The sequence below is a fragment of the Rhinatrema bivittatum genome, chromosome 3 (assembly GCF_901001135.1).
Source record: "Rhinatrema bivittatum chromosome 3, aRhiBiv1.1, whole genome shotgun sequence".
Classification (NCBI taxonomy): Eukaryota; Metazoa; Chordata; class Amphibia; order Gymnophiona; family Rhinatrematidae; genus Rhinatrema; species Rhinatrema bivittatum.
In genome coordinates, this window is record NC_042617.1 from 442,436,898 (window position 1) to 442,508,986 (window position 72,089).

Here is a 72,089-nt window from a genome sequence, read left to right on the forward strand (position 1 = left end):
CAGACTCGCTGAAGGGCAATGTTCACTCTGTTTACAATGCCCACTGCCTCACTGCCTGCCTGGCAATGCACGGAATGTGTCTGTCTGTGTGCACTGCAGTGCACATAGAACTAAAGTATATATGAGGCAGGGTATTCCCAGCCCTGGAACTGCTGCCCAGTGCCCACCCAGCACTGAACCACTCAAGGAGAATGCTTTTAAGTCTGTTTAAAAATAGCAAATGTAACAGACTCGCTGAAGGGCAATGTTCACTCTGTTTACAATGCCCACTGCCTCACTGTCTGCCTGGCAATGCACGGAATGTGTCTGTCTGTGTGCACTGCAGTGCACATAGAACTAAAGTATATATGAGGCAGGGTATTCCCAGCCTTGGAACTGCTGCCCAGTGCCCACCCAGCACTGAACCACTCAAGGAGAATGCTTTTAAGTCTGTTTAAAAATAGCAAATGTAACAGACTTGCTGAAGGGCAATGTTCACTCTGTTTACAATGCCCACTGCCTCACTGTCTGCCTGGCAATGCACGGAATGTGTCTGTCTGTGTGCACTGCAGTGCACATAGAACTAAAGTAGATATGAGGCAGAGTACTCCCAGCCCTGGAACTGCTGCCCAGCCAGCACTGAACCACTCAAGGAGAATGATTTTAAGTCTGTTTAAAAATAGCAAATATGAGGCAGAGTACTGCCAGCCCTGCCTGGCACTGCCCAGGATAAAATGTACAGACTCACTCAATAAGAATGTTCTTTTTTTTTTTTCCCTAACAAAGAATCTGTTCTGTGTTGTCTATCAAATCTGGTTCTGTTCTGTGTTGTCTATCAAATCGGGTTCTGCTATCTTCTCTGCCTCAGCCTGCCTAAGCCCACCCTGCACGATCCCGATCCCACCTCCCCACTGAATCGCTGAAAATGTCCGTCAGTCCTCGTGCTGCTGCTGCTTTTATAGTGCTGCTGGCTCGTCAGGAAATCCTCAGAGAAGCACGGAATGACAGCGCGATTCGCTGCATTCAGTGCTTCTCTGAAAAGGTGAACGCAGATTCGCTGCGTTCCGGTATCCATGCCGACCTGTCCCACCCTTTCCTGTGAGTCACTGAAACTCACAGGACAGGGTCAGACAGGTTGGCATGGTTACCGCAGGGGCGCCGCCATTTTCAGGTAATCCGGGGCTCCGAGCTCGAGTCGCAGGTAATGGCGGCGAGAAAGCGCGCGCATGGCGATTCGCCGTATCCGACATATCTATGTTCATTTATGTCGGAAATCTGCTCGTATACGCCCCATCTTTTTTTTAAGTAAAAAAAAAAATTTGAGTTGCGTTTTCCATATGCGGTCAATCCGAATGCACATCCCTACTAATGTTAAAGTGTAGAAGATATTTTAGAAACAGGACAAATTGTTTCCCTTTTGCATGGGCCTTAAAGTTTGATACAGCAGACTCCAAAATAATTATTTACTTAAATGATGCTTTTTTTTTAGTTCCAGTTGTTCTTAAATTCATGTAATTTGCTTATCTGAAACACTACTACCAGTATTACTACTATTTATCATTTGTAAACTTAAGAATTTAGCAATATAATCGTAATAAAAAATAAACATAAGTGACAACAGAAAAAGCACTAGAATGCCCTGCACTATTGTGAGTAATGTTGCAAGCCTTTTTTTTTTCTTCTTTTTTGCCAAAAGTAAGGCTTGAATCAAAATCAGTAAGATCACCATTTTATTTCTGTTTTATTTAATTTCTGAGTCAGAAATAAACAAAAGGATTGCAATCTGTGATCCTAGTCTGGGTTTTATTGTCTCTTCGTTCTATAGTGAAGACCTGTCCCAGTCTGATGCAATTATTCAAGCTCTTCTGGTCCAGACTGCAAGAAAACCAGTGTTCCAATCCTTAGTAATAAAGATCCAAAGGGCACAAATATGGTCCAGATTTAAGTTTCAATCAACAATAGAGCATAGAAAAATTGCAAAATGTCAGTTTCAAAACATTTTTTTGTCCAAGGATTTCATGTCCTGGAACATTTGGAAGGGAAACTAAAATCATCATAAAATATTGTGCAAGAAAAAAATTCTGCTGAAAACACTAAATTGAAGAATTAGAAAAAGTTCCACAAAATTTTTGTAGTTGATTTTCCTTGAGTGATATTCATAGGGGGGGAAAGGGAAAGGTTTGATGGAAACCTTTTTTTTTTTCCTTTCCAGAAATTACAGGAAATTAAATAATTGGGATAAAAAATATGTTATTTCAAAGTTGCTCAAAATTTAAGAGACATCCTTAAAAATAACAATATAAATTCTGAAACAAAAATAAGGTTGATAATCTTTTGAAGACTTTTCTCACATTTGTATCCCAGTTTTGCCAATAACTTGTCTAGCCTGGGGGGAGGGCAATTTCCAAACGGCTCGCACTGATGCAAATTATGTGCATACTTTTTACCCTTGGTCTTTGCACCAATCTTAAAAGAAAAAGTACGTGAAGATTTTCACTCTGAAAATTGCCATTGGTGACAATAGGTGGAAGTCAGTTGCACTTGAATTTTGTACAGGCAGTTTTTTTGCTGGGAAAGTACATATATAGATTTGAAAATGCAATTTATGCATGAGCTTTTCTTCCTCCGAATAAATGCTCCCTCGAGAATCCTTTTTCTCATTGTTGTTAAAAAGTAATTTTACCCACATTGAGGGTGGGAAACTTTCAGACAGCTGACTAACTTGGGCAAGTCACTTTTCACCTGCATAAATCACTTTGAATATTTTCTTTCCCAGATCTAAGATAGTATGAGGATCCCTCTCCTCTAAAGATTACTTTCAGTTTCCACTAAGAAACACACCTTTTAAGATCTGCATTTCAAAAGCACACATTTCTACCTGGTTTTAATTCCTTTTCTTTTTTTTTCCAAGATTGTCAGTCCATTGCCAAAATGGTAACAATTCTATGAACTGAGAATATTACATTGTTGGCAAGAGTATTTAAAAAGTGGCCATTTAACACGTGGATATGCTGGCATTAGTCAGAACAACATTATTCTAAGATAGTTATATGTTTGCTTTAATAATTGCCGCAGCGAGAGATTAAAAAACCTAATTGCTTGAAACAATGACTTTGCCAAGTAGACTCTATAATTTTTCATGTATCACCCCATCACAAAATCTGGGCTGTAGAATACAGGAGAATCTGTATTTATTATGATCTTTCTTTCTCTCAGTTATTATTAATATAAAATAGCCATGTCTTATAAAGTATCATGAAAACTAGTATAGATACAGTATAATTTAATGGCTAATAATCATTTGAAAAATAAAGTGAGGTTCACTATAATAAAGCATATGGACACTTTATATTAAGCCTCACTTTATTTTCTATAATATACTGGATGTGGTAAGGGGTATGAGCTTCTCGTTTTGTACTGTAGCTTTTTACTATAATTAACGTGGCATCATGGTACATTTTTTCATCTACATATGCTCATCTACAGAAGCAATTAGAAGCACCACCATTCTTCTCCAAGCAAGCTAGTCTCACTAACGACAATCACTCAGGTAAATAAGAGACTAAAAAGAATGGAACTCTATGCTGACATGCTAAGAATATTCGGCTCGATACAGTAAGGCCGCGGTAAAAACAGTGCGGCAGTGTCAGGCGCACCCTTCCTCCCCGCACCCACAGTTCTCTTCACTAACTCCCCGATACTCTCCTCTAATCGCATGCAAATGCATGCCGCGGCTGTGAAGCGTTAGGGAAGGGTTATGCCCGTGCAACCCATTTTACTGTATAGGCCTGTAACAGCGCCTATACAGTAACCTGGGTGCGCTGGTACCTGTCATTTCAAATGACATTTGAAATGACAGGCACCAGGAAGTGTAAAAAAGTGTAAAAAAGTGTAAAAAACAAAAAACCTGTGTGTTATATAAAAAAAAAGTTAAATACCTGTCGGAGGGCCGTGGGTCCAGGCGGCCGGTGGGCGGCGGGCAGCCATCAGCGGCATCCGGTAGTCCCTTCTCCCGATTTTGCACGGGCGGGTCAGCAGCGGGGGGGCACCATCAGCGGCATCCGGTAGTCCCTTCTCCCGATTTCGCACGGGCGGGTCGGCAGCGGGGGGGGGGGGGGGGGGCGGGCAGCCATCAGCGGCATCCGGTAGTCCCTTCTCCCGATTTCGCACAGGCGGGGTCGGCAGCGGGGGGGGGGGGGGGGGGGGGGGGCGCCATCAGCGGCATCCGGTAGTCCCTTCTCCCGATTTCGCACGGGCGGGTCGGCAGCGGGCAGCCATCAGCGGCATCCGGTAGTCCCTTCTCCCGATTTCGCACGGGCGGGTCGGCAGCGGGGGGGGGGGGGGGGGGGGGGCGCAGCGGGGGGGCGGCAGCAGGATCCGGGAGCAGCGGGTAGGCAGCAGCGGGGTCCGGGGGGCAGCGGCAGCAGGATCCAGCGTGTTCGATCGGGCAGGCAGGTAGGTGGCAAAATAAAGATGGTCGCCTGCACGGGAAAAGCGTGCAATTGGCCGCTGAAGACGTGACGTCACGACGTTTGGCGTCACGGGGTGTGACGTCACGTCTTCAGTGGCCAATTGCACGCTTTTCCCGTGCAGGCGGCCATCTTTATTTTGCCACCTACCTGCCTGCCCGATCGAACACGCTGGATCCTGCTGCCGCTGCCCCCCGGACCCCGCTGCTGCCTACCCGCCGCTCCTGGATCCTGCTGCCGCCCCCCCGCTGCCGACCCGCCCGTGCAAAATCGGGAGAAGGGACTACCGGATGCCGCTGATGGCTGCCCGCCCCCCCCCCCCCCGCTGCCGACCCGCCCGTGCGAAATCGGGAGAAGGGACTACCGGATGCCGCTGATGGCTGCCCGCTGCCCACCGGCCGCCTGGACCCACGGCCCTCCGACAGGTATTTAACATTTTTTAATTTTTTTATATAACACACAGGTTTTTTGTTTTTTACACTTTTTTACACTTCCTGGTGCCTGTCATTTCAAATGTCATTTGAAATGACAGGTACCAGCTCACCCAGGTTTTTTGTTTTTTACACTTTTACAATTACCGTAGCAGGCCCGAGCCTTGCTACTTTTTCGTTTGTTTTTTTTTTGCTTCGGGAGGAGGGGACCGGATGGGACCAGGGCGGGTAAGCAATGTTTTTACACTACACTACACTACACTAACTCCTACTAGGGGGAGGCGGTAAACTAGCAGGTTAAGGCCGCGGCAGAACAGCGGGTTACGGAGGAGATAATATCAGCGCCCGTTACAGTATCGCAGGGGAATAGCTAATTCCTTCATTATACAGCTTTTTCGTTCATTTACATGCTGGGTGCGGAAAGGGTTTAGGAAAGGGTTTAGGAAGCGCTAAGGACGCGTGAAACTGGAGACTGTATCGCTGAATGGCCTTACTCGTCTGTATTGTGCGCTCCCAGCACGTTACAGACGGGGAATCTTTAACTCAATGTTACTGTATCGACCTGATTGTAGGGCAAAGGCACCCTACAAGGTTTTCTACTGACTAAAGAATCCAGATTCTACATTGAGGATCCAACTTTAAAAAAAATGTAATAAGATTTAACAAATGTTCCCTGGACTTAATATTAATTAATGTACAAGTCAAATCAATAGCAGTCTAGTTGAAAGTGGAATTAGAAAACCTTCTTGGCAATTCAACTGTAGTCCTCTATTAAAGTACACAAAGCTCTATTACTTCAATTTTAGCAGAACATGAGTGATTTCAGTAAAGAACTCAAGAAGCTTAAATTTAGCAATTTATCTGAGATGTGTAAACAGGGTTATTCATGCATACAAATTTAAATTGTCCTAAACATAACAAAACCAGATTTGAATCCTTGCTTCTGTTGAGGAATTAGGCAAATGTTTGGGTTTGGATACTTTTTTATGATCAATTCCTCCATGACTGATATGACGAGGGAGAGGTGTTTGAATGATTGGCGAAGTAGGACAACAGTTTCATTTCTGCAAACTGTCCTTGGAACACGGAACCAGGAACTGTCCCCACACTAGAATGCAGAGTTTGAAGAATCCTCAATAATTCATTTATCAGGTAATGTGCTGACATTAGACCAGCAGTTGACATTTAACAAAGGCCTTTTATTTGAACCCACTAAAAAATCTGATCTTTTCCAGGCGAAGCTGCCTCTACATAAATTTTCATGTCATTGTGCCTCAAATTATTTTATGCTTCTACTGCTAATATACCACACAGTAGTGAGTCATCTATGGTTTTGAAAGTATTAAAGTGGGGTTCAGTTGGCCCAGTTGATCCTATTTTACATACCATCCTAGAATTATTACTACAAGATCTACATGAAATTCCTCACAACCAATGCAGTCTTATTCTTATGTCACAGGGTTGGTTAGAACAACAGGCTCTAATCTCCATTCAAAATGATAAAGCTACTGCAATCAAAGCTGCTGAGAAAAGATTAGCTATAGTGGTAATGAATAGGTACTCATATGTGAATGAGATCATGTGATAATATTTGGACAAAAGTTTTAACTTACCGTTACCCGCTGATCCCGTGATGACAGTGAAAAAACAATCCTATACTTAAGGTTGCCAACCGGCTCCAAATTTTCAGCAAAGGTTTATCTGGTCCTGGTTTTACCCCATTGCATGCATGGATTTGTAGCCTTGTTTTCTTAAGGAATGCAATAGAGAAATCAAATCTGCATGTTCCAACTGTCCTGAATATTTGAAGCCAGTTGATTAATAAAAGTGTATAAAATCATAAAACAAAAAAATAAACTTTATAAAAGTTTTGTGAGTTGGGTTTGCTGGTTTTTCCAATCCCTGCAGTATTCCAATATCCTTTCACTATAGCATTATAGAAGGCCCTACTGGGTGCCAACAGTCAATAAAGTAATTAGGGATTGGTTCACCCAAATTCTGGACATAGAAAAACACTTTGAGGTCCATATTCAAAAGCCTTTTAGATGAAAAAAGGTATCTGTCTAAATGGCAAATGTAAACTGTACACTCACTACAGAGGAACTCAGCAATATATAATGCCCAAATTTTATTGTATACACAATATTATCCAATGTATTTAACTCACATATTACATAAATCCTGCTATGTGTCTAACTAATCTCCCTAACATTAAAACAATATCATCCATGCATTACCCTACATTCAATACATCCATACCACTCAAATCATCCACATCACTCATAACACCTAAAATCACTAACAACCTCTTATACTTGCATGATTATTACCCCTTCATATGACATAAATGGTTACATACATCATAAATGTACATCTTATTTATACACATCCAATCATAGTATACATGTGTCTACCCCAAACAATTTGATATGAATCTATATACATGTACATTTATTTATTTATTTACGATGATTTTATTTATTTTATTTATTTATTTAAGATTTATTTACATCTTTTAATTAATCTGTATAAATGCACATGTTATAAAATCGGGCGTAGATTTGTTCGCACCAGGTTGCGCGAACAAATCTGCGCTCGCACTCAGGTTTTAAAATCTTCCCCTAAGAGTTTACATCAGGCATGAATGTTGTTTAAAAAAAACATCTTGGAAGGCCAGACCAGAAGTATCCCACAGATTAGAAAAAGTGGAAGGAAGGCTAAATGAAGACCAGCATGGTTGAATGGTGAGGTGAGAGAAGCTATACATAGCTTAAAGAACATCTTAAAATAAATGGAAAATAAATCTGAATGAAGAAAACAAAACAAAAACAAAAAACATAAGCACTGGCATGTTAGATGTAAAGCAATGATAAGGAAGCAAAAACAAGATATTTGAAAAGAAGCTTGCCTTGGAAGCAAAAACTCATAATAAAAATCTTTTCAAATACATTTGAAAGAAAAAGTTTGTGAGAGAATCAATTGGACAAAATGAAATACAAAAAGAGAAACACCTCCCTAAAGTATGATAAATGCAAAATCATGAGATGTAGGCATAATAATGCCAACCTAAGAAATAAAAAAATCACTAATATCAAATTCTTACCAAGTTAGCAGGTTTGTGATAGTGCAAATGTAATCCACTGTCTCTTGTGCACAATGTGCTTCAAACAGTATCAGTAAACACCACATTTGTCAAAACATCTACCAAAGCTCTCTTCAGTACATTATTCTGGTCTTTCAAAAATACTTTATTCATTCTCAGCCTGATTTTAAAAGGGCCATGCACGTAAAAACGGGGGGTTATGCATGTGGCCTGGTCTTGTGCGTGCTGCATGCATTTTCAGAAGGGCCAGGCCACGCACATAAACCCTGCTACACGCCGAAGTGACAGGCCTCTCTAAAGGGGCAGGTCAAGGCATGGTCTGGGCAGAGAGGGACAGAGCAAGGGGTGGGCTGGGACAGCGTCGGCAACCAGCCAGTGCGCGGAGGTTACTTCAACTCGGAAGTCGAAGTAAGTACAAAGACAAAAAAAAACTATTAGGTGGGGGTTAGGGGTCAGGAGGAGAGGGGAACAGGTAGGAACGTCAGATAAGCGTATAGGGAGGTTCCCTCCCAGTCCACCATGTGTTGCTTTGTAAAATTCTTCCCCCTGTGTGCAAGTCGCGGGCAGCTTGCACATGCGCTCGCAGATTTTAAAATCTGTCGCGCATGTGGATGTGGCTATCAGATTTTATAACATGCACGTGCCAGCATGCACAGGCTATAAAATCAGTGTGCCCAATTATATCTGCAGGTGGATCTTTGTTGGAACCCTTATCAATATTTATTGATACATTTTTGGTATATGTAGTCCCATGTTTACCTTCTTCTGTACGAGATTCTACTCACATCATTGAAATTTTGCAAGAATTGACAAGTTCTGTGTTTCCAAGTATGTCTACTGCTATTGCCAGTATTGACGTGGTGTCACTTTACACTAATTTTCCTCAAGAGAGAGCTTTAGGAATTAGTAGAGAGAAATTACATGGACACCCATTAAACAATAGGATACCACCACATTTTATCTATTTCTTGGCCTCAATTACTCTACTGAATAATTTTTTTATGTTTGATGGAAATTATTATTTCAAAAAGAAGGGAGTGGTGATGGGAGCCACATTAGCACTGGATGTTGCAAATTTGTACATGGATAATTTTGAATCACAGTGGTTACCTTTGAATCCTTTTTTACGAACTATCAAACTTTGGTCACGCTTCATTGATGATATTCTCATTATTTGTGAAAGTAATGGATTGGACTTTAATTCCTTTATGCAATGATTGAATAATTGTGATGAAAATTTGAGATTTACCTCCACTTTTAGTTTGAGTGAGTTACCCTACTTGGACATTTTCATTTCTGTATTAGGTTCTGGCATTGATTTCACAGTCTATTTATCAGAATCCCACAGATAGGAATACCCTTTTGCATTTTGACAGCTGTCATCCATGCCACCTCGTGAAAATTTACCTGTTGGGCAATTTTTCTGCTTGAGGCATTTGTGTTCTAGTATTCAAGAATATAAGGTGAGAGCTAAGGATATGATGCCAAAGTTTTAGATTGGGGTTATCCATTGTATAATATTAAATGAGCATACAAAAGAGCTTGGTGGGCTAACCATGATCTTCTTTTTCTACTACTGAAATCTGAAGAAACTGGTAAAATAACTTGTGTTCTCCCTTATTCACCAACATTTTTTCAGGTCCAACAGAGCATAAGGAAACATCGGCATATAATAGGTCCACATTCAATTTTTCAGACTGCACCAATGTTTGCTTTTTGACAAGGCCAGAATATTAGAGACTGTATTGTATATTCAGAATATAAGGAGAATTTAGCACCTAAGGTCCCTAATGTTTTAAGAGGTCATTTTCCTTGTGGCCGCTGTTCTGTGTGTCAACAATCTTTTTCAGGAACAACATTACCATTTTGCATGAAAGGAGAGTTTCTTTTGTGTGATTTTACCACCTGCCAATCTATTGGAGTTATTTATTGCATTTGGTGCTCTTTTCGTCTTTTATATATTGGTAAGACAAAGCACACCTTGTGTGTGTGCGTATGGTGAAACACAGGAGTGCAATCACTTGTGAAAGGTTAGAGACACCCCCCCCCCCCCCAGCCCCCACTTGTTCAACATTGTTTGTCTTTGGCACATACTTTTTCGGATTTAACATTCTCGGCCACTGAGCAACCCAAGTCAAGTTTACAGGGAGGAATTTTGACTTAGTTTTATTGTGAAAGGTACAGAAATGTATAATTTTTTTTTTATTGTACTAAACCACAGAGTTTAAATAAAGATATTAATTGGTGACTATTTTGAAACTCCAGTCCATTGGTTTTGAAATCAGTGATGTCATCTTACATTTTTTCTAATTTGTCTTTTTTCAAATAAGAGTTGGCTGAATGTTTGCCATTTTATTTATGATGAAGTATTTAGCAGTGCAATAAGTTGGTGTCTATTTGGTGTGCTTTTATTATCTCATTATTATTTTAAGACTAATACTTTGTATTTTTTTTTTTAATAATAATTCTCTTGAACTCCTGAAGAAGGCATTTTTGAGCCAAAACATGGACCATATTGAGTTGTTCTTAAGTCATGTTATGAGCAGTTAGGAATTATGTTATGAACAGTTACATTGTCCTGAGCTTTCCCAGCTTGATTTGTTAAGTATAATTCCTTGATTATCTATAGAGAGGTCGATTTGAAGACAAGCGTACATGCATCCATATGCTTCGCTGTGCATGTTATAAAATATGATACCTGCGCACACATGCACGTCCGATTTTAATATCGGCACACACATAGATGGGTGGGTTGCAACTCGCAAGTGCACGAGGGGAATATTTTAAAGTACGCGTGGCAATGCGATCAGACCTTTGCCCAGTTCCTTCCCAGTCCTCTCCAATTAACAAGTGAACTAGGAGGGAACTTCCCTAACCCCCTAACTACTCTTCCTCCCTTTTTCCCTCTCCATCCCTCTCTACACCGACACCTAAACCCCACCTAACTACTCTACGGTTTTTTTTTATTTTAAAACTTACCTGCTCCTTTGAGCAGAAGTAAGCTGCACATGCCATCCGGCTACAGGTGAACGCTTCAATGGGACAAGACCGAATGGCCACTGTCCTGGTCGGCCCCCACAGTTACCAGAACAATACGATCTGCCACATGCACAATTGTATGCATACCTTCAGGCATTATATCTGGCAATTAAAGCAGAGCTTGTCCATATCGTTTCAGCCTAACTCATTAGAGATTTAAAGATCTGTGGGAATATCTCTCTCTCTCTCTTTATATATATAATGTGCTAAGGAGAAAGTGGTGTCTGTATGTCTGTCTGCATACTTCTCCAAGCAGCCCCAGCAGAGAACTCTAGGGAATACTGTGAGCCATCTAGGTTTCAGCTTTCATGGCCCTGTCCTCTGTCTAGCCTCAGAAGACCTAAAGCTCATTTTCATGCTTCTCCCAACCCCCTACCCTTTCTAGTACCAGGGACTTAAAGTTTTATTAACATCCTTTTTAAAACAGCCCTAGTGCAGGACATTTTGAATTTCTTTAGCACTCCTAATACTGTTTCTAGTTTCTAGGCTTAATGTCTATCCTTCACACTGTTTCCAGCTGCAAAAAACTGAAAGACTCATTTGCTTTCTTGTCCTAGCTACCCCAGCAAAGGACACTGCAAGCCACTGAGGTTTGAGCTTTAGCAGCTCCCACATTCTTTTCAAGAGCATAAGACCAGAAGGCTTATCTGCATACTTCTCTCAGCAGTCCCAGCAGAGGACACTGTGAGCCATCTAGGTTTCAGTTGCCAATATCCTCCCTTCTTTCCAGCAGCTGAGGATTGGGAAGTATGCACCAAAACACTACTTCCTATTAGGGATGTGAATCGGGCTTCAGACGATTGAAAATATCGTCGATATTTTCAAAATCGTCAGAAATCGGGGGCTCCCCCAAAACGATAGGAAAACCCCATGATATTGTTCGTGGGGGTTCTCTTATCACTTTGGGGGAGTGTGGGAAAAAAGGCACACAAAAATAACCCCTAAACCCACCCCGACCCTTTAAAACTAATCCCTTAGCTTCCCCCACCCTCCCGACCCCCCCCCAAAAACGTTTTACAGGTACCTAGTGGTCCAGTGGGGGTCCTGGGAGTGATCTCCTGCTCCCGGGCCGTCGGCTGCCACTAATCAAAATGGCGCCAATGGCCCTTTGCCCTTACCATGTGACAGGGTATCCGTGCCATTGGCCGGCCCCTGTCACATGGTAGGAGCACTGGATGGCCTGCACCATTTTTAAAGATGGCACGGGCCATCCATTTTTATTAGTGGCAGCCGACGAACTGAGAGCGGGAGATTGCTCCCTGGACCCCCACTAGATCACCAGGTACCTGTAAAATGTTTTTGGGGGGGTCAGGAGGGTGGGGGAAGCTAAGGGATTAGTTTTAAAGGGTCTGGGTGGGTTTTTTGTTTATCGGCTCGGGCGCAGCCGATAAACAAAACCGCGATCGGGCCGGATGAAAAAAAAAACACGATGTGAATCCAAACCGGAATCCGAACCGATTCCGGTTCCGATTCACATCTCTACTTCCTATACATTTTCAACAACAGATTTATATCTCTGATACAATAACAGAGAATTAGTTCAAAACAAGTGTCAATGAGGTATATAACTGATAGTATAAACAGAATAATTATAGACTCTGCAGGATCATTGAAAGACAAATATAAAATAAACCAATAGGTTAAAAATATTTGAGATTAGTTTGAACATCCCTACTCCCTTAGGAATTTAAAATTGCTAACAAATGAACAAAATTAAGATGCAGACGATAGTCCTGCAGTGAAATGGGGGCTATCTAGACTTTTGCACTGAGTGCACATGTATCGTTATCTACCAGTTGGTGAGAGGTTGTATGTGTGCACTCGGTGGAAAGAGCTCCTACCCTCAGAATGAGTCCAATATCTGGATGCTAGAGTGGCTGGAACTTGGACTAATGGAAGGCAAGCTGTGCTGGGATTGGGGGGAGGGATGTGACCTAGGGGAACTGGCTCTGCTAGGCCTGGATGTTTGCAGGCTACTCTGAGGCTGCTGGGGGTGAGGGCAGGCTCAGCTGGGGATGAGGCTGCAGTGGCAGGGGCAGGCTGTGCTGGGGCAGAAGGGGGAGGAGGGCAATAAATAGCTTCCAGGGAGTTACAGCTGGGGCTGTGGTTAGAAGGGGTAGCCTGGGCTAAGGCTGAAGTTGGTGAGGCAGGCAGTACTGCTCCTGGGGCTATGGGGGAGGGCAGTCTGTGATGTGGCTGTGTAAGCTGTGTTGGGGCTCAAATCAAGAGAGTAGGATGTGCTGGGGGTGGGGGGAGGACAACTCATAGGGACCTTCAGGAGATTTCCACAGGGGTCAGCTAGTAAAACTTAAATAAGCTATCATATTGGCATAAAATGAGACTTGTTAAATGTTCATCTGAGATACTGATCGATTTAGCTTCTTATTGGTCATCAGTAACAATGGAAGCAGATATCATTGGAACAAATACAATGCATCACTTTGAAAAAATTGGTAAGATTTCAATAGATTCAAAATACCAGGAAATACAATTTAGGATTCTCCATCATAACTGTTTTGATACTGTTAAGGCACATAAATTAGAATTTGTTAATTTTGATTTGTGTGCTAAATGTCATGATGAACAGAGCACCCTGGTTCACAAATTTCTCTTGCATACTAAGTTATATCCGTTTTGGTAATGTTCTACTACTCAGAAAATTATGACTGTTCAACTTTCTTTTTATGGGAGTCTGTTGCTTTTGGACACATGCAAATGGCATTTGGAATTTTCTAAAGGTTATATGAGGTTTGCTCAGATAGCTATTTTGATAGCTCATTTTTGCATTGCAAAGTTTTGGATTAAAGATAAGGCATCATGTATTATGTTTATATGTTATGGTATCAAGTTGTGTCATACTGGATGCAATTAGAAAGATTAGATGGTCTCTATGTCCACTGTTTACTTCCTTAAGACCATGTATAAGAACTTAAGAACACAAAAATTTGCCATGTTGGGTAAGACCAGGGGTCCATCAAGCCCAGCATCCTGTTTCCAACTGAGGCCAAACCAGGTCTCAAGAACCTGGCAATTACCCAAACACTAAGAAGATCCCATGCTACTGATGCAATTAATAGCAGTGGCTATTCCCTATGTAAACTTGATTAATAGCAGTTAATGGACTTCTCTTCCAAGAACTTATCCAAACCTTTTTTGAACCCAGCTACATTAACTGCACTAACCACATCCTCTGGCAACAAATTCCAGACCTTTATTGTGCATTGAGTGAAAAAGAATTTTCTCTGATTAGTCTTAAATGTGCTACTTGCTAACTTCATGGAATGCCCCCTATTATTTGAAAGTGTAAATAACCAATTCACATCTACTCGTTCAAGACCTCTCATGATCTTAAAGACTTCTATCATATCCCCTCTGAGCCATCTTTTCTCCAAGCTGAGCAGCCCTAACCTCTTCAGCCTTTCCTCATAGGGGAGCTGTTCCATCCCCTTTATCATTTTGGTTGCCCTTCTCTGTACCTTCTCCATCGCAACTATATCTTTTTTGAGATGTGGTGACCAGAATTGTACACAGAATTCAAGGTGCGGTCTCACCATGGAGCGATATAGAGGCATAAATCTGTAAAAGTGTGTTCCACAATCTGCCTTGGCCCTTTCATCATCTCACTCTCACTTTCTCTCATACTTTAGTTTGTATTTCGTTGTGCCACATCCAGAGTGCCTTTAGTAAATGGAGTGAGTAAAAAGCTTGAGAAGGGTCATGAAATGAAATTACATTTTTCCTAATTTTCTTTTAAAATGTCTTTAGTGCTTTTGTTATATTTTGTGATATTGTAGACCCTGGATCGGGGTGAGAGCTGACTCCACCCTCAGGGAGGAGCCTTGTGGGGACTCACCACGATAGGTGTGGCATTAGCTGAGACTGACACAACAGCAATAGATTTTATTATACTGGAAAGTAGAGAACCCCACCTAGTAGGAAGAGAGAGACACAGTCCAGAAGAAAGGGTAGCTCGATGATGATATTCTCAGTACTGGAATGCAGACCGGGGTACGCCGAGGAATCCCTCTTTTGATGGAACTTCCTGTCTTGATCTGGTAATGGCCCACAGTGCGGGGTACGCCGAGAATCACAGGAGAGTGTAGAGAGTAGAGCAGGAGGAGCTTGAATAGCAGAAGGTACTCACTCTGAAGTGTGCAAGGAAGATTGCTGAGGCGATCATGGTAGTAGCCCGAGGCACGGGGTACACCGGAGGTTCCGTCAGCTGAAGGTAGCGAAGTCATAAGGCTGAACCAGACTAAGCCCAGAGTTGGTGTAGTGGGACTCCAGGCAGGAAGGCCCTCCGAGGAGTGGATAGCCAGAATGTGACAAGGGCCCCGAGGAGTGGGTACCTAAAGCATTCAAGTCTATGGGTCAGGAACGAGTTCAGCGTAACGAAGCAAAGCATCTCTGAAGGTGTGGAATTCAGCAGGAAGGAAGTCCTTGCTAACTCGTAGGTAGCTCAGACTAGCTGGTTCAAATACACGCAGGCAGGTGACGTCATGCGGAGGGGACGCCCCCGAGGTTCCCGCCATTACGTGTATAAGATAGGTCCTGGCGCGTGTGCGCACGTGCCTTAGATAATCCCTGATTCAAGATGGCGGACGGGATTGCCCATGCCATCTCAGGAACGCTGAGAAGAGCAGCATGCAGAGGCAGAGGTCGCCAATTGTCAGAGAATCACTGAAGCAGGAAAAAAGGAGGTGAGCAACAGAGGTCGCAGCCATCTGCGACCGACAGGCGCAACAGCTTTGCTTTTAAACTATGAACTTCCCCCATTTCCTTACCCGTCTCTCGCTCTTTCCTATGTCCTTATCCCATTGCAGCACTCCACTGAGAACTGCTTTAAAACGAGAGGAACGATCTGGCTGAACATGTTTAAGTACTGATGAGAAACTGAAATAACTGTGAGAATAGACAGAAAGGGTAATATCTAAGGTATTTCAGTGAAAAACAGAACCAGAAATCATCTGCTGCATGCCTATGACCATGGATCAAACCTCTGGTTATCCTCACCTTCTGGATCATTGTTTTAATTGCGTCTGTGAGAGATAAAATTTGTACACACAAACATCTCCCTCCTTCCAGCCCCATATTTATTATTATAGCTACATAAGCATACAAAGAATGTCTCAGTGATCTGAAAATAAAGGAGACAGCTTAATCATTTTTATTAGGTGCTATAGTCAAAAATCAGCTCTAAATATAGTGCAGTGTAACTGCATAATGATATGTTTATGCTAAGTGGGGAATATAAAACTAAGTGAAAAGAGTAACAGTTAACAGTGTCACCTCCTGTTGTGCTGAAGCTGTGAGAAAGAAACTATTGTGCAAGTCTGTGAAATTACAAAAAAACTACAGTTGGTCCCTGTTACATTTCTCCTCTTCTGAAAAAAAAAAAACCAAAAAACCACCCTCTCCTGATTTAGCTGCTGCTAAATTTTGATAATACAATAGCATGTCAATATCGTAAAACACATATGTGAACATAGTAAAAAGTAATTTTAAAGAAATTATATTTGTTTTGAATCATATTCCGTTCCCATCCCCGCTCCTATTATCACAGAGCCATAGCCAGGCAATTTGGTGCCTATGGCCAAGTGAAAAACGGTGCCCTCACCCATTACACAACACAGGACACCATGAGTTGGGAAACTCTGTTAAATGTTTGTACAGCAATGCCATTGGCCAGAGCAAAGGTATTAGGTGCCCTAGGAAAACTTTACAGACTTGCACCCCCCACCTCATCACACCCCACCTCACAGACAATTAAAATGTATGTATTTATAATAACAGATTTTACATGAAAAAGGACAAAGCACAGGCTTTTGAGGCAAAAATATCACTTACAATATGTCTATTATATTTACATGCACTACTTTGGTGCCAACCATGAAACCCTGCAAAGATGCAAGAGACACTTGGAATCTATATGGTTTTGGCCTACTGTAACACATCTTGCCATGGGCATAACCCTCAGAGATCCACAAGAAAACAAAATTTTTATATCAAAATAGTATTAACTGCCAGCACTCAAAGAGCAACACCCTTCCAATGACAGTTAATTCTACAAATATTACACCAAGCCTAAAGCAGTAATGCATCCCCTCTTATGAAAACAGAACAAGCCAAACTGCTGTAGATCCCTACATAGAAACTACACACAAGCAAAACACAGATAGACCCCCAAATACAGAATAAAGAGACCATACAGTATAAATAGAAATGTATAGGCAAAAATTGGAATCCGCAACAAGCCAAATTCTGTATGCACTGCAACAATGGAAAAAATGGAAACATTACCATTCCTAATAAAACAAAATTAGTAAAAGTATACCAATAAAAATAATAATTCAAAACAATTACGGCCCGATTTTAAAAGGCCAGCTAGCATAAAAAACAGGGGTTACGTGAATGGCTGAGCCCGGCCAAGTGCATAACTCTGTTATGCGCCGAACTGGTGGGCCCAAAGAAAGGGGCGGGCTGGGGGGCGTGGTCTGGGCAGGGAGGGCGGGTGGGGGTGGGCTGGTACAGTGCCATTAGCCACTGTCCCAAGGAAGCGCACCAGCAGCTGGCCGGCATGCGGAGTCTACTGCTGCTCCAAAGGAGCAGTAAGGGTCAAAATAAAAACATTCTAATAGTTAGGTAGGGGGTAGGGGTCAGGGAGGAGTAGGGAAAAGGTGGGAAGTTTAAGTAGGGGTATAGGGAAGTTCCCTCCCAGTATGCTTCTTCATTGAAGAGGCCTGGGAGGGAACTGGGGAAGCCCTACTCGCATCTCTGCATGTTGCTTTTTAAAATCCCCCCCCCCCCCGCGCGTGCGAATCACTTACCACCTGCAAATGTGTGCATGCATGTTATAATCCAGAACGCATGTGTGTGCAGATAAAGTATTTTATAACATGCACATGGTGACATTCAATAATGAAAACCTCATATAAACATTTTCCAAACACCAATAAAATATTTCAAAACAGACCCATCAAATAACACCCAACATTTAAAATAAGGATTTAAAAAATCCCCCGTTATACATACCTTGGAACGTTTGATTTCCAGATGCTCTGGAATTGTCATGGATTAACAGGCAGAGAAAAACTGGGGTAGTTGTGCACATACACGCTCCCTCTCATAGACACACAATTGCTCCTTCTCCCTCTCCCTCTCTACACATATGTACACATGCTCTCTCTCCCTCTCTACACATATGCACACATGCTCTCTCTCACTTCCTCATTGAAATAGCAGGCAGTAGCAGTCTCCTTCTTCAGCTCTTTCAGCCAAGGGAACAACTTCCATCCATGGGGCTGACCCAGCACTAACAATGGACTCCGTCTGGCAGGACAGGGTGCAATCCTCCTCCCTCTCCAAAGCAGTGCAGCCTCACCAAAACTGATGATGTGGCAAGTGTGGCCTTAGTAAGTGGAAAAGTAATGTGACCCCACCAGACTCAGCAGCATGATCAGCGGGGCTGCGCTACTTTCCACTTACTAAAGCTGCACCAATCATGATGTCGATTTTGATGGGGCCACACTGCTTTTTCTCTTGCTGAGAACCCACCAGCCATACTGCTCTCATTGGTACATGGCAGCGCTATGGCGTCTTTTGGTAGCGGCGCCTATGGCCGTGGCCATATTGGCCATAGGCATGCTACAGCTCTGGGTATCAGAACCCTTATCCATTCTCTTATCACCTTTCGCTTAGACTATTGCAACCTCTCCTCAAAGGCATCTCAGTGAGCCATCTATTTCTAATATAATCCTTCAAAAACTCAGCTGCATGACTTATCTTTTGCTAAAGTAGCTACACACACATAGCCCCTCTTCTCAAGTATTGGATCTCTATTCTCTCATGCTTACAGTTTAAGCTCCTTTTACTCATCTGCAAGTGCCTTTATTCTACAAATTCTCACTGCCTCTGCTCTCTTATCTCCCTCTACACCCCTCCTCATGCACTCTGCTCATCAGGCAAGTCACTTCCATTTGTGCTCTTCTTCTCTACCACCAGATCCCAACTCCATGTTTTCTACCAAGCTGAACCGTGTGCTTGGAATAGACTTCCTGAGCTGGTGCGTCATGCCCCCTTTCTTGCCTTACTTAAATCCCATCTAAAAACCCACCTTTTTGAGGCTGCTTTTAAATCTTATCCCCTGACTGTCCCACTTGCAGACACATTCATTTTTAACTAGTGATACATATTTAACTTCTCCACTAAAGTGTAAATCTTATAATATGGGCACACGTGACCACACTCGCTCGTCTCCCTTCTCTCACGTCTCAATAACTTACCAACAGACAGAGTCGGGTTAAATAAGGCCGCAGCTTTATTAAATACACAGGCCCGAGCCATCAATTAACAATAAACATTAAACATTGCCTCCGGGTTTCAGCATCCGAGTACCCCGACATCCGCCGCTCCCCGGCAGGACGGTCGCTACCTGCCGTCCGGCTCACTGATCCGGCCTCACACCCCCGGTTCTCGCTCCCGCCGCTTGTTTGCAAGGAACCGAACCCGGGTGGGCTCCCGCCGCCAGTCTTGCAAGGAGCCAGGCCCCCAGGGTCTCCCGCCACCATTGCTAGCAAGGAGCCCCCAACGTTGACAACGGCCCCCTGTTGTCAACCTCCGTCCCGTACTATTTATTTATTTATTTAAAAACTTTTATATACCGGTATTAGTATGCATACATCATACCGGTTTACAATGTAACTTTAAAGGTAGAAATTACAATGAACAGGGAGGGCGAACAAGGAGGAGTATACAAAGAGCAGGAGGTGGAGGAATTAAAGCAATAAATAAAAACTGCAACGGACTATTTACAGGAATGTACTAGCTGAAACCCCATAGTCTAACAACAACAACAGTCTGGCTCGGGCCAACCGACCCCCCCACTGCGACAACCAACACAATGGCCCCACCCTTCTAACGCAGAGGGCGGGAGGGGAGGGAACAAAATTCCCCAGCCACTCTCCGCCGCGCCGCCGCACGAGTCCTTTCGCCGCGCGCACGCCCCCTCGTTCCCCTAGCTTGTCCCCTCGTACGACTCCACCCCCCCCCTGCCGACCCAGCCCCTCATCACCCTGGCAACCCTCCGATGTCCAATCCCCTGCCCTTCTCCGGCGTCCTTCCTAACGCCCCCCCCTCTCTGCCCGCATGCTGACCCTAACCTTATCGTGCCCCCGCTTACCCCCCCCCCTTTTCCCTTTCCTTTCCTCGCCGTGGGCACGGGCCCACATTATCCCGCTCAACCGGAAACAAGTTCCGGTCGAGCTTCCATAATATGGGCACACGTGACCACACTCGCTCGTCTCCCTTCTCTCACGTCTCAATAACTTACCAACAGACAGAGTCGGGTTAAATAAGGCCGCAGCTTTATTAAATACACAGGCCCGAGCCATCAATTAACAATAAACATTAAACATTGCCTCCGGGTTTCAGCATCCGAGTACCCCGACATCCGCCGCTCCCCGGCAGGACGGTCGCTACCTGCCGTCCGGCTCACTGATCCGGCCTCACACCCCCGGATCTCGCTCCCGCCGCTTGTTTGCAAGGAGCCGAACCCGGGTGGGCTCCCGCCGCCAGTCTTGCAAGGAGCCAGGCCCCCAGGGTCTCCCGCCACCATTGCTAGCAAGGAGCCCCCAACGTTGACAACGGCCCCCTGTTGTCAACCTCCGTCCCGTACTAGCTGAAACCCCATAGTCTAACAACAACAACAGTCTGGCTCGGGCCAACCGCCATAGACACGGGCATCCCATGCCCGTGCCCCCCAAAGATGCGGCACCTAACACGGGAACAAGTCTTCAAGGACCTCCTGAATGGTTATCAGAAAGAGGTCAGTCCCCAGAAAGGACAGATGAACACCGTCCTCCCGGAACAACCCCGAGGCCTGCCCCCACGACCACTCGTGGCGGATATGCCGGCCCCCCAGACGGGCCAACCAGGACCCTATCTGCTGGTTGGCCTTCGACCGGCTCCTGCGCCACATGACCTGGTCCCCCAACGCCGGTCGCACAATAATGTCCGACCAACACAACACCGTGGTCGGCAGCAGAAGGGACACCGCCCATCAAGTCCTTCCGGACTATACGAATGAATGCCTCCCCGACATCGTACCCCAATCGTTGCCCCCCCAAATGCACCACCAGGCCCGCGGCGACCCCAGTCGCGCGCGCTCCCTGCGAACACAGGGGATCAACTCCCCCCAAACTCATGCCCCGCCGCCCCAGCCAGTACACCTGCACCCCTCTGCTGGTCAAGTCCAAGTGTGGCCCGTAAGGTCGTCCGCAGGCATGTCTGTAGGCCCAGTGCACATACGAGTGCCCCAAGATCCATACGGACGTACCTTCGGCCGCCGCACCTGCAAGGAAACAAGTGTTAGACTACTGCCAGGAGAACCCGGGCCCCGGGCGAATATACCCCTGGAACGCCTGCGACCTCCATCGCCCAATCCGCTGTATAACCCCCTCCTCCAGCCCCGCTTGCGCTGCCGCAGTGGCCGCTCCAATCCTGAAGGAATGCGTCCCAAACCTGCTCGCATCCAGCCCCACAACTCCCAAAGCCCGGCGCATTAACGCCTCGAACTGATAACGCGTCAACGGGCGCCGATCCTGGTGCACCAAAAATCCCGCCGGATCAAACGGTCGCACCTGGCAATAACTCACCGCGTTTGCTACCGGACACGTCCGCAAGCCGGGAACCGCCGAAAGCACCACCGCCATCCCCCTGCCCTGCTGGTCCGTTTTAGACCGCGGAATCCGGATCACCACCGAGCCACTGGTCACCACCACGTGACAGGCCAGCAATCCCAGGCTGTCCGCACTCCCCGCCGCCCTAGCCACCAACTCACTAACCCGAAAGGCGCCGAAAAAGGCGAACACAAACGCCACTCGAAACAGCAAGGTTTCGTACTCCGACTCACACAACCCCGCCAGCACATCCCAGAGCTGCACTAAAATATCATGCGTAATGGGTAATCTACCATCACAAGGGCGTCCCGCCATGCGCAACCAGCCCGCCAACATCCGCCGCACCACAAAGCGCCCTGAAGGGAACCCCCACCCATGAGCCCTCATAAAAAAGGAGAATCCCGCTAACTGTCTCCCCACGGCCGCCCGTGTGCGACCCCCCCTCCTGGCCCATACCACATAATGCGCCAAAGCCACGTCCGATACTGGTCCCCCCGTCCACCCCAATGCAGAAAAGAACCCCGCCACCCTTCTGGCGCCTCCTACATAACCTGACCATGTCGATGGGGCGAGCAAGGCCCGCAGCAAGTCCCATGCCTCAGGGCACCAAACCTCCAGAGGGAAGGCGGCACTGGAGCTCCACACAGGTCCGCCTCCGGCGCCAGTTCTCGGAACAACTCCCACTTGAAACGAGAAAGGGAGTCAGCCACACTATTGTCCACCCCCGGCACATGCCGGGCCCAAACAGTCACGTTGATCATCATGCAGCGTAATACCAGCTCCCGTAACAATTCGGACACCAACAAACACCGCGCCGCCCTCTTATTAATGACCTCAACAACTCCCTGATTATCGCACCAGAACACCACCCGCATGCCCCTAAGCCGCTCCCCCCAGACATGCAGGGCCACCACAATAGGAAACAATTCCAGAAACGTTATATTGCCCGTGACCCCCGCAATCGCCCAGTCTTCCGGCCAGCGGGCCGCACACCAAGCCCCTTGAAAGTACGCCCCGAACCCCACCGATCCCGCTGCGTCCGTCCACAACTCCAGCGTGTGATTGGACAGGGGACTCGACTGCCAAATGGCTTCCCCATTGAACCCTTGGAGAAACGTATCCCACAGCCGCAAGTCCACGCGCATTGGCGCCGTTATACGAATCCGATAGTGTCTCCGCCGAACCCCGGACATCGCGCGTGTCAGTCGCCGTAAAAACGCTCGACCCATCGGGATCACCCTACACGCGAAATTTAGACTCCCCACCAAAGACTGAAGTTCCACCAGCGACGTCTTAGACCGGTCCAGCACCGCTCGCACTGTCCCGCGCAACCTCTCCACCTTATCCCGCGGCAACCGCGACACCATCGCCTCGGAGTCTAGTTCTATCCCGAGGAACACCAGCCGAGTCCGAGGCCCCTCGGTCTTGTCCGCGGACAGCGGAATACCGAACTCCCGCGCCACCGACTGAAAGCATCCCAGGCTCCCCTGACACACACCCGACGACGCCCTCCCCACAAAAAGGAAGTCGTCCAAATAGTGCACGATATCCCCCGAACCCGTCCGCTGCGCCACCACCCAATGGAGGAAGGTACTGAACGCCTCGAAATACGCGCACGCAATCGAGCAGCCCATCGGCATGCACTTATCAAAGTAAAACTCACTTTGAAAGCGAAATCCCAGCAGATGAAAACTCCCCGGATGCACCGGCAGCAAACGAAACGCTGCTTCCACGTCAGCCTTCGCCATCAAAGCCCCACGGCCACAACGCCGCACCACCTGCACCGCCGAGTCGAAGGAAGCGTACCGCACCGCGCAGGACTCCCGCGGAATCCCGTCGTTCACCGAACGCCCCTCGGGGAACGAAAGGTTATGGATAAGCCGAAACTTCCCCACCTCCTTCTTGGGGATTATTGCCAACGGGGACAGCATCAGGTTAGGAAACGGCGCCTCCGCAAACGGCCCCGCGATCCGACCCAAATCGATCTCCCCCTGCAACTTCTCCCGTACCACCCGCACCAACCGCCGGACCGACGGACAATTCGCCCCCCCGCCCTCCACCCCCCCCTCTGGACACGGAATCCGGAAACCCGCTGTGAACCCCTCCCGCAACAAGGCAGCCACCCGCCCCTCCGGATACAATTTAAGCCAGGGGAGCATAGCCGCCACCCTCACAGGCGTGACGGCCAGCCGCGACAGACTACTTTCCGGAACCCTTAGCAGCGGGAGTGGCTCCCGCGCCCTCCGCTGGCCGCTTCCCAAAGCGGACAGCGGGGTGACTCGCTCCGCAGATGGAACACGCATGCCGGAACTTGCAGTCCGGGAAGATGCAAGTGGTCCGGTTGTAACGCCAGCAAACATCGCTGCGTCCCGTACTCGGCCTGACCCCCCCCCACCGCGGGCGTCCCGCTCCGAAAGGGCCGCGTCCCCCCCCCCCCCCCCCCCCGCCGACACCCCCAGACCGGAAGCCCCCGGCGACACCTTGGCCGCCATCTGTGTGAGCCACAGCCCCACGTCCTGGGAACCCCAGGACATGAACCTGTTCTCCTACATGCGATCACGGAAGCGCTCGTCGTAGTTTAACCACGACCAGCCCTCGTACGTCTTACTTGCCGCCAAGATCCCATCCGCGTAAGCCAGTAGCGGCCCGTACTGCATAGGATCCCAATGCCCCACTACGCTGGCCAAGCGGAGGAACGAGCGCATCCAATTATGGATGTTGCGCGCCACCGCCTGCGAACCTCCCCCCGCCTGGGCACTCTTCTTGCGCCGCTTCTTCCCCTTTCGGCGCCCCCTGCGCCCCTCCATCAATTGAAAAATATCTATGAATTGGCGCCGCCGGATCCGCCACCGCAACGACCGAGGCACCTCCTCCCACAGTTCCGTAAGGGCCACAAGCGCAGGGGCGCCAGGCACCGCCGGCCCCTTGTCCGGAACAACCCCAGGTGCCCGCTCCCGCGAGGAGGACGAAGAGGATGACGACGAGGAACTGGACGACGACGAGTCCGAAGAGCTCCCCCGGTCCCGTCTCCGGCGCTTCCAACCCCTCCCCCTCCTGCCCCCTTTTTCAGCTACCCCCCCCTCCACCACAACCGACCCCCGCACCTCCCCCTGCGCCCCCCCCCATCCCCCCCGTGTCGGGAGCCACCCCTTCCCGCACACCCCCAGGCAGACGCGGGAAAATAACAGACTCACCTGCCGCTCCGAGGTCCCCTAGGCCCGCTCCTGGCTCCGGGGTTCTCACCGCCGGTCCTGGCCGCCCGGCCCCAGGCGCCACGTTCCGCCTGGCCCCAGGCGCCACGTTCCGCCAAGCCTCCCGACTGGACGACCCCGCTTCCGCAAGGTCCTCCTCCGCAGCCACCCCCTGTAACGACAGTACAGCCAGCGAGGGGGAGGGCGCCCAACCCGCCCCATCACTCCAGCCCTCTGCCGGACCGCAACCTGTCCCCCCCTGCCCCCTGCCTGTAGAGCTACCCCCCCAAGGCCCCCCCACTCTTCCCAACCAGCCCCCCTCAGCACCCCCGACCACCCCAAACCCCAGAGTCATCCCCTGCACCCCCCGACCTGCTCCGGCCACCCCTCGCCCCCCCGCCCCCCGTAACACCCCCCCGCCGGGCTACCGCCCTCCTTTCCATGCCCCCACCCGCGGCCGCCACAACACGCTCTGCTGAGGCGACCGCCCCACTTGCACCTCCCCGGGTCCCACGCCCCCGGCCTGCACCCGGCCGACCTACCCGCCGTCCGGGCCCTGGCCCCGCTCCCATACACACTCGTCCCGACCCCCGGCCACGCGGCTCCCCGCGCTCAATTGCCCCCCTCGCCCCCGCAGCTCCGACTCCACTCGGCCCGGCCAGGCCCCCCCGCTGCACCTCCTTGCACCGGCCCCGCCCCCGCCCCCGCGATCGCGAGACCCGCGAACTGAGCCCACGGCCATGCCGTTCAGCCTCCGCCGCGCCTCCCGGCCCCACGCCCCCACCAGCAGCAACGGCACCGCCCCCCTGCGCCTCCGCGGTCCCCGCCGACTCCCCCACAGCACCCCGGGCCTCTGCAGCGGCGTCCCAGAAGCTCACCCGATCGAGCACCACCAGGCCGTGCCGGTAAATCGCCAGACCGACGGACTCCTCCTCCGACTCCACGCCGGCCTCCTCCAGCTGTCCAGGTACCCACGCCGCCTCCTCGGACTCCGCGCCGCTCGGGTCATCGTCCGCTCGCTCCCGGGCCGCCATGTCACGCCGCTCCGCCGTAGCTCACCGCCGCGCCCCCAACACCACCCGATTAGCGCCCCGGCCTACCCCCACGGACCGCAAATTCGCAACACCAACAAAATTCCCCAGCCACTCTCCGCCGCGCCGCCGCACGAGTCCTTTCGCCGCGCGCACGCCCCCTCGTTCCCCTAGCTTGTCCCCTCGTACGACTCCACCCCCCCCTGCCGACCCAGCCCCTCATCACCCTGGCAACCCTCCGATGTCCAATCCCCTGCCCTTCTCCGGCGTCCTTCCTAACGCCCCCCCCTCTCTGCCCGCATGCTGACCCTAACCTTATCGTGCCCCCGCTTACCCCCCCCCCCTTTTCCCTTTCCTTTCCTCGCCGTGGGCACGGGCCCACATTATCCCGCTCAACCGGAAACAAGTTCCGGTCGAGCTTCCAAAAGGTCAGTCATTGAAGGATGTGTGCACTTATCTTTTAAAAATAGCAGCAGAGATAACTAAGCATTGAATAGTCGATGAGAACTTGAAATGGTAGTCTGAATTAAGCCCTATCACTGAGGAAATTTCTATAAAAATATAAAAAAAAAATGTTGGACACTGATAGAGACCAATGATTATTCAATAAAGGGCTGTTTCAGTTATGCTAAGCATTCCTAGTTTATATGGAACAGCTTTCTAGCGAACGGTGCAACCCCCAGATTATGAAGATATCTTTAATGTGAGTGTATAATATGTTGGTATCCTAGATTTTATTTCACATTTGAATTTCATCTGTATAATCATGGGTCTTTTGTTTGTGATTGCTACATATATGTAGCAAACAACAAGGATGAAAAAACCTAGTACAAGAAATGTGAGCAAAGAGAGCCATTTAATACAACAGCATATGATTATGTTATGTACCAAACTGAAAAAAGGGTGATAGAAGTACTCATTATAGGTAGCGCCTATAAATGTACATTTTCTGAAACAGAGGGCCCCAGAAATTGATCATTTTTCTTTTCTATTTGATAGAATCCATATATATATTACATGCATAATATTTATTTTCATGGTGAGCACCCTTCTTTGTCACCAGTAAAAGCACCTTGGTGGTGGTGCTGAGGGGCATAGGACAATAGGTGCCCCACTGTTGCTTACGCTTCTATTTGTATGAGACTGTGGCCCACTGACCAGTGGCATCGCTAGAAAGAATTATTTTGGGGGATGATGGTGGGGCAAGCTAGATACGAAAGGAGGTAAGCCAAAGTGATATTTCCATAAATTATGCCCATCCCTACAGCACATTCCTCTGCCTTTAAAGTGGCTATAAAAGACACAATAAGAAAGTACCAAGGGCCTTCTGTGCAATTCTTAAAAGTCCAGCCAGTTTCATCTTCTCAGTAAAACTACTATTAAAATTATTTGATATCCTCATTCAAGCAATAATTCAATATAGATATGAGAATGAAATTTGGAGTCTATACATAAAGATACAGAATCTCTATATAAATCGTATACCTCCAGTTCTGTTTCAGAGTCCCATCCACGGAAATTTCTCCTACAATAGACTTTGGATGTTTCCCCTAACAACTCACAATACAAAATAAAATGTTCAAATTATAGTGTCACATCAGTAACAGAAACACAAACACCTTCCACTGCAAGATACTTTCTGAAGTAAAACAAAACCCTGCACAAAAAAAGAATACTCAGAATCTGTGTAGTAATGTAACCCTCCCATATTATAACAGCACTCCCTTCTACAATTTAACCAGCAACAACCCTATCTAGGAAAAGACAGCACTGTAATATTACACCAGTTCCTATGTGGAAAAAACAACAAACTGTACTTCAACAGACCCTTACAAAAGCTACAAACTAGCAGAGTCCCTCACCAGTCACACAAGCAGACCCTCACCAAATAAAGTGAATATAAAGTATAAACAGAAACGTATTGAAAAAACTGAACTGGAAACCACAACAAGCCAGATTCTGTATACTGTGCAACAATGGAAAAACAGAAATATCACCATTCCTTAAATATCAAACAAGAAAAACAAGAAATATACAGCATCAATCATAATAGCAATGCCATAGACATAAAGGGGTAGATTTTAAAAGAAGCGAGCGCACTTTATAAAATCCGGGGTCGGTGCGCGCAAGGTGGTACACAATTGTGCACCTTGCGTGCGCCAAGCCGCGCTGCCTTCCCCCGTTCCCTTCCCCCTAACCTGACCTTCCCACCCCCTTCCCCTATCCTTTACCTCCCTTAGCCCTACTCTAAACCCCCCCCCCCATTCCTTTGTATTACCTTCTGCGCCTGCTTCTGGGCAGGTGCAAGTTGCGCGCACTGTCAGACTGCCGGCACAAGATCCTGTGACTCTGTCAGAGGCCTCTGGCCCTGCCCCCTCTCCACCCCGGACTTCCCCGCCCCGCCCCTCGACCACCCCTTTTGTAAAGCCCCAGGACTTACACGCATCTTGGGGCTTTATGCGCGTCGCCGGGCCTTTTTAAAATAGGCCCGGCGCGCGTAAGACAGGTTACGGGCGTAACTTTTTGAAAATCCGGCCAAAAAAGAATAACTATTTCATAACAACTGACAAACTGAATATCCAAAATTTCCCAAACCCCAATATAATATTTCAAAACAGTAAACACATCAAACATCATGCAATAATTAAAATATAAGGATAAAAATTCCTCTCTTCAAACCTGGGAATTTTTTATTTCTAGATGCTCTGAGATTCTTGTGGATTATTGGGGGAGAGGAGCAGATGGCACAGCCCTTTCTCATAAACACACACACACACACATCATCATCAGATAGTATGGTTCAATATAATGGCCAAGAAGGAGGGAAGCCACATGAAAATCAAGGTCCTGGATTTCAAAAACACAAACTTTGGTAAAATGGCAGCATACATTGAGGAGGAGCTAGAAGGCAGGAAGGAGATGGGTGAAGTGGAACGACAGTGGGCCAATTAAAAAGAGCTATAAGAAAGGCAACAAATCTTTATGTAGAAAAAATAAATAAAAGTAAGAAAAAACATAAACCTTTACGTAAATCCCCCTTGACTGCTTACCTCACGGGGCATTCCTGGGTCTGGGATTGACCTGGTGGGATCCCACCCAATGAAGACTTCATCAGTCCTCCTCCTTTCTATATGCGGATGACATACAAATCCTCATCCCTATAGAAGACTCACTACACAAAGCTATGTCACACTGGAATAATTGTCTGTCAACTATCAACAATCTTCTCTCCAGCCTCAACCTAGTCCTAAACACAAACAAAACTGAAATTCTCATTATAGCACCGGAAAACTATGTCCCACCTACACCTCTTAATGCTAGCCAAAGCCAAGATACCTTTTCGCAACAAATAAAAGACCTGGGAGTCATCCTAGACAGTGGATTCAGCCTCAACAAATTCGTTAATAACACTACAAAAGAATGTTTCTTTAAACTACAAACCTTAAAGAAACTAAAACCACTCCTCCTATACAGAGACTTCCGAATGGTACTACAGGCCATCATACTCCCAAAACTGGACTACTGCAACTCCCTCCTTCTAGGCCTACCAGCATGCACCACAAAACCACTTCAGATGGTCCTTAATGCCTCAGCAAGAATCCTCTCAAATGCCAAAAAAAGAGATCATATTACCCCAATCCTTCTTCATCTCCACTGGCTCCCGATTAAATTCAGGATCCAATTCAAATCCTTAATGATGATACATAAAGCTTTGCACAACATCGCACCGCTCAAGTTAACATTCCAAATTCAACTACACACATCTACAAAACCGACCAGAAGCGCTTATCAAAACAGACTAACCACCCAACCGGCTAAATCCTTGCTGAGGAAACGCACTCTATCCACAGCGGGCCCTTCACTCTGGAACTCGCTTCCTCCAGACCTTCGCCTTGAACCATGCCACGCTACATTCAAAAAGAAACTTAAGACTTGGTTATTCAAACAAGCATTCCCGTAGAACCAAGAGCAGGAAGAAAATCAGTCACATATTTTCCGATTACCCCAGCATATTTCACATAACCTTGTTATTTAACCATGTTATTTTTCTCATTAACCCTCATGTTATTTTACCAACTGCTATTGTATTTTATTTATTGTCATTTTTTATTGCCATTTTTTCATTGATATTTATTGTTGTTTATTTATTAATTATTTATTAATTGTTATTGCATTTATTTTCATTTATTAATTGTTAGCATTGTTATATATATATATTTTTTTCTGTTTCTTGGATTAACTATGTTCATTGTAAACCGCTAACTTGAAGTGATAGTTACTGTTCATTGTAAACCGGGGTGATATGTATATTATACAGGAACCTTCGGTATATAAATCCGTAAATATATAAATCCATAAATAAATCAGTCCTCACATTCTTGGTGCCTGGTGCCTCCACCTGGGGAAGAAGGTGTTAGTGGATGGAATGTATCTCCCTTCACCCTAGGAAACAAATGAGACTGTGAACAAGGCTGGCAGTATGTAAAATAAATACCGATTTATTAGACTATATAAGTATATACATTTCTTCATGACTATCTATATTGCTAATAGGATGTCCAACAGCTCACTTATCTACTTGTAATTAGTAGTCTCAAGACATGCAACTATGTACATTTGTACAAAATAGCAAGAACATTAATATTTGGCAATTTGGGGTTGTTGGCACCCACAGTATACCACCATATAGAATAGAAGGGGCCCTCTTCCGTTCCCGCTTAATCAAGTACTATTATTATCCTCCCCTTTTTTTTATCCCATGTCTCACCCATGTGAAAAGATGCAACTGGGCTGGTGGGCAGTATTGGTCTGGGGGTCTATTGTACCTAAACCACTGCCATCTCCTCAGTGCCACTTCTGCTCCACTGAAGGGTCCATGTCAATGCTGGAGTCCACATCATCCTAGGGATCCAATTCTGCCTCCTGGTCTATCACTGGGGTTTATGCCATCCTGGTGGACCTGACTTTGCCTGCTGGAATGGTGCTGGGGTCCACACCCCCTGAGGGATCCAGCTCAACCTCCTGGAATGCTGCTGGGTTTCATGCATCCTAGGGGGACCGCTCGATCTGCCACTGGGATCCCCTCATGATGTGCTGCTGTGGTTTCTTTCCTCTTGGGGGACTGCTTGATCTGCCGCTGAGGTCTATACTCTCTGGGGGACTGCTTGATCTGCTGCTGGGGTCTCCTTGATTAAGGGGGACTCATGGTCACCTCCCACTCTGCCACTGGGGTCCCCTTTTCCCTGGGAAATGCTCTGCCTCCAGATCTTCCACTGTCTTTGATTGCTCTCCTTTACTAGGAGGGCTTTTCCTGGTTTTGGTTTAAAGCTCTATTAGGCACATGGTTTGTTTAGCATTCAGTGATTCAGGCCCTCCACAGTTTCAGCTTTTAGTGATTTTAGCTCCATTAAGCTCATGACCAGTCATTCACTGTTACCCAACCTGGATAGCCACCTTCTCTCAGCCAAAAGAACCATGGGAAGAGAGTGGGGTGGATTTTCAGAGCCCTGCTCGCGTAAATCCGCCCAAAACCGGGCGGATTTACGCGAGCAGGGCCCTGCGCGCCGGTAAGCCTATTTTACATAGGCCTACCGGCGCGCGCAGACCCCGGGACTCGCGTACGTCCCGGGGTTTTCGGAGGGGGGCGTGTCGGGGGCGTGTCGGGGGGCGGGCCCGGTCGTCGCGGCGTTTCGGGGGCGTGTCGGCAGCGTTTTGGGGGCGGGTACGGGGGCGTGGCCGCGGCCCGGGGCGGACCGGGGGCGTGGCCGCGCCCTCCGTACCCGCCCCCAGGTCGCGGCCCGGCGCGCAGGAGGCCCGCTGGCGCGCGGGGATTTACGTCTCCCTCCGGGAGGCGTAAATCCCCCGACAAAGGTAAGGGGGGGGTGTAGACAGGGCCGGGGGGGTGGGTTAGGTAGGGGAAGGGAGGGTAAGGTGAGGGGAGGGCAAAGGAAAGTTCCCTCCGAGGCCGCTCCGATTTCGGAGCGGCCTTGGAGGGAACGGGGGGAGGCAGTGCGGCTCAGCGCGCGCAGGCTATACAAAATCGATAGCCTTGCGCGTGCCGATCCAGGATTTTAGTGGATACGCGCGGCTCCGCGCGTATCTACTAAAATCCAGCGTACTTTTGCTTGAGTCTGATGCGCAAGCAAAAGTAGGCTGATCGCGCTTCTTTTAAAATCTACCCCAGTGTGTACATACTCTTCTATCCTGCCTGGCTTTTTTTTTCCTGTCTGAGAACTAGGTACCCAAGAGTCTGACTTCCCTTGTTAGTCAGGGTGAGAATCTGTTTGCTTCCTAGGACTGTTTTACAGTTCATTTTTCTCACAAATCCCTCTCTTGTTCAGAATTCTTCAATGTAGGATTTTTCAAGTCATAGTTCTCTATGATTTAAAGTGATATTACACTGCAAGTTACCAACAGCAGTCCAGGGGGCTGTGACATACAAATTCCCCTACCTGAGTCTCTGACTCATCATTTAAGCATCTTCACAGTAAGAAGTCTGGGAACCTTTTCAGTCTCATTCTGGATTTCCTGGGCTTGTAGTTCATGTTACATAGCTGCATTATCATGTCTGTTTTCTCTGCTACAGTACACTTAAATGGTAGCATGCTCTTTAACCTCCATCTCCCTTGGGAAGTTGGTTTCATATATTTTTCTCCAAGGTGGTGGCTGAGAAAACAAAGGCAAAAAGACTGGCATTCAAAAAGTACAAAGGAACATAAAAAGAGGTACACTGGTCTGATTAAAAATAATTTTCAAACACATTTCATATATTGCCTGTTAAGATACAAGAACACAAGAATATGCCATACTGGGTCAGACCAAGGGTCCATCAAGCCCAGCATCATGTTTCCAACAGTGGCCAATCCAGGCCATAAGAACCTGGCAAGTACCCCAAAACTAAGTCTATTCCATATTACCGTTGCTAATGGCAGTGGCTATTCTCTAGGTGAACTTAATAGCAGGTAATGGACTTCTCCTCCAAGAACTTATCCAATCCTTTTTTAAACACAGTTATACTAACTGCATTAACCACATCCTCTGGCAACAAATTCCAGAGTCCAATTGTGCATTGAGTAAAAAAGAACTTTCTCCGATTAGTTTTAAATGTGCCCCATGCTAACTTCATGGAGTGCCTCCTAGTCTTTCTATTATCTGAAAGAGTAAATAACCTATTCACATCTACCCGTTCTAGACCTCTCATGATTTTAAACACCTCTATCATATCCCCCCTCAGCCGTCTCTTCACCAAGCTGAAAAGTCCTAACCTCTTTAGTCTTTCCTCATAGGGGAGCTGTTCCATTCCCCTTATCATTTTGGTAGTCCTTCTCTGTACCTTCTCTATCGCAATTATATCTTTTTTTAGATGCGGCGACCAGAATTGTACACAGTATTCAAGTTGCGGTCTCACCATGGAGCGATACAGAGGCATTATGACATTTTCCGTTTTGTTCACCATTCCCTTTCTAATAATTCCCAACATTCTGTTTGCTTTTTTGACTGCCGCAGCACACTGAACCGACAATTTCAATGTGTTATCCACTATGACACCTAGATCTCTTTCTTGGGTTGTAGCACCTAATATGGAACCCTCATCCTAAGAACTCCAGAAGGAGGCTCTCTTTAGGTATGATATATGTACTAAGAAGGGCATTAGCAGTGAATTTGAGAGACTGAGATCATCCCAGGTTCATTCCTGTCAAGGTATATGCAAAACAATCCCAGTTGAAGAAATTACCCTGGGAAGAATATCTGGGGAACCTGAAAGAGACAAGAAAAGAAATCAGGATGAAAAAGCACAGGTAGAAGAAAAGATTGTCGAAAAGTTGAAATGTGGTGACAAAATATTTTTCAGATATATCAGAGAAAGGATGAAGAACAGAGGTGGCAATATGAGATTGAAAGGAGACACAGTGCAAGTTGTGATGAAAGATGAAGAAATAGCTGAAATATTAAAAAATACTTCAGATCGGTTTTTTACTAAGGAAGACATTGGAGAAGGACTGCTTCTGGCTAGCAAAGGTACAGATGAGAGTGGGGTAGATACATCCCCATTTACAGAAGAGAGGATTTGGGTGGAATTAGGAAACCTGAAAGAGGACAAGACCATGGGGGTCAGTTGATATGCATCCCAGGATACTGAGGGAGCCTTAGGAAGTGCTGGCAGGTGCACTGAAAGACCTGTTTAATAGATTCTTGGACATGAGAATAGTGCACAGGACTGGAAAAGGGTGGATGTGTTCTCGCTTTACAAAAGTGAGAGTAGGGAGAAAGCTGAAAACTACAGTTTAGTTAGCATTACTTCAGTGGTGGGAAAATTTATGGAGACTGCTAAAGGAAAGTATAATGAACTATCTGTAATTCAATGGGTTACAGGATCTGAAACAACATGATTTTACCAGAGGAAGATCCTGTCAAACAAATCTGATTGATTTTTTTTGATTGGGTGACTAAACAGGTGGACCAAGGAAGAGCGCTCAATGTGGTTTACTTGGATTTCAGCAAGACTTTTGATAAAGGAAGCTCATAAATAAAATGAGAAACCTGGGAGTGGGTCCCAAGGTGGTAAAATGGACTACAAATTGGCTGTCTGACAGTCATTGGCATGTAGTGGTAAATGGAACTTATTCTGAAGAAAGAAGAGTGATAAATGAAGTTCCTCAAGGATCAGTTTCAGGACCGTTTCTGTTCAATGTCTTTGTGCATGATAGTGTGGAGAGATTAAAAGGTAAAATTTGTCTTTTTGCAGATAATATAAAAATCTGAATAGGAGTGGACACACCTGAAGGAGTGGATAGAACAAAAAGTGAAAAACTGGAGAAGTGATTGAAGGTTTGGCTGGGGTTCAATGCCAAGAAGTACAGTCATGAATTTTGGGAATGGCAATTCAGAACAGTTGTATGTGTTGGGGGGGGGGGGGGCAAAAGACTGATGTGCTCAAATTGGGAGAGAGACCTCAAGATAATAGTGTTTGATGATCTGAAGATGGCAAAGCAATGAGACGAGGCAGTGGCTAAAGCCAGAGGGATTGTGGGCTGCAGGAAAATTGAGATGTTAATGCCACTGTGCAGATCCTTGGAATTTTCTGTTCAGTTCTGGAGACCTCATCTTAAAAAGGATAAGGACTGAATGGAAGTGGTCCAGAGAAAAGTGATCAAAATGGTGTGGCGTCTGCATCTCATATAGAAAGTTTTATGACATGAGACTGAAGGAGCTTAATATGTATACCTTGCAAGAGAGAAGAGACAAGGAGATGTGACACAGACCTTCAAATACCTGTAAGGAATTAATGATGTACAAAAATCAAATCTTTCTTACAGAAAGAATACTGAGGACATGATATGAAACTTCAAGGAGAAAGTGTCAAGAACAATGTCAGGAAATATTTCTTCATGGCAAGGGTAGGGGATGCATGGAATGCCCTCCTGGAAGAGGTGGTGAAGACCAGCACAGAAATGGAATTCAAAAGAGATGGGACAAACATAAAGGATCCCTGCTGGCTAGACCATAGAAGTGAACAAATGGGATAACTTTACAATTACACCTAAAGTTTACATTTCTGCTTGTTGATAGCCTGCATGGAGTAGCAGTTATTACTACCCTTAATAATTAAAATGTAAAAAAAATTAAAAAATAGATCATTTTGGTCTTTATCTGCCATCATTCATTATGATAACATGTCTCTCTCTCTCACACACACACACACACACACACACACACACACACACACACACACACACACACACACACACACATGCTCTATCTCACAGCCTCCCCCACCTTGGCTGGGCAGGTGGCAGCAGGAGTCATGTTTAAGAAAACACTATCTCCTGCAGGCATGAGCCCTGTGACAGAAGGAGATGATGTTGCTTAAATGCTGACAACCAGAGGTTGAGGAAGATGGATCTCTACCTAATCTGATGTATAAAACCGGGGTGGCAAAGGAATGATAAGCCATTTTTTTTTGGGGGTGGACACTTGCCACCCCTTTTCACCCTATAGAGACTGGTTGTAAGTGCCTGTAGGCATCTCCTCCTCATTCCTGATCACCTTCCTTAAAGTCACAAGCCCAGATTTACGATGAACTGCTTAGCTTCCTCCCATGCAAGAGGTTTAAACCGAATATGTGTTGTGCTTCTCCCCTATTCTTTTATGGCTTGTTATCTTATTCCAGCTGTACGTTTAATTACACCTACTTCTGCATATTTTGTCTTCTTCTTGTTTCTTTACATTATGCCTTATTGTTTAACCTCAGATATTTCCTGCTCATTGTAATTTTTTTCAGTTCTGTTGGTTGGGCACTGTAGACCTGCTTGTAGTATATTTTGAATGGTCATTCTGAAGGATTTAAAACAAAGTCGTTTGACTTAAAGATCATACCGCAAATGATGAGTAGTCTGGACAGCAAGTTGATATACTGCTGTTGTCAGGCTTGCTGATGCAGTTTCACTTTCATTAATATGTGAACGTTGGTTGTTAGTCACAGCACTGAGAGATAAAATATTACCCAGTGTCCTTTGTTGTTTTTTGGTTTATCTAAACAGGACTGTGATTTTGGGGTTCTTTATATTTTTTGTAGTATATTCAAACCAGCTTCAAACTTGGGAATAACCCAGAAACACAACGAGACTTGACTAGCCCAGTTCTGGGGCAAGTATTTATTTACAGGGCTTCACAAGAACAGAAACAAATATAGTAGCTCACCTTGCATCAGACACAAATGTCAGGTAAACATACAGGGGTAGATTTTTAAAACAGTGAGCAGGCATACATGCGCGCGTGCTATCGGGCGTGCGCAAGTTCTAAAATCAGGGGTCGGCGCACGCAAGGGGGTGCACAATTGTGCACCTTGCGCGCGCTGAGCCATGCTGCCTTCCCCTGTTCCCTCCCACGCCCCACCCCACCCCGGACCTCCCCGCCCCCTCCCCACCTCCCCCCACCCGTTTTTGCAAGGCCCAGGACTTACACGGGTCCTGGGGATTTATGCGCATTGCCAGGCCTTTTGAAAATAGGCCCGGCACACGTAACCCTTTGAAAAGCCGGCCCACAGTGTATAGGTTACCCGGACGTCCTACCACTCTCAGGGGGCTTCCTCAAGCTCTCTAGACCTGGGTTCCTATGGTATGGGAACCTCCCTTTACCCAGAATCCCTTGCGGTGTTCTGCATTAAGAAGGACAGGGGAAGGACAGGGTTCAAAGCCTGAACTGAGCTCCTTAAGGTAGAATGATGGAGTTGTTGGTACACTCCATCACACTGCTACTATGTAACATATTCTGATCTCACCCATTGAAAGAGAGTAAACAACTGATTCATGTTTACTCATTTTACTTCACTCATTATTTTAGAGACATCTATAATAGCTCATCTAAGCTGTCTCTTTTCCAAGCTAAAGATCCCTAACCTCTTTAGCCTTTCCTCATAAGGGAATCATTCCATCTGCTTTATCATTTTTGTTGCCATTCCCTTTACCTTTCCTAATTCTGCTATATCTTTTTTGAGATGTAGTTACCAGAATTGCCTACAATACTCAAGGTGAGGTCTCACCATGGAGTAACATACAGGCATTGTGATATTCTCTGTGTTGCACGCCCCACCTGCATCCGGCCCGAAACAGGCCTGCTCACTTCTCTGGTGCCTCTGCAGGTCCCGGGTTGGCCTCCCCAGCGGCAGCCGCAAGCACATCCAGGCCTCAGGGTCCTGTAACGGCGGTCGCCGGGCCTTCCACTGTACATCAGGCCTCACGCCGGAGTTCAGCGTCTCCCGTGGCATTGGCCACGCCCCTACGCGTGCGGACCGCCCGGTCTCTTGTAGAGCCAGGGGTGGGTCCTAGCTCCGTGACACGCCCTGATTGAAGGAACTACTTAAGGAAGTGCATGCCTGCACTTCCTTGTCTTGGCAATCGGGTCGGCATTGTATTGTGTGCTAGATTGTCACTGCATCTGAAGCCTTGTTCCAGTCTCGTTCCAGCCTTGTTCCAGTCTTGTTCCAGCCTTGTTCCAGGATCCTACTGTTCCAGCCTTGTTCCAGCGTCCTTCTGTTCCTGTGTCTGTCCGTTCATCTCCCCAGGTAGTACCCACGGACTATCTCTTGGTACTGACCTCTGTCTGTTCCTCAACCTTTCTGTCTGCTGCCTGCATCCTGACCTCTGCCTGCCTTGTGACCTTGTCTGACCTCTGGAACCTGACCTCTGCCTTGCCTGACTACTCCTCAGACTGACCCTCAGATTCTGACCCTTGCCTGATTGACTATGTCTCCTGATTCTGGCTCTGGCCCTTCCCTTGTCATCGCCTCCGCTGTTCTGGTCTTACTTGTGCCATCTGAACCTCAGTCTCAATTCTGCTATTGACAAGCAGACAAGGACAAGGGTCCACCCCCGAGCGGGTCCACCCCCGAGCGCAACACTCTGATTTCTTCTTCATTCCTTTCTTAATAATTCCTGGCATTTTATTTGCTTTCTTGGCTGCCACCACACACTAAGCAGACAATTTCAACATATATCCATGATAACACCTAAATCCTTTTCCTAAGTGGTAACTCCCAATGTGGAATCTTGTGTTTTGAAACTATAATTTGAGTTACTCTTTCCTAATTCCATCACTTTGCACTTGTGCACAATAAATGTCATTTAGCTGCCCTGTCTCCTGGTCTCACAAGGTCTTTTTGCAATTTTTTCAATCCTCTTGTGATTTTACAACTTTCAATAATTTTATATCATTAGCAAATTTGATCACCTCACTCATTGATTCCCCTCTCTAAGTCATTTATAAATATGTTAAAAAGCAATGATCCCAGTACCCTGGGGCGCATCACTATTCACTTTTCTCCATTGAGAAAATTGGCCATTTAGTTGTTCTCTCTGTTTTCTATCCTCCAGTCCTCAATCCACTATAGAGCATTGCCTCCTACCCAATTACTTTCTAATTTCCTTAAGAGTCTGTCAAGCTGAAAGGACCAACTGAACCTACGTGAATGATCAGCAGGACAACTGGTCTGATCTACTACCCTGGGCCGAGCTGTCACACAATACCCATGTTGCTGCTGCCACCGATGTATCCCCATTCTCCGTGGTATTTGGACGGCAACCTTGGCTTCCACTTCCAGTTCCACTGACTGTTCCTTCTCCAGCTGCACAATCCATGGCCCATACCATTCGTCAGGTATGGAATCAAGTCAAAGATCACCTTATCCAGGCCGCCGAACGTTCCAAGAGTACTTCTGATACCCATAGACGTCCCGCTCCACTCTTCCGCCCTGGTCAAAAGGTGTGGTTAAGCACTCGCCACATAAGATTGAGACTTTCTTCTCATCGCCTGGCTCCCAAGTACATTGGCCCATTTTTTGTGCTTCAAAGAGTGGGAGCAGTATCTTATCAGCTCCAGCTACCTCATGCCATGGGTATACGCAACAAATTCCATGTCACACTGTTGAAGCTGTTGAAACCTTTGGTCCTCTCCTGGCCCTCTCATAGAGAACCTTCACCTCCATGGGTCTCTACCGAACCAGACTCATCTCTCCAGGTAAGAGAGGGCCTCGACATCCGTCGGTGTCAAGGTAGATGGGAATACCTCTTAGCCTGGGAGGGTTATGGGCCGAGAAGAACTCCTGGGAACCCTCCTATAACATTCTTGATAAAGAGCTCCTCAGAACCTTCCATAGGACTTATCCTGATAAGCCCAGACCGCGTAGAGGGAGGCCTAGAAGGGGGGGGGGGGGGGGTACTGTTACGCGCCCCATGCATGCCGGCCCATGAACTGGCCTGCAAACCTCGATGGCTCCTCTGCAGGTCATGGGTTGGCCTCCCCAGCGGCAGCCACAAACTTCTCCAGGCCTCGGAGTCCCATGGCAGCAGTCTCCGGGCCTTCCACTGCACACAAGGCCTCTCGCCGGAGTTTGGCGTCTCCAGTGGTGTTGACCATGCCCCTACGTGCGCACACTCTGCTCGGTCTCTTGTAGGGCCAGGGGCGGGTCCTAGCTCCGTGGAACGCCCTGATTGATTGCCCAATATAAGGAAGTTCTTGCCTGCACTTCCTTGCTTTGGCAATCGGGTCAACACTGCATGTGTGCTAGTTTGCCTCTGTGTTCACAGTCTTATTCCAGTCTTGTTCTAGCCTTGTTTCAGTCTTGTTCCAGCCTTGTCACAGCGTCCTACTGTTCCAGACTTGTCCCAGGGTCCTTCCGTTCCAGTGTCCATCTGTCTTGTCTCCCCAGGTAGTACCCTCAGACTGTCTCTCTGGTACTGACCTCAGCCTGTTCCTCGACTACTGTGCCTGCTGCCTGGATTCTGACCTCTGCCTGCCTTGTGACCCCATCTGACCTCCAGAACCTGACCCCTGCCTCATTGACAACTCCTCGGACTGATCCTCGGATTCTAACCTCGGCTGCCCTTGACCACTCCTCTGATTCTGCCTCTGTCCCTTGCCTTGTCATCGCCTATATTGTTCTGGTCCTCCTTGCTCCATCATACCTACAGCCTCGAGTCCGCCGTGCTCCCTTGTTGTCCATGGGCACGCCTGTCTACTATCTCTCCAGGAGATCCTGTGAGGCCCACCTAAGTCCAAGTGGCCCGGGTCCCTACGGGCTCCACCCAGGGGGACCGCAGGCTTCCAGTGGTGAAGCTCACTCCAGCCTCTATCTCTTCCAGTGCTCTGCCCCCTGGGGGCAGGTGCTTCCTGGTCCCTACCAGGGAGCAGTTTTCCACTGCCCCAGGACAAGGGTCCACCCCCGAGAGCAACACATCCATAGTTATAGTCACTAAAGAGGCAGCAAATTTCTCCAGCATAGTCAGACAGTCCAAATACTTTCCAACATGATAGAGGAAAATCTAGAATTTTTAGGCCTATCAATCAAGGCTGCCATTACAATTGGAGGTCCAGGAGAAGAACCAACAATGGGAGAGAAAGCATAAACTCCTCTGCTTTGCAAAGCTGCATTTCTTCCAAGATGTTCTGGTACCTCTTCAGCTTCTTCCTCTTCCAACTGCAGTCCTTGCTGCCTCTCAAATGATGCACCACTGCTGTCAGATGCTAACACAGCACTCACATTTTCAGCCTCCTTACTTTGGATAGATGCTGGCATGCTTGTGAAAGGAGTCTTGCCTGCAGAAAATGGAGAGGGAGGAAAGCTCTTGCGTTGGGGCTCAGCGAGATCTCTGCACCTGTATCTAGCTGCTCAGCCACTCCCTCAGCTGTGACAGCAGTAGAACAAACCTCCAACTTCGCTGCAGAGCTTAACTGGAAGAGCTCGTAAATCAATCGCCAAACTTGTGTGTGTGTGTGGGGGGGGGGGGGGGTTCTGAATGAGAAGCGGAGGACTCCTCATATGTTCCCTTTGTGCTTTACCATAATATAATAGAAAACAAAACACAAAGGTATCAGAGCTCATTTACAGCAAGCCTTCCCATCAAGGAGCCATCTTGGTTTCCCTCAGGATCCTCTGGTTTGGCTGGCCTTTTTAATGCTTCTTTAGAGTTGGGAATTGCTCTGGAGGACTGGAGACAGCTGTATGTGTTTTCTCTTCACAAAAGAAGAAGTAAGAAGGAATCTGGAAACCAGGCTGATTAGACTGACCTCTGTAGTGTGTAAATAATACAACCACTGCTAAAATAAGAGTGCAGTTTCTGGACTCCGAAGGATTACAAGATCCAAGGAACCATAGATTTTACCAGAGGTGTTCTTAAATGAACCTGATCCATTTTTTTGACTGGGTGACCAGAATGTTGGATCAGTGAAGAACATTAAATGAACAGTGCTCGGATTTCAGTAACACCATTGACATGGTTCCACATAGGTTATTAATAAACAGAATGCCTTTGATATGGACTGAAAATTTTGGGTTGGGATAGGAATTGGTTGATTGGGAGATGACAAGAAGTAGTAAATGGAGCTCACCCCAAGGAGAGAGGCATTCCACAGAAATCTGTCCTTGTTGCTTTTCAACATTTTTGTAAGTGATCTTGCAGCAGGGCTGACAGGATATGTTTGTCTTTTTATAGATCACACCAAAATCTGCAATAGGGTAGACAGTCAAAAAGGTATGTACAACACAAGCAGAGAATTAGTGAAGCCTGATGAATTGTCTAGAGTCTGGCAAGAAAGATTTCGAGCAAAAAATGCAGTCATTCATTTTGGCTGCAAAACCCCAATGGAACAATACATTCTAGTGGGTGAAATTCTCCTATACATGAAACAAGAGTGAGATCTAGAGGTGATCATATCTCATGATCTCATGATCTCAGGGTGGTGGAGGAGGAATAGCCTATTGGTTAGAGCAGTGGACTATGAACCAGGAGACCAAGGTTCAAGTCCTGCTGTCACTCCTTGTGACCTTGGGCAAGTCACTTTACCCTACATTGCCTCAGGTACAAAAACTTAGATTGTAAGCCCTCTGGGGATAGAGAAATACCTACAGTACCTGAATGTAAACCGGTGTGATATCTCAATTGAAATGAATGTTGGTATATAAAAATAATAAATAAATAAATAGGTGGAGAAAACAACAGAAAATAACAGCAAAATTCTTGGGTACAAGAGAGGCATGGTTTGCAGAAAAAAAGTGGTGATATTTTCCCTGTCAGGATCCCTGGTGGACCTAATTTAGAATACTGTACATAATGATGGAGACAACACTTTCAAAAGAATATAAACAGGATGGAACCAGTCCAGAGGGTCAGTCTCCACTAAAATGCTCAGTGGTCTTCATTATAAAATGTATGAGAACAGATTTAAAAATCTAAACATGTAGAGGAAAAGTAGTATAAGGGAGATATGATAGAGACATATAAATACTTCTGAAGTATCATTCTACAGGATGTAGGTCCCTTTCAATGGAAAGGAGAGTCTGGAACAAAGGCTCTTGGAATGAGGGTGAAAGGGGGTAGACTGAAGAGTATTTAAGGGAGTATTTATTTGCAGAAAGGATGTTAATGCATGGAACAGCCTCCCAGTGGAGGTGATGGAGAGAAGGACAGTATCTGAATTCAAATAAGCATGGGCCAAGCACAGGGAATCTCTGAGGGAGGGATTTAGAGATAAGATGTTGTGTGTATGGGCAGACAAGATGGGCTATATGATATTTTTATGCCATCATGTTTCTGTGACAAAAGCCACAGGTACTCTGCAAATAGAGTCTAACTTCAAATAGTTGCGGGCTTGGACACTTGGGACAAGGTGGAGTTGGCACAACATGCAGGGTAGAGACATCCAGGTCCCCATCATCAGCTGGTAGAGCTGTCTATGGCAGATGTCCAACTGGCACTTCACCTATACCAGCCCTTGACCCTTTGGTGCTGGGGCCAGCAGGTCTTAGGTGGGGCCTTTGCAGATGAGCTGAATATCTATAGAGAGACAGTCGAGTCACTGGCCAGGGTCCAGGGCAGGCTGCCTTCAGATGTGGTCAGGAGTCAGGCAGAGGTCTGTGGCAGGTGGAGTTCAGGCATGGTTGTTAATTGGGCTGTGGTCAGTGGCAGATGGATTTCAAGCATGGTTGTTGGTCAGGCAGTGGTCAGAGGCAGTGGAGTTCAGGCGGAGTCAAGTGCCAAGCAAGCCGAAGTCAGAACCAGAGATCTGTACAAAGGAAGGTGGGACTGATAGACAGAAAAGCAAGGAACAGCACAGGAGGACAGGCAACATCACAGAAGACATTGAAGAACCTAAGACTGACCACAAGACTGTTACGTTCTGTGTGCCTTGAACTAGTAGTGGACCCTTGGGTCATTGCGAGTGAAGACTCCACCCACAGGGAGGAGCCCTGTGGGCCCTTACTACATCAGGCAAGGTCTCAGCAGTGATGGACAACACAACAAGGGTCATCCGAGGACGATGCAGGAACTCACTGAAACAGAGAAGTATAGAGTAATGGCTCTCTGAGGGGCGGATAGCCCTGAGTGCGACAAGGCCCCCGAGGAGTGGGTACCTAGGTCATCCAGTAGGATAGTGAGATGGAGTCCCAGTGAGATGGAGGAAGGCCCATTTGAGCAGTTGGAATGCAGAGATGGTTTCAGGAGACCAGTTTGAAGGGTTAGCCCTTTTTCGTCATAGCGGTGAGAGGAGCAGTCAAAGTAGAATAGTCCTTGATAAAGGAGTGATAATAATTAGTAAAGCCAAGGAAGCGACATAGAGCCTTGATACCAATGGGTTGAGGCCAGTCTTGTATGCTTCTTGTTTTCTGGGGATCCATCTGAAATACCTTACTGGACATGATGTACCCAAGGAAAGGAACAGACTCTTGATAAAAGGCACACTTTTCGAGCTTGGTGTACAGGTGATTATCCTGAAACCGCTATAAAACAGTCTTGACATCTGTTTGGTGGGTTTGCACATCATGGGAAAAAATGAGAATGTCATCTAGATACATGACCACACATTGGTATAGTAAGTCACGCAAAATGTCGTTCATCATATTCTGAAATATGGCCGGGGCATTACAGAGGCCAAAAGGCATTACCAAATATTCGAAGTGGTCATCGCCGATATTAAAGGCCATTTTCCATTCATCCCCATGACAGATACGAACGAGATTGTAGATGCCCTTGAGATCCAATTTTGTGAAGATCTTTGCCCCTTGGAGCCTGTCAAATAATTCTGAAATTAACGGTGAGGGATACCAATCTTTGATTGGATCTTGTCCAGACCTCTGTAGTCAATGCAAGGGCGAAGGGATCCATCTTTCTTGCCAACAAAAAAGAATCCGGCTCCTGCCAGAGATTTGGAGGGTCTGATAAACCCTTTCTGTAGATTTTCTTAGATAAAAGCTGACATGGCCTCAGTTTCAGATAGGGAGAGTGGATAAACTCTTCCTCTGGGTAGCTCGGAACTGGGCTTTAAATTGATGGCACAGTCAAAGGGTCTGTGCGGTAGAAGCACATCTGCAGCTTGCTTGGAGAATACGTCTTAAAAGGAAGTGTATTGTGGTTGTAGACTAGGAGGAGCGGACATAGTAGCCATACATGGCAGTGGAGTTATTTTTTTTAGACATCTGTTATGGCAATCAGGACCCCATTGGGATAGATCCATTGGTGACCAATTAAATTGCAGAGAGTGCTCTTATAGCCAGGATATGCCAAGCACAATAGGATGGATTGCTTTTTCGAGAACCAGGAATGTGATGGTCTCTGTATGCAAAGATCCCATGCAGAGGCAAGCAAGCTGGGTCGTGTTCGTAACTTCTCCAGGCAAGGGCTCTCCATGAATGGACGAGAGGAGGAGTGGTGTGGGTACTGGCTCAGTAGGAAGTCGTAGGTGTTCAACCAATCTTTTGAGATTAAAGTTCCCACCTGCACCGGAGTTGACCAGGGCTCAAGCGAATTCAAAAGGCCCAGAGATGATGGAAACAGGGAGAGTCAGTGGAGGAGAAGGAGCATTTAGACCTAGGAAGAGTCCTCCAGCAGATCCTAGGTCTGCATGTTTCTTGAACAGATAGGGCAGGTTTGAACTGCATGACCAGTCTTCCTGCAATACATGCACAGGCCCATCCTTTTACAAAAGGAAATCTAACTGAAGTGTACATCTCCTAAGGGATTATTTTGCACTAATTTACTTTAGAAGCACATTATAAATTAGAAGGAAAGAGCTCAGTAACCCACATTCCAGTGGAAACACTGAGAGGAGAGGATCACCTTGCTGGTGGCTGAAAGGAATCAGTAAGTTTTTGCTTGGGACATTGACATTGACTTTTTTAAAAGTATTGGGGCAAAGTTAACTATTTGGGAATATTATTTAGTGTGTTTGTGTGTTTGTGCCTTTAATAGTCAGTCAGTAAATAAAACAAGTTAGACTGTTTGCATTTTTAAATAGTCAGTCAATAAGGTAGCAGTAGGTAGTGTGTTTATTTTTTAAAAAGTCTGCCTGACTATTAAAGTGTCCTCCAGACTTTTAAAGAGCTAAGTGTTTTATTTAATAAATAACTGAGTGCATTGTATTGAAAAACAAAAAAAACCACAAAAAAAAAAAAAAAAAAAAACCCAACAAAAAAGTAGCCAGAAGCTAGAAATAAGCTAGGAGCAGTATATACCAAAGTAAAAAAGTTGAATATTTCAGCTCAGTTACTCACCTTGGAAAGGTGTTGAGGTAGTGTGATTAGGTTTGAATAGGGAACAACATTTGTTAATCAAGGGAGCTGTGAGTCACTCAGGCTGACTAACTAAAGTTAGACTGTTTGTAATTCCCAACCCTCCCACCCCTCGCCCACCCACCCCAAGCTCATCCCTTAATTTATAGGCAGGTGCCACTTGCACAAAAAAAAACCCAAAAAAAAAAAAAAAAAAAACCCCATCAACAAAAACTTTATTGAGAATTCGATCAGACCCCAGTAGGCCACTACCAGACATATAGTGAATTCACTAATACATTTAAAAGAACTTAGACACATTCCTAATCCCATAGCAACCTAAAACTTAACTAGGAACTGATCAAAATTGAGATGAAGGCAGCAGTCCAGCAGCAAGAGGGGGGCTTCCCAGTCTTTTGCATCGAGTGTCACATGTATGATTTTTTACCCACCGGTGAGAAGTTGTACATGTGCACGCGATGCAAAGAGCTCCTGGCTCTCAGAGAACGAGTCCGATCTCTGGAGGCTAGAGTGGCAGACCTGGAGGAGCTGAGGGAGACAGAGAGGTATATAGATGAGACCTTCAGGGACATAGTAGTCCAGTCCCAACTTCAGACTGGCAGCCCTGGTGCTGCCTTGGAGGAAGAAGGTCTCATAATGGGAGAGCACCAACCAGATGTAGCAGGAAAGGATCCTGTAGCAAGGACCTGCTCTCTAGGTGATGCATTGTCCTTTCGCACTGAGGATATCTCCCCAAGGCCTACTGCCCAGGAGGGAAGGGTTAGGTCGGCCGTCATAGTTGGTGATTCGATTATTAGGAATGTAGATAGCTGGGTGGCTGGTGGGCGTGAGGATCGCCTGGTAACATGCCTACCTGGTGCGAAGGTGGCGGACCTCACGCGTCACCTAGATAGGATTTTAGACAGTGCTGGGGAGGAGCCGGCTGTCGTGGTACACGTGGGCACCAACGACATAGGAAAATGTGGGAGGGAGGTTCTGGAAGCCAAATTTAGGCTCTTAGGTAGAAAGATTAAATCCAGAACCTCCAGGGTAGCATTCTCTGAAATGCTCCCTGTTCCACGCGCAGGTCACCAGAGGCAGGCAGAGCTCCGGAGTCTCAATGCGTGGATGAGACGATGGTGCAAGGAAGAGGGATTCAGTTTTGTTAGGAACTGGGGAACCTTTTGGGGAAGGGGGAGTCTCTTCCGAAGGGATGGGCTCCACCTTAACCAGGATGGAACCAGACTGCTGGCGCTAACCCTTAAAAAGGAGATAGAGCAGCTTTTAAACTAGAACAAAGGGGAAAGCCGACAGTCGCTCAGCAGCGCATGGTTCGGAGAGATGTATCTTTAAAGGATACTAATGATGCACTAGAATTAGGGCATCCCGACAGTGAGGTTCCAATAATTAGAAAAGTAGTCCAAATGCCTGTAACTAAAAACTCACCTGAGCTAAAAAATTCTAACTTATCCCTATCAATTAAAAAGCAGAATAAAAATACAATCAAAAAACAAACTTTGAAATGTTTGTATGCTAATGCCAGAAGTCTAAGAAGTAAGATGGGAGAATTAGAATGTATAGCAGTAAATGATGACATAGACTTAATTGGCATCTCAGAGACATGGTGGAAAGAGGATAACCAATGGGACAGTGCTATACCGGGGTACAAATTATATCGCAATGACAGAGAGGAGCAGTCGGGAGGAGGTGTGGCGCTTTATGTCCGGGATGGCATAGAGTCCAACAGGATAAACATCCTGCATGAGACTAAATACAAAATTGAATCTTTATGGGTAGAAATCCCTTGTGTATCAGGGAAGACTACAGTGATAGGGGTATACTACCGTCCACCTGGTCAAGATGGTGAGATGGACAGTGAAATGCTAAGAGAAATTAGGGAAGCCAACCAAATTGGTAGTGCAGTAATAATGGGAGACTTCAATTACCCCAATATAGACTGGGTAAATGTATCATCGGGTCACGCTAGAGAGATAACGTTCCTGGATGGAATAAATGATAGCTTTATGGAGCAAATGGTTCAGGAACCGACGAGAGAGGGAGCAATTTTAGATCTAATTCTCAGTGGAGCACAGGACTTGGTGAGAGAGGTAACGGTGGTGGGGCCGCTTGGCAATAGTGATCATAATATGATCAGATTTGATTTAATGACTGGAAAAGGAACAGTGTGCAAATCCAAAGCTCTCGTGCTAAACTTTCAAAAGGGAAACTTTGATAAAATGAGAAAAATTGTTAGAAAAAAACTGAAAGGAGCAGCTACAAAAGTAAAAAATGTCCAAGAGGCGTGGTCATTGTTAAAAAATACCATTCTAGAAGCACAGTCCAGATGTATTCCACACATTAAGAAAGGTGGAAAGAAGGCAAAACGATTACCGGCATGGTTAAAAGGGGAGGTGAAAGAAGCTATTTTAGCCAAAAGATCTTCATTCAAAAATTGGAAGAAGGATCCAACAGAAGAAAATAGGATAAAGCATAAACATTGGCAAGTTAAATGTAAGACATTGATAAGACAGGCTAAGAGAGAATTTGAAAAGAAGTTGGCTGTAGAGGCAAAAACTCACAGTAAAAACTTTTTTAAATATATCCGAAGCAGAAAGCCTGTGAGGGAGTCAGTTGGACCTTTAGATGATCGAGGGGTTAAAGGGGCACTTAGAGAAGATAAGGCCATCGCGGAAAGATTAAATGATTTCTTTGCTTCGGTGTTTACTGAAGAGGATGTTGGGGAGGTACCCGTAATGGAGAAGGTTTTCATGGGTAATGATTCAGATGGACTGAATCAAATCACGGTGAACCTAGAAGATGTGGTAGGCCTGATTGACAAACTGAAGAGTAGTAAATCACCTGGACCGGATGGTATACACCCCAGAGTTCTGAAGGAACTAAAAAATGAAATTTCAGACCTATTAGTAAAAATTTGTAACTTATCATTAAATTCATCCATTGTACCTGAAGACTGGAGGATAGCAAATGTAACCCCAATATTTAAAAAGGGCTCCAGGGGCGATCCGGGAAACTACAGACCGGTTAGCCTGACTTCAGTGCCAGGAAAAATAGTGGAAAGTGTTCTAAACATCAAAATCACAGAACATATAGAAAGACATGGTTTAATGGAACAAAGTCAGCATGGCTTTACCCAGGGCAAGTCTTGCCTCACAAATCTGCTTCACTTTTTTGAAGGAGTTAATAAACATGTGGATAAAGGTGAACCGGTAGATATAGTATACTTGGATTTTCAGAAGGCGTTTGACAAAGTTCCTCATGAGAGGCTTCTAGGAAAAGTAAAAAGTCATGGGATAGGTGGCGATGTCCTTTCGTGGATTGCAAACTGGCTAAAAGACAGGAAACAGAGAGTAGGATTAAATGGGCAATTTTCTCAGTGGAAGGGAGTGGACAGTGGAGTGCCTCAGGGATCTGTATTGGGACCCTTACTGTTCAATATATTTATAAATGATCTGGAAAGAAATACGACGAGTGAGATAATCAAATTTGCAGATGACACAAAATTGTGCAGAGTAGTTAAATCACAAGCAGATTGTGATAAATTGCAGGAAGACCTTGTGAGACTGGAAAATTGGGCATCCAAATGGCAGATGAAATTTAATGTGGAAAAGTGCAAGGTGATGCATATAGGGAAAAATAACCCATGCTATAATTACACGATGTTGGGTTCCATATTAGGTGCTACAACCCAAGAAAGAGATCTAGGTGTCATAGTGGATAACACATTGAAATCGTCGGTTCAGTGTGCTGCGGCAGTCAAAAAAGCAAACAGAATGTTGGGAATTATTAGAAAAGGAATGATGAATAAAACGGAAAATGTCATAATGCCTCTGTATCGCTCCATGGTGAGACCGCACCTTGAATACTGTGTACAATTCTGGTCGCCGCATCTCAAAAAAGATATAATTGCGATGGAGAAGGTACAGAGAAGGGCTACCAAAATGATAAGGGGAATGGAACAACTCCCCTATGAGGAAAGACTAAAGAGATTAGGACTTTTCAGCTTGGAGAAGAGACGACTGAGGGGGGATATGATAGAGGTGTTTAAAATCATGAGAGGTCTAGAACGGGTAGATGTGAATCGGTTATTTACTCTTTCAGATAGTAGAAGGACTAGGGGACACTCCATGAAGTTAGCATGGGGCACATTTAAAACTAATCGGAGAAAGTTCTTTTTTACTCAACGCACAATTAAACTCTGGAATTTGTTGCCAGAGAATGTGGTTCGTGCAGGTAGTATAGCTGTGTTTAAAAAAGGATTGGATAAGTTCTTGGAGGAGAAGTCCATTACCTGCTATTAGGTTCACTTAGAGAATAGCCACTGCCATTAGCAATGGTTACATGGAATAGACTTAGTTTTTGGGTACTTGCCAGGTTCTTATGGCCTGGATTGGCCACTGTTGGAAACAGGATGCTGGGCTTGATGGACCCTTGGTCTGACCCAGTATGGCATTTTCTTATGTTCTTATGTTCTTATGTTCTTTGGCAGTCAGATGATTATGGCCTAATTGCATAGGTTCATCTTCTTCTTCAGGGCAAGGTGCAGCTTGAACCAGAGTGGGTGGTAGATTCTGTGAACGGATACCACTGGATACATGTTTCTTCAGAGGTTTCACCTCAGTTGAGCATCACGTTTACAGTGGTCAATTCACCTAGCATGGTCCATTAGTGAGCTTAAAGTGTCAGGCAACTCCTGGGTGGCAAGTTTATCTTTTATGTGGGATTAAGTCCTCGTAGAAATATAGCTTTTAGGTAACCTGAATCCCATAGGAGTTCTGAAGACAGGGTCTTGAATTCACTCACGTAGTCCGGGAGTGGTTTGCTTCCCTATTGTAGATCCAAGAGTAACGAACCGGCAATAGACTGGCAAGCGGGTTCATCAAAAACTGACTGAAAGGGAGCTAGAAACCTAGGCAAGTCTTTTAAGATGAGGTAATCGTGTTCCCAAAGGGGAGAAGCCCAGGCCAGGGCTTTCCCATCCAACAGGGACAAAATCTAAGTAATCTTGGTAGTAGCAGTAGGAAAGTAAGCTGGTTGTAGAGAAAAATGCATACAGCGTTGGGGCTGGTAGAGGAACTGTAGTTCGCCCGGTAACCACTGGGGGTGAAACATTCTCAGTGGGAATAGCAGAATCCTTCAGACTGGAATTCAGCTGATTAAATGCGGTAGCCAACATGTCGAGAGTCCTCTGTTGCTCGGTGATTTGTTGGGCCAGGCCAGGGATGGCATGCAAGGCTGGGAGCTGAGCCAGGTCCGTGGAGTTAGCAATCTGTTATGTTCTGTGTGCCTTGAACTAGTAGTTGGCCCTTGGGTCGTGGCAAGTGAAGACTCCACCCACAGGGAGGAGCCCTGTGGGCCCCTACCACAACAGGCAAGGTCTCAGCAGTGATGGACAACAGAGGAAATAACTTTATTATACAGCCGATGAGGATCTGAGGAGCAGATCAATAGAGTTAGCACCCAATAGGGTGACCTGCAGCTGGACGGTCTGAGTATAATCCTCAGTGTGGAGTAGTCCAATGATTACCTTCTCTAGGCTAGCTTGTGCTGACACTCTGGTAGTGGTCCGCAGCGCGGGGTAGGCCGGAGGCTGGTGGAAGGCTGCACAAGGCTGGAGGGATCCAGTAGTGACCCGCAAGCGAGGTTACCTGAGGATCCGTGCCACAAAAGTAGATGAGCAGGTTTTGTACTCATGCCGGTACAGTGTTGATAGATGGAAGACTGGGCACTGAGGAGGTCTGAACAAGAACAGCAAGGGTTGTCCAAGGATGATGCAGGAACTCACTGGAACAGAGAAGAATAGAGTAATGGCTCTCCGAGGGGCGGATAGCCCTGAGTGCGACAAGGCCCCCGAGGAGCAGGTATCTAGGTCATCCAGTTGGATAGCGAGGCAGAGTCCTAGTCAGGTGGAAATAGCAGGACTGGAATCCTTGCTAACTCATAGCTCAGATGGTCAGCTGGGTTTAAGTATCGTGAGCGACTGACGTCATGTGGTGGGGACGTCCCCAAGGTTCCTGCTATTACGTAGTTAAGAAGGGGGCAGGGGCACGCACGCGTGACTTAGGTAATCCCGGATGTTAGATGGCTGCCAGGAGCGCCCACGCCATCCCGGGCATGCCATGAGGATCGGCGTGTGGAAACGGAGACTGTCATTCTCCCCAGGCTTGGAACTGCATAGAGAAACGAGGTGATCAGCAAAGGTCGCAGCCACCTGCGACCGATGGGCGCAACAGAAACAAAGACCAAACAAAGAACTGAAGACTGACTACAGATGAAGATAAAGACCAGGAACTAGGAGCAAGCACAGGAACAGCAAGAGGTAATGGGGAATTTGACTCAGACAGCAACCAACAAGGACCCTGACTTTGACGGTCTGGGAAACTGACTGGGGGTGACTTGTATGGCACAGCAGATACTATCATAAACTTGCTGGGCAGACTGCTTGGACTGTTTGGTCCTTTTCTGCTGTCATTTCTATGTTTCTATGAACACATGAACGAAGACCAGGAACACTGAGGCAATTTGTTCTACTATCCAGTAGTTGACTTATTGCCAAAGCAAGGATGAGCTGCCGAGGTGGCCTTTGATAGGCCCAGTTGGTGATGTCATCATTGGGTGCTGCTGGCATTTTCCCACCACAGGCCCTTTAAGATGAGTGACGTTGGGCACATGTATACCTTAGGAGGGGTCCAGGGAGGCAGCAGCATCAGAATCTGGCTGAGCGCAGTGGTTTGCCATGCATCCAGTCAGGGGCCTTTTCTTGGAGTCAGAGGAAGCAGTGGTGGTGACAGGTTGAACACGACAGCCTGCCAACAAGCATTCGAGGGCTTTTCCCGGTGGAGGGTGTCGCTTTGGACTCAGGCCTGTAGGTGAGTGCAGCAGTCCGCGGGCCTGCCTCATGGACACCAAACGCAACAAAAATATGCTAGAAAATGGAGTTCATATGGGAAATAATAAATAATAGTAGATTCTGCAACCATGAAGAAAGGGCATGAAGAGGTGGGCTTCAGCATTAAATGTCCTGGGTCACCTGTTTATCGATGGGGGTGGATTCTGAATAGGACACATTCCTGTTACACTGGATTTCAAACTTTGCTAGTTATGCAGATAAGGTTTTCCCCAAAGGACCAAAAGTTTTAAAGCCACAGTGGAAACCCTTGCATTGAAAAATTTTATGAGACAGATCAAATGGAAAAATCCCGGGTTAGGTGGAGGCTAGGGGTGCTGCAATTGCTGACCTTTTGGCCAGATCTTTGATTTCACCTAGCAGCTGGCTATTAGAGATGTGCATTCGTTTGAAACCAAAGTGTAAAATGTGATGAATGAGCCCGTTTTTCAAAGGAACCAAGAAAAAATAGTACATTTTTTGTTTTTATTAAAAAATGTTCCCTATTAGCAAATAGGACACACTGGATTTTAAGAGCCCTGCTCGCGAAAATCCGCCCGGATTTATGCGAGCAGGGCCCTGCGCGCCGGTGCGCCTATTTTACATAGGCCTACCGGCGCGCGCAGAGCCCCGGGACTCGCGTAAGTCCTGGGGGTTTTCCAAGGGGGGCGTGTCGGGGGCGGGCCCGATCCACGCAGCGTTTTCGGGGCGGGATGTAGCGTTTAGGGGGCGGGCCCGAGGGCGTGGTTACGGCCCGGGGCGGTCCGGGGGCGTGGCCGCACCCTCCGGACCCGCCACCAGGTCGCGTCCCGGCGCGCTAGCGGCCCGCTGGCGCGCGGGGATTTACGTCTCCCTCCGGGAGGCATAAATCCCCCGACAAAGGTAAGGGGGGGGTTTAGACAGGGCCGGGGGGGTGGGTTAGGTAGGGGAAGGGAGGGGAAGGGGAGGGGAGGGCAAAAGAAAGTTCCCTCCGAGGCCGCTCCGATTTTGGAGCGGCCTCGGATGGAACGGAGGTAGGCTGCGCGGCTCGGCGCGCGCCGGCTATACGGAATCGGTAGCCTTGCGCGCGCCGATCCAGGATTTTAGCGGCTACGCGCGTATCTACTAAAATCCAGCGTACTTTCGTTGGCGCCTGATGCGCCAACAAAAGTACGCCAAATCGCGCTTTTTGAAAATCTACCCCACTATTAGCAAACAAAAACAAAAAAATGAAGAAAAAAAAAATCCAACGAATGAAAACCAAAACAAATCTGAAAAAAAATATTGTTGTGCTGTATGCCTGGATAGAAGGAATATGCTTCAATAGTGGTGAAAGATCCTTAGCAAGTAGAGATGTGAATCGTGTGATCGATCGTCTTAACGATCAATTTCGGCTGGCGGGGGGAGGGAATCTTATCGTCGCGGTTTTGTTTTTTAAAATATCGTGTAAATCGTAAATCGGGGGAGGGCGGGAAAACCGGCACACTAAAACATCCCTAAAACCCACCCGACCCTTTAAAATAAATCCCCCACCCTCCCGAACCCCCCCCCCCCCAAAATGCCTTAAATTACCTGGGGTCCAAAGGGAGGGTCCCGGTGTAATCTTTTACTCTCGGACCTCCGGTGCGTTGTAGAAATGGCGCCGGCGCTACCTTTGCCCTGTCATATGACAGCAGGGCAAAGGTAGCGCCGGCGCCATTTTGTTTTTTTGTCCCCCGACGTCAGGAGTGTAGGAGATTGCTCCCGGACCCCCGCTGGACCCCCAGGGACTTTTGGCCAGCTTGGGGTGGCCTCCTGACCCCCACAAGACTTGCCAAAAGTCCAGCGGGGGTCCGGGAACGACCTCCTAAACTCGAATCGTTTTGCCGTACAGCAAAATGGCGCCGACCATGCCGTACAGTCAGTACGGCATGGTCGGCGCCATTTTGCTGTACCCTGTCACATGCTGTACCCTGTCACATGGTAGGAGCACTGAATGGCCCGCGCCATTTTTAAAGATGGCGCCGGCCGTCCAGTGCTCCCTCCATGTGACAGGGGCCGGCCAATGGCACAGATACCCTGTCACATGGTAAGGGCAAAGGCCATCAGGGCCATTTTGATTAGTGGCAGCCGACGGCCCGAGAACGGGAGATCACTCCCAGGACCTCCACTAGACCACCAGGTACCTGTAAAATATTTTTGGGGGAGTCGGGAAGGTGGGGGAAGGTGGGGGAAGCTAAGGGATTCGTTTTAAAGGGTCGGGGTGGGTTTTTGGTTTATCGGCTCGAGCGCAGCCGATAAACAAAACCGCGATCGGGCCGGACAAAAAAAAACACGATGTGAATCGGAATTGGAATCCGAACCGATTACAGTTCCAATTCACATCTCTATTTGACACTTCTCTGGATTATACATCTGCCTATCATCCTCAATCTAATGGCCAAACTGAAAGGATGAATTGGTCCCTAAAAGTTCATTCAGGCCTATGTGAGTCACTAATGCTAGATCATTTTGACATATCACTAACAAAGAGGCTAAATTCTTGCAAGTAGACACATTTGTAACTCCATACATATACTTTGTTCCTAAAATCCACAAATCTATGGAGAAACCACCGGGACGACCGATCGTTTCCGGAAGAGGTTCAGTTTTTGAAAATGCAGCCAAATACATTGATAACATTTTACAACCTCTAGTGAGAAAGATTAAATCGTATGTTAGAGATTCTACTGCATTCATTAATATGTTAGAACAATTAAATACAGTTGAATGTAATAGTTGGTTTGCTACAGCGGATGTTACATCTTTGTACACCAATATTCCTCAACAGGAAGCCCTATTAATTGTAGATTTGTCTCTAACAAAACTGGGGGTATGGACCTCTAAAAAATGCATAATTAATCAGCTAGCTGAAATCGTAATATCTAAATTCTATTTTCAATTTCATAATCATTTGTTCAAACAGATTAAAGGGATCCCAATGGGCTCGCCGTTAGCGCCCTCAGTTGCCTGTCTCTATGTAGCCGCATATGAAGAAAGACATCTATATACATCTGTATACTTCAATCATATATGGTTTTATAAGTGGTACATTGATGACCTTTTTTTCATTTGGGTTGGTGATAAGGCAGGAGTTATCTGAGTTTGAACAATATTTGAATGGTTGTGATGTGAATTTAAAATTTACTGTACAATCCAGTGTTAAGCAATTACCTTTTCTAGATATTATGGTAAGTTTACATAATGGTAATATTGTGACCTCTGTTTACACCAAACCCACTGATAGGAATACTACTCTGCATTTCCAAAGTTTTCACCCTAAGAGATTAAGAGAAAGTATACCGAGTGATTTGACTGTTATTTACTATGTGCTTTTTGTAATAATAATTTTAAATTGTTCTCACCTTTTCTATAATCTCTTACAAGTTAGCCCTGTTATTTGCCCTGTTATTTGTAACCTCTTGTTCGATGTAATTTCCAACTTTGGTTCTATGTAAACTGACGTGATATGTACCAGTACATGAACATCGGTATATAAAAGCCTTTAAATAAATAAAATAATAGTCAGTTTCTACGTTATCGACGAATTTGCTCTACTGTTAAGGAGTACAAACAACATGCTATGACTCTCACACTCAAGTTTAAGGAAAGAGGGTATCCAGCCAGATGTATTAACATAGAAACATAGAAACATAGAAATGACGGCAGAAGAAGACCAATCGGTCCATCCAGTCTGCCCAGCAAGTTTCACACTTATTTTTTCTCATACTTATCTGTTTCTCTTGGCTCTTAGTAACCTTATGTTCTAATTCCCTTTCACCCCCACTATTAAGCGGGCATATAAAAGGGCATTGTATGCAGATAGAAGTAATTTATTACAACTTAGTCCGCGCAATAAAGTTATGAGACCCATCTGCTCATTGCCATTTTCAACCAAATCCCACCAAATCAAAGTATTTTGAAACATTGGCACATAGTTCAATCATTGCCAGGCTTTGAAGAGCCACCCATTTTTGCAATGCGCCGAGGTGCGAGCATTAGATCCATGTTAGCCAGACCACAAGCATTAAGAGAACAGGATAATTGGGGACAGTTTAAATGTGGGGGGTGTTCTGTATGCCAAAACGTCTGGGAGATTAAAACCTTTAAAGCCATACATTAGAAGAACTCTTTTACTATAAGAGGTCATTTTACATGTGAGTCCAAAATGGTCATCTATGCCATCATATGCCCTTGTGAACTCGTTTATATAGGGTTTACCAAGAGGAGTGTAAGACAACGCATTGTTGAACATAAAAGCAGATTGAGAACCAATAAGATTGGGGCTCCATTAGTCTCCCATTGGGGTGAGGCTAACCACAGTATAGATCATATAAGGTTTTTTGTAATTCAACAATGTCAGGTACGTCAACAGGGAGACATTACTAATATTCTTAGGAGAATCGAGCAAAAATATATATATCAGTGGGATATATATATATATATACTGGAAAATTGGGCATCCAAATGGCAGATGAAATTTAATGTGGATAAGTGCAAAGTGATGCATATAGGGAAAAATAACCCATGCTATAATTACACACTGTTGGGTTCCATATTAGGTACTACAACCCAAGAAAGAGATCTAGGTGTCATAGTGGATAACACATTGAAATTGTCGGTTCAGTGTGCTGCGGCAGTCAAAAGAGCAAACAGAATGTTGGGAATTATTAGAAAGGGAATGGTGAATAAAACGGAAAATGTCATAATGCCTCTGTATCGCTCCATGGTGAGACCGCACCTTGAATACTGTGTACAATTCTGGTCGCCGCATCTCAAAAAAGATATAATTGCGATGGAGAAGGTACAGAGAAGGGCTACCAAAATGATAAGGGGAATGGAACAACTCCCCTATGAGGAAAGACTAACGAGGTTAGGACTTTTCAGCTTGGAGAAGAGACGACTGAGGGGGGATATGATAGAGGTGTTTAAAATCATGAGAGGTCTAGAACGGGTAGATGTGAATCGGTTATTTACTCTTTCGGATAGTAGAAAGACTAGGGGGCACTCCATGAAGTTAGCATGGGGCACATTTAAAACTAATCGGAGAAAGTTCTTTTTTACTCAACGCACAATTAAACTCTGGAATTTGTTGCCAGAGGATGTGGTTAGTGCAGTTAGTATAGCTGTGTTTAAAAAAGGATTGGATAAGTTCTTGGATAAGTTCACCTAGAGAATAGTCACTGCCATTAGCAATGGTAAAATGGAATAGACTTAGTTTTTGGGTACTTGCCAGGTTCTTGTGGCCTGGATTGGCCACTATTGGAAGCAGGATGCTGGGCTTGATGGACCCTTGGTCTGACCCAGTATGGCATTTTCTTTTCTTATGTTCTTATGTTCTCGAGGTCTCAATGAGATGATAGAGTGGGAGGCATTTTATGGAACTTAATAATTCAGCAGCATGCATGTACATTATAAATGTTGTAGAGAGTACTTGGTTACTAATATTGGTAAAGATCAATTAAACTTGTTGAATTAAATAAGTGGGAACTTTGAATGTAATTGAGGTTAGAGAGTGCTGGGAGATATTTCATGAGAAGTTTGGTAGATATTTTATAAGACACCGTTGTTATCTTGAGTGCTGAATTATGCTTCATGTAAAAAAAGAGAGATCTATTTTGATTGGAGGAAAAGGGATGTTGAGTACGTAGGAGGTATGCTGATACTTGGGTACATATGATAGGATGAAGGGAATTTAAAATGATGGCGTTTTTCGCGGTTAGCACTTCGCTACTCGGAAGGTTGAAAAGAGGTACTTAAGCCGGCAAGGATGTGGAGACGTTGTTAAGATTTATATTTTTAAGATCGGTAAGTGTGTGCGATATATATAATAAATAGCACTTTAGAAGAATAGTTTGTGAATGAGTTATCAAAGGAGGCAGATATAGTTATACTTTGCAGAAATAAGGAGTAGGAGATTAGAACGGGTGAGTTTGGATATGTATTTTAATGCCCCGGTTATTTACATTGCAGGAGTTTAAGACTAAGGAACGTCTCCCGACACAGAGTATCATTTTAATATGATGAAGGGATATGCTTGATATCGCTACTAACTTTCGATACTGTTGTAAACCTCAGATACTGGAGTAAAAATTGCGATATGGATGCCTGATGGCGGTAACATATCACATGTGTATGAGGTGGTGAAATTTTTATGGTTTTGGTAAGAATTCTTCCTGGCACTATTTAATAAATGGTAGGTGGTTTATAGAAGTGAGACATATCAGAATAAGTTGGTAATTAATGTTTTAATGTCTTCTATTTAGTCCGTGGCTTTGTGGGGACTTCGTGTATACAATTGAGAGGCGCATGGTTCAATTTCTTGAAGACGTGATTTCAATACATGATAGATAATCTTCGGGAGAAATATCAATAATCCAATGATGACATGCTGAAAATTAATGAATACAGTATCTAAGAAGCAAATTGTCAAATATCAGGAACAATAAGATAATAATACCACAGTGTTGGAACTATTGAGTTTCCCTGAGGAAGCCTGGTAATTCAGGCGAAACGAGAAATCTCGTCGGAGTATTGTAAACCATGTCAGTGGGTTTCTGGTGAATATTGTTTGGTGAATAGGATATATAATAGAAAATGCATGTATACAGTCATATGAGTATACATGTATCAAGGGTTTTTAGAGTGAATGGTGAGAATGTAGTATGTGTGTATGTATAATGGTTAAGAAATGTATGTATTGGTTTAAATTTTAACTGACTATAGATGTATAAGACTTTCACATAAAGCTCGGATGTATACAATGTATGTATTAAGAATGATGTATATACAATAAAAAATTGTTTGGCATTCTATATTGCCGAGTTTCCTCTGGAATGCTGATCTAGTTTAGATATTAGACAGAGGTATTGCACGAGTATTGTGTACCTATGTGAGCTGCAGTCAGAATAACTGGGCCGAGCTGTTACCATGGGCTGAATTCACCATTAATTCACATCCAGCATCATCCACTGGATCAACACCTTTTGAAGTGGTATATGGACGTTTACCTTCACCGCCACTTCCACTGAAGCTCTCAGTGTCGTCCCCAGCAGGTCAATCCATTGCTGATGATATCCATCAATTATGGACTCAAACTAAAGAGATGCTAATCAAATCGGGTGATTGAGCAAAGAAGTCCTATGATGCTCACCATTCCAAAGCGCCTGTGTTTCAACCTCGTGACCAAGTCTGGCTATCAACTAAGCATCTGAGACTAATCTTACCCTCCTCTCGATTTGCTCCTCACTACGTTGGACTGTTTCCAATTCTCCGATGTCTTGGCAACGTTACATACAGTCTAAAGCTATCGCCTGGATTGAAAATCCACAACGCATTCCACGTTTCACTTCTGAAACCACTCATTCTCAGTGAGTTCTCATCCAAGTCTCCTGAACAAACTTCTATCAAAACAAAAGAAGAAATTGAATATAAGGTTGAAGCTATTCTAGATGTAAGAAGACATGGCAAGCCTTGGTAATACCTTATGTCTTGGGAAGTTTACAGCTCCGAAGAAAATTCTTGGGAGCCGATGGCTAATATCCTGGATAAAGAGATGCTTCTTCAGTTTCACCAGATGCATCCTCAAAAACCAAGACCTGGTACAAGAGTTGGAGTCCGCCCTTTGAAGGGGGGTACTGTTGCAACTGTCGGTCTTTGACGGTTTTGCCCCGCCTACCTTTCACTATTTGTGGTTCCTCCTGCTCTCCTCGGACTACTGGCTGCCACGGCGTCTGTTTGCCGTCCTCTCCAGCATCCCCAGACCGGATTTGGTGCTGTCTCCCACCATGCTCCTCCAAGGTACCTTAGGGCGTGCACGCGCACACACTGCCCTTATCTTTATTTCCACATTGGCGTGAACCTCAGGGGCGTCCCTCTGATATGATGTCACGCTGCCTGGATATTTAAGCCTACAGTATTTGCTAGCTCATCGAGTTAGCAATGGAAACTCTACGGATAGGATTCGCTCTCCATACTGAAGCTGCTCTGCCACTCCAGCGCTATCTGGAACTCTTACACCTTTCGGGGTTGCTAACGGGGTACCCACTCCTTGTGGGCCTCTCTGCTTCTTTCAGGTGCTATCAGGAAACCAGTACTCTCTCCTCGAGGGCCCATGTTCCTTGAGTCCCTGCCTGCATCTTCAATCCTTTCTACTTGGAAGACTTCACTAACAGTTTTCATCTGTGAGTACAACTACCATCTATTCCACAGTACTGCTTCACTGGAACCAGGTACTCGCTCCTCGAGGGCCTGCCCTCTGTTCCGGTGCCAGACCTCTCATCTAGTGGAATCACTGTTACTGCTACATGAGTACAATACAACTGAGTCTCTCTGCTCTAAGGGATCAGGTACTCGCTCCTCAAGGGACTGTTCTCCCTGTCTCGGAGCTTCTCCTAATTCTACCTGGGACTCTGAATACTTCTTATTGTGTACTCATAACTCTCAGTCTCTTTCCACTACAGCATAGCCTAGCAGAGGATTTGCTGTTCCAGCGTTCTGTGGGAGACCTGCCCAGCCAGGCTCAACATCCATTACTCACTTCTGCCACCTCTGGTGGTTTCCAAAACTATTTAATAAAAGATTCAAATCTGTGTTTGTGTGCCCAGAGTCTAGCCTGACAGTATGGTCCTTCACAGGACTGCTCCCCATGGGCATGGTTAGCTGCCACAGTGTCCAAGGATCCACCCAAACATCAATAACCATAACATTTGTTTACCCAGATTCAGTCCTTGTTGGTTGTTGTCTGAATGCTAATCCTCTTTTCCACAGTATTATCCGGTTAAGTTAGCTGGATAAGTAGTTCACCTTGATCTGCTCATTGACCTCCCACTAGATATCTGGCTAACTACTTAGCTGTATAAGTGGCTTATCTGGCTAAGCTGCACTTGATAAATGTAGCTGGATATTCAGCGACCCCTATTTAGCCAGATAAGTCTCTAGGGATTTTATTTTGAAACTTGTACATTGTTTAACACACACCTGCAAAATACAAGAGAAAAAAAAATCCTGCTGCACAAACTACCACAGATTTTCAAAGGAAACTTATGTTTGTTGAATTATAATTTATTTATTATGATACAATTTTGTATTTTTGTTGTATTTTAGATTATGTATTATATAATTGATATTTTTGTAATTATATTGATGTTTTTGTTGCAATCTGCTCTGAGCTAATATTTTAATAGTGGAATATAAATTCAATTATAAATGAATACACATTTATTAATCAATCACCATATAAATGCTACATATAAATCTCTCTCTCACTCTCTCTCTCTCTCTCAAAAATAGGGATCATCACAGTGTACACTAAGTTTACTGCACCATGCAATACCTATGCAAAGCAGTAACTTACCAATTTCCTTAAACACACCCCTTTTTGGATAACCCATGCATTATTGATAAATCTAGTCCTTAATGATCTGGTTACTCATGGAATGTGACACTTATGCAGGGCAGTTGAATTTGTCTATCTCTTCTCTGATTGTTCACTTTACAACATTTGCTTGATCCACAGTGTTCATTTACTGTGTCATTGTTAAAATTTGCAATCTAAACTAAAATGCTTCTTCAGGGAATGCATAGCCATTATGGTTTGCAAGAAATTTGATAACTAACCTTTACATATAAACAATGACAGCGAAGCAGTGTACAATTCTGGCCTTTTTGAAAGCTGGTCACCAAAAAGGAAATCTCTATCAAAATCAACACACCAAAAAAGATGCCATTCCCCAAAAAACAATTTAATTACATTTTTAGATATAACCGCATCAGCAAGCCTGACAGCATACTCCCTAAGTTTTCAAAGCGGGAGCAGCTCAGTCTTCTAATCACTTGCGGTCATTTTTGAAAGCTGGCAATATTTGGTCATGTCACTGCTTCAGCAAACCATTGCTGGTCTACTGACTTCAACCATGCTAATTACTGGATTACTGTGTTAACCCATAAAAAATATAAAAATGTCAGTGATTACTGCTATGTTTTAATAACTAGCACTGCATATAATCCAATCAATCAGTCCCACAGATGCACTCTCCACTGAGGATACTGTTCTATGTGAGGTCAACACATAGTTCTAAATAGTATAATTATATTTGTTTAGGACTTAAACTGCAAATGACAAAAATACTGTTTTCTGCACTTCTATGGGCTCCTTTTTAGTTTATTTCCCATGCTTCTTTTTCATGGATGCCCATTTGACCCTAGACAGAACTTTCTCTCCTAGTGTCTGCTTTCATATGTCTTAAAGAGGACGATTTTCATAAGCCATGTACCTACATAAATGGTTACTTACATGGGTAAAATCACTATTTGAATGTTTCCTTCTCTGAATGTAGGTGAAAGCATGTGTATTGTTGCGCAACACAGGTTTTTTTTTCATGAATTTTCATGGAGACATTCCCAGGGTGCAGTTAGTCTTGGGAGACAACCACATGTGCTATTTTACTGGAAAAAGTATGTGAAGGAAAAGAAAGTGCAAATCTCTGCAAGTCATTTTTCCTTGGGTGGGTTTCAAATTTCCTTTGAATACTGGGGCAAAGTCAGAGGGAAAAAGTGTTTCTGGACTTAGTACCTGACTGCATAGTTTTGAAAAAAGATTGCCATGCTCTATATCAGGCATTATTATGTGGAGAACATGGGTAACAGAGAAAACCAGGAGGAAGGAAAAGCATTATAATCACATTTAATAAATGAAACTAAACTAAGACAGCATTTGTTTGCCATCTTTATGTGGGACTACCTATGAGAAATCACAAGAGTTGGAAACCCATACTGTGTATCTTTAGTCACACAAACCTTCCAGGCACCCCACATATAAAAGTAAACCGAGATTTTTCTAAAGATTGGAATATGCCCTAATATATAGCATTTAACCTAAGGAACATTACATTTGTTTTAAAATGGGGAAATGTGACATAAAATAGATGCACTGTATTTCTCTGAATGTTTTCCTGAAACTGCGATGCAAACCCATGCTATATCTTTATGGTGACTTTACATGGCAAATCTTGTAAACCACATGTCAATAATTCATTTAAATGCACTGTATATAAAAGCCTAATTTTCCCCATCCTTAATGAATATAACAAATGACAGGAACCTACTGCTCTGAAAATCTGATTACAGCACTCCTTTGTTTAAAGTCAGAGATTTTACTATATTGGAAATAGTTAACAAAATATTGTCTCTTCAATTATGGAATGCCCTTTAGTAGATGGTTGCTTAGGTTGTATCTGAGCCAACCTCTTTGTTAACCAAAAACTTTTAATATGGTGCGGTATCAACAGAAGCAAGAAAAGGCAGTATTCAGCTTGTTCGTTGAGATAAAGAGAACAAAGGAATAATTATGAATGTTTTCTCATATTGTTATACTCATATTAGACATGTGCATCTATTTTTTTTTTCATATAAATATGAGGCTGCTATGAAGATAGCACCAGGTGCATGAGGGTGACCTCACACACTGAATCGGGAGCTGACATCCATCACACTTTGAAATTTTGGATTTCATCATTTCCTGCTCTTTCTAAAGGGATCACAGCACCTGGCCCTCACAGCTGTAGTTCATTTAGAAAGCAATTTAAAACCCGAGAAAAAAGCAAATGACATCTTGCTGCCTCAGCCTTGTCATTAAGTGTAGCAGAATGGCCTTCATTTATGAGACACATGGCTAAGAATTAATATCTTTCAGTGCTTTCTTGAGTAGAGATTACAAAAGGTTTGAAAGGCCACTAAATAATTAGTAGTATAACTGAGGCAAGCAAAAAAAAAAAAACCCTTCTGTATAATAAAGAAGAATATTCTGAGGCTCTGTGACTTAAGCACGTTCTACATACAGTGTCATTTCAATACTGCTTTTCCCAACCTTGCTTAAGCAGCAGCTATATGATGCTCATAAAGCTGCTGTTTTCTTCAGACCGCTGTATCCCCACAACAAAAGTTTCTAATCAGTTTTGCAACTATGATTTATTTTCTTTTGCTGCACAGATGTTAAAGATCACTAACATTTTTCCAATTAATCCAAATACTTGGGTAATTAGTATTTCAGTATTTATATACAGTACTCACAACCAAAACTCTTTCTAACAAATTGCATACAGGCACAGTATGTCCCTACACCACAGAGCTTAAAATCTAAGGGCTCACTTCACCAAATTTGAGGCAGAGCTGCCAGGTTACTCAGTTCTGGGGGGGGGGGGGTGAGAATATTTGTCTAATTCTGGATTTCTGACCCCATCTTGATGCATTATAGGACCTGCAGCACTGATTTCAATGGATAAAAGCAGGGATTGCAAATGCCACACTCTTTTGGAACGTAATTTCAAAAGTAGGCCTGGGCAAAAAAGTCTCCCTCCAGAGCTAGGTAGCTTGGCAGCTCTGTTTGAGTCCATAGTCAAGAGCTATTTGGGAAGGCTGTAGAACACAAATAATGCTATTCAAAACTGGAATAGTCTGCATGGGAAGTCAAATAGTGGTGAATTGGATGCTAATGAACATCCAATGAAGCATTTCATATCCACCCAGCTTGGAGCTCTGAAATGCAACACTTTTCCCATTATCCAACGCATGAACCTCATTATCTTCTTTTGGACAGGAAAAGTCACTCAGCTGACATCAGGGTCCTATAGAAAAAGGCAAGTAAACCTCACAAAGCATGTTTGTTGCATGACATCATTGCAAACTAAGGGTAAGAATCCAAACCTGCCTACCCACACTCTCATCTCCACATCAGCTTATTTACATACCCTGCAAAACATTCATTCTCCTCAGCTTCATAGGATTCAAAAGGGAAAATTCCAGAATGCTCACACATGGAAAAAAAATGCATAACGCAGGGCAGACATTACTTTTGGTGGCTCTGGAACTTACAAAGTAGCACGTGCTTCAGTTTTTACAAGCAAATATTTTTCAAACACTATTTCTATTATCACTTTTTTTGATGAAGAGTTGCCCTGGTCATTGAGTGATAAGATGCCCTACTCAGCTAAATACCCTTTAGAGGAATTCAGCAAAGCCCCACTCCACCTTTTTCAATGTTAGGTTAACCTGACAACTTAGATACACTTAAACCATGAAAAACAGCAATGAAAAAATTATGGATATGCCTTGGTTTGCTTTAGGAGCATGCCTTTGGGCACAATTAACAAAGAAGCCCCTAAACAAAAAAAAAAAGACAACAAAGAACTGTCACAGTAAGTTAACGACATCTAAAATCTTAACAACTAAAAATCTTATCAGCTATCATGAAAATAGAATACTTGCACAACACGCACCTTTCAGAAAACTCGTAACTGACATATTAGGAGAATACCTGGGATTGATGGGTTGCTGCATTTCAGATGCCTTTTATTTATCCTCTGCTGCTTTTTCAGTGTCCATCTCTTCTGTTTCAACAACTACCTCTTCCAACCAGGGAAAACTATAACAGACGCAAATGTTGTGTAACATGCAGTACCACAGAAACACCTTGTAAACATTTGCTGGCACAAGGGCAAGGAAATCTCTCATGTGGTCAACTGATGGAAACTGTTTTTTCAAAAATCTAAAGGTCTGCTTGATCAGGGACCTGGTAGAACTTTGGGTACACTTGTATGACTCTTTAGAAGAAGAAGAAGGTGAATGGAGGAAGGGAATTAATTAGCAACTGCAGCCAGATGAAAGAAGGGACCCATTATCACCTACAAGCTGAAAAAGAAAATGATACATCAAAAAATGCTAAAAGATTTATTTATTTTAATGTATGTATTTTAACTCGATTACTCATCAAATTGTCCTAAACATCAAAGTGAGGTACAAAATACAAGTGTATGATATCAATAGCGAAAATGATTAAAATACAACCTAAAGTTGTTACGATGAGAAGACAGAATTAAAAACATAATTACAATCGTTGTTTCACTAGAACCATTCACTCCTACTTGGTTTCAGCATTACCCAGTAGAATTCTGGCTCCTTAATCTGCACTCAGAACTCACAGCAGGCCAGTGCTGAACTCTACCATGCCTTTGTCATGAGCAACCAATTGTATTTCTGGCACAGCAACCCCTCTGGGCCGCGTGATGTCAGGATTTTGCTGCCCCTGAAACTTGGTGCACTAGGCATCCACCTAGTTTGTCTAATGAAAGCACCAGCCCTGACTGTAAGGCACAAAGAAAGGTACTTAACCCCATTTCATTGTTTTTGGAACCCACCACCCCATACTGTAAATCCAAGAGACAGGCCGGGTGCAAGGAGCAGGCCCAGCAGGAATAGTGGTACAACACAGCAAGGCACTCAAAGAGGAGCAAGGCAGGGAATGAGGAGTGGGCAAGGCAGCAGTAGCAGGAGGGGTAATTTGCAACAACACAGCAAGGTGCTAAAGACAAAACCAGTGGTCACTGGTCCACTAAAGCTGGCAAGCAGCCTTTTTGCCACCCATATGGGAATTCAAGGAAAAAGAGCAGAGCGGGGTTTATTTAATGAAGAAACACTGATAAAAAAAAAAAAAAAAATCACAGAAATGTTGTCAGGGAAAGCTAAAGGCAGGAGAAAAGAAGCAAATTCATTGACTCAATGTCTAAGCATTTTTGGCGCAAAGTGAAATGACACACTGATCAAATTATTTGGATATCAAAACCCTTAAAGTGTTGAAAATTAAAAAGAAAAGAAGAGAAAACCTAAAATACTCAACAGACCAATTGGTAATACCCCTGAAATTGTTTTTTTCATAGATAATCCCTTCCCCAACAGTAATTTTCAATATGCAATAATTTTTCAACATCCCTTAGCTTTCCCCACCCTCCCGACCCTCCTCAGCGTACCCCGCTCCATGGGCCACTACCGTATCTACACGTCTGAGGTATTGCTACACTTCTGAAGGGACTTCCTGGCGTACCCCACTATGCAGGCCACTACTGGATCGTCTCATCGGAGGTATCACCCTGGGTATATCCCTCTGATCAGGACTATACTTTTATTACATCTCGCACTCTACAGACTCTGCTTCCTTCCTTCATAATAAAGTCTCCATCTTTAGCTGTGTCCTACGTCACTGAGATCATGCCTACCAATGGTGAGGCCCACAGGGCTCCTCCCTGTGAGTGGAGACACCTCTCATCTCGGCCCAGGGTTCACATCCTTACAAAAATATAACAATGAGCAAATACATTAAAGAAATTTAGACAGAAGCTATAGTCACCCGTTGTCTTGTCATCACCTGCCAAGGTTGGCTTCTTCCTTGTGGGGAAGAAGGATGGGTATCTATATTGATTATCAGGTTCTTAACTCCATTACTAAAAATAATTGTTATCCACTTCCCTTGATCTCAGACTTCTTTGATCTCCTATGTGTTTCCCAAGTCTTTACGAAGTTGGACCTTCAGAGAACCGACAATTTATTCAGGCTTCGTGAATGTGACAAATGAAAAACTTCCTTTAATACTCACGATGGTCACTACGAGTATTTAGTGATGCTCTTTGGGTTGTGCAAAGTCCCTGCAGTGTTTCAATTCATGCTAAATGAGATCTTTCAGGACCTCTTCTACACTTACGTTGCAGTCTACCTGAATAGTGCAGACAATGCTTGCAGGTCCGAAGGTTTATCAATTCAAACAGCAAATTTATTAGTTATTCTTATATGGTAACTCCACTGGGTCTATAATAGAATTTCAGCGGGTTCCCCTTTGACAGGGCCCCCGTGTTTCTCCATCAGGCTGCGTCAGGAGGGACAGATATTGTTAAACCAGCATTCTGTAAACATAAATGTAAAACATCAGAACCAGGGAAAGGAGGCAGGCCGACTTAAAGATAAGGAAGCAAAGAAAGTGACAACATACCATATGCGTTGTATATCAAAGCTTCCAGGGAGCGCACAGGCTTCTAATGTTACAGCGATTTAAAGCCCAAATTTTGGCGCGAAAAATACAGGACACTCAAAGGGAAGGGAAAGTAACCAATCAGGACGCTAGATCTAATCCAATAGGAGAGCAGAAAGAGCAGCCATTACAACCACTACAAGAGAACGTCAAGTAAAATGACACCACTCTAATTCGGCATTCAATTCTTTAGGTGAAACTGTATCTAATAAAAAAATCCATTTTTGTACCCGCTTCAATAACAACTCAGAGTAGGTACCTCCCCGCAACAGGGGGTAAGCCACTTCAAGAACAAAAAAATAAATATCTTGTAAAGAATGTGATGCCCGAACCCAATGGTCAACCAGAGGAGCATTTTCCTGTTGTTTTTTGATATTAGAACTATGCTCAGTAATACGTGTTTTTATCATCCGAGTGGTTTTGCCAACATATAATTTCTGACATGGGCAATGAATTACATACACCACCCCAGAGGTGGAACAATCTGAGGAGCCATATAACACATAAGTTTTATTGGAATATGGGTGTACAAATGAAGTGATATGAGAAGTCAATGAGCAAACTGAATACTGGCCACAAGGCTTATGTCCATTTTGAGGATGTGTGTGTAAGCTTTTAGGGAAATATGCAGAATGAAAACAACATGTCTCTTAAATGTCTTCCCCAATGGAAAGTAAACCGTAGGGGACAATTAAAGAATTTATCTAATGACAATGAGAGCCAGTGTTTTCGAGTAATCTTAGAAATGTTAGCACTGGAGGTGGAAAATGGGAGAATGCAATTATCAGAAGTATCAACTAATTGATTTTGGGGTAAAAACAATAAATCCCTATTAACATTGTAGGCATGTTTATAGGCTCTCTTAAGTATTTTCCTAGGGTATCCTCTTTCAGAAAACCTAGCAGCCATCTGCTTAGCTTGGGACATGAATTCAGGTTTGGAAGAACAGAGCTGATGCAATCTCAAAAAGTGACCTGTAGAGATATTATATTTAAGGTGTCAAGGATGACAACTGTCAAACATCAAAAGCATATTCCGATCCCTGTCCATACGGAAAATAGAGGTAGAAAAACCTTCATGACCAAAATAAATAATTATGTCAAGAAAGGCGATGATTTTGCGATCAATGTTAAAATTAAACTGTAGATGACGGTTACATTGATTATGCCAATCAACAAACATAAAAAGTTGAATGTCAGTACCTGACCAGATAAGTAGCACGTCATCAATGTATCGTACCAAAAGGTATATAAACAATAGCCAATCAGATGGGTCTTTTCAAATTCTGTGACATAAAGGCAAGCTAGGCTAGGGGCCATAGTAACACCCATAGCCATGCCCTTTATTTGTTGGTAAAAAGTATTATCAAAAATAAAAGAAGTTTTTCATCAAGGCTATACGTGCTAAATCCACTAAAAAAGAGGTACGGACACGGATAGGACTTATGCGAAGGTTCAGTAAAGATTCAATAATGTTTAGTGCCTCGTTTTGGGGAATGTTAGTATATAATGAGATGATGTCCAATGTCACCAAATAAATAACATGGTTCAGCAGGTATAGGCAAATCCTGAAGAATAGTAATCAAATGGCTAGCATCTTGGACAAAAGATTTACTCAAAGGATCAAATGGTTTTAAGAAAATGTCCACAAATCTAGATAGTGGCTCCAAAAGGGATCCAATCCCTGCTACAATGGGGCATCCAGGAGGATTCTGAAGAGATTTGTGGATTTTTGGTAGAACATAAAAAACTGGAGTCACTGGGAATTCTGTTATCAAAAATTGAGCTTCACGGGAGGTAATAAATTTCCAATCATAAGCTTCTTGCACTAGGGATTTAATACTCATCATTAGATCATTTGTAGGGTCATGTGGAAGTGGGCAATAAAATTCAGAATCACTTAATTGACGCATGACCTCTCTCTCATAAGAGGATCTATCAAGAATTACAATGGCCCCCACCCTTATCTGCAGGTTTTATTATAATAGTTGAATCTGATGCCAGCGATGTAATGGCTGTCCTTTCATCATGAGAAATATTCTGAAATACACAGTTCTGTTTTAAATCAGTATCAACAATTTCAGTGTGAACCAATTTTTCAAAAACAATTAAAGCAGGATCTACAGGGCCTGGAGGGACCCAACAAAATTTTATATACACCAGTGAGCCATCTTGAGACGATGGATAATTTGCAAAAAATGCTTTCAATTTAAGTGATCGAAAAAAATGATAGAAATGAATTGGTATATCAAAGTCATTACATTTTATGGTAGGGACAAAAGAGAGACCCTTTCCCAATACCCGCAGTTCAGATGCAGATAGTGAACGAGATGACAAATGAAATACATTGTCAACACCACGTTTGCTTACTGCCATGGATCTTGCTGTTGACGTGTAGCTCTCGTAACTCTCTGAGATTGTTGGGGTACAGCCCGCCCCCGAGACCGGGGGTTTCGGGGGTTCTGATATGGCTGTGCTGAGTCTAAAAAAGAAGGTGATTCAGATAAGTAAGTAGGTACTGCCAATGAACAAGCTTGACCAGGAGTTGGAAAACATGTAGATACAGTCTGTTGACTGGGTGGAGGAAATTCTGTAGAAATCATCTGATGATCCTGATTCCCCACAGGTATCCCTTTTTCACCGGATGAGTCATCGTCGGAGGATTGTGCAAAAGTCATTGTCTTTTTTGGAATGCAGTTGGTAGCCATCCATGGGTAAACGTACCCTTTCTTATAATCAAATTCGTCCCTTTGAAATTTCTTATATTTGGTAGCTTTAAAGTCTCCTTTAAATTTCTCTAAATTATTTTCAAATTCTAGTAGCTGAAGGTTAAACTGTTCCAATGGAGAACAGCTTTTTATAGCTTCAACCTGTATTGCAAGTTCATCTTGAAGAGACGTAGTGAGTTCCTTGGTGGTTTCTATAATAAGGATCATTAAATCAAATGAACATTTATTTAAGATCTGGTTCCATCGTGTTATAAAATTTTTGTTTTCAACATGAAATCGGGGCTCTTTTTGAATCCATGGACCACGAGGAATGCATCTTACTCGACAGTATTCTATGAGTGTAGAGGCATGTAGTTCTGCTCGTGTCAGATATTTTTTTACATTAATGGCATCCAACCAGGAAGCTGAAGAATATGATGCAGAGGAGTCAGAAAAGAAAGGTGTATCAGTCAAGACAGCTTTAAAAACTTCATCAGAGTAGCTAAAGGTAAGATCGTCGGCTGAAGTGCCCATGAAAAACTCCAAATTAACAGGGGAGATCCTAAAATACCACAAAGGAGCAGAAGCTGTACTGAGCAATTCTATTATAAACCCAGTGGAGTTGCCATATAAGAATAACTAATAAATTTGCTGTTTGAATTGATAAA